Below are 71,119 nucleotides of genomic sequence, written 5' to 3'. Positions count from 1 at the left end.
ATTTCCTGAAATGTGGTCTAGGCTTGGAACAGTAGGTATTCCTTATCGTCGTATAGCAGCGGTCTGGTGTGTTGGCACTGCAGGTTATATGCTGATGATAATTGGACAGAGATTTCTTCAAACAAGCTTAATTGAGGTCCTCGACTATGATTTGAAATGTGTCGAGGTGGACTGTTACTTGTTTGATGATGGCAGCATTCAATGTCTCGAGTGGCTGGTTACCATCAGCTTTTGGCAGTATGTGAACTGTGGCCGGGATCAAGGAGAACTCCCTCAGGAAGCAGAATGGTTGGCACCTAATCGTTAGACGTCCTAGATCAGGGGAAACAAGAGTCGGACAAAACTGACTCATCTGAGTATCAGGGAGAGTTTAACATGAAACGCAGACCCCCAGCTTTTGCCTTCTCCGAATCAGCAGTTCAGTCCATCCTGTGTACCGAGAAGCCCTCGGATCTGGTCGCTGAACGTGGAGTGGATCCGGCTTCTAGGCTGTCCTCATCAAATCCTGGGGCTGCGTTGGTCATCGGCACTGCTACAGTTCACTGTATATTTTGAAGTTTCACTGTGACAAGTAAAGCTAATCTTCAACTTCTATCCTCTGTGCTGGATGACTCTACAATGATCGCCAGGAATAAGGACCCTTGTATTCTGGCCCAGCATTATAGCTTAACCAAAATCAATTCCATTAAATACTGAAGGAATGCTTCCTATTCCCAGCATCACATATCACCTTTGTGAAGTTGCCAACCTTAATTTTCTTTGTGGCATGTGGTGGGCATTTATATTGACTGATGGCCCTAGACTGAGACTAAGTAAATATTTTTTTGGCAATCCTTCTAGCAGACCATGTGGAGACATGTGCACTGTCAGTCACAGCCCAGCTGAAGTTTAGAATTTAAAAGGGAAAGGAGGTTAGAGAAATTTTAATATGGGTTTTTTCCCAACAGTTTAGATTTTATCTTCTATTAAATGGACCGTGGACCCTGATGAAAGTATGAATGGGGTAGTCTGCCACAGACTAAAAAAATCCTTCCAATCAGACCAAGGGAAATTAATTTGACCAATATTTCCTCAATATTAATGACTTTCTAGGAGTTCCTAAAATGGGAAGGGAAGGTTGAACAATTGAAAGATTTCTGTGGATGGTGGAGAGTTCAGATAAAGTATAAGTTTGTTTAATGAACTCCACGTTTGTGAAGTTACTGAACTTTATGACAAAGTGAATTTCTGGATGTCTCAGTATAGTAGGCAAGGACCGCACATGGACATATACACACGCTCACATACTCTCTCTCTCTCACACACACACACACACACACACACACACACACACACACACACACACACACAGACACACACACACACAGACACGCACAAATACACACACAGACATACACACACCACACACACTTACACACTCACACAGACACACATACATGCATACAAATACATACACACATATACACACACTCACACATAAACACACACATACAAATATACATAAACAAACACAGATGTACACGTGTGTGTACAAATACACATACACACATATAAACATGGACACGCACAGACCTACACACACATGGATGCATGCACACATACAGACACAGATACACACAAACATGGACACATACACATATACATACACAGTCAAATACACACACACACACACACACACAATTTCATGCATGCACATACAGACGAGCTCACAGACATGCACACACAGACTCAAGTACAGGTCAGGAGTCAAAAGGTTGAGCCTGACAGAACTAAGGATCTGAGCTGAATATACTTCAATGCAAAGAGTGTTGTAGGAAATGTGGAAGAGCTTAAGGCATGGATCAGCATGTGTAATTATGACATTGTAATCATGAGTGAGAGCTGGTTGCAGGAGGGGCAGGACTGGTAGCTCAGTTTTCCGGGGTTCCATTGTTTTAGACATAACAGAGCAGGAGGGATGAAACGGGGAGGAGTGACATTATTAGTCAGGGAAACTTTCTTTCTCTTTCTTTTTCAATCTTTTTAATTGATTTATAAGGATAAACACAAATCAGAGGAGAGGTTACCTTAAATGCATATTTCAATAATAGTACAAACAAAGAAAGGAATATACATTGTCAAAATCATATATAGTATTAAGCTAATATAAAGAAAAAAAAGAACCACATCTCCTCTTAACAGTTTAAAGAAAAAAGGACTCAAAATTTCTGTTATTGAGGAAAAAAAACACTAAACTAACCTAAAACAAAGAAAAGGGGGCTGGGCAGTCCATTTTGAGGATACTGTTAAAAAAAAAAGGAAAAATCCTTCTGGTCAAATCTAAAACTTCACGGCGAAGAAAAAAAGGGAAATTTTCACGGCAGTACAGACTGGAAACCCCATCTACCGAGGTTTAATTAGTAGAACTGAGGAATAAGAAAGGTATGACCATGTTAATGGGATAATATATTATAGATTTAGAGGAATAAATTTGTAGAAAGATTGCAGACTGTTGCAAGAAACATAAGTTTGTGATATGGGTGATTTTAACTTTCCACATATTAACTGGATCTCCCATACTGTAAAAGGCTGGATGGGAAAAAGTTTGTCCAATTTGTTCAGGGAAGTTTCTTTAATCAGTACATAGAAGTCCCAACTAGAGAGAGTGTGAGACTAGACTCCTATTAGGGAACAAGACAGGGAAGGTGACAGAAGCTTGTGTAGGGGAACACTTTGCATCTAGTGACCACAATGCCATTAGTTTCAAAGTAATTATAGAAAAGGATAGGCCTGGTCCATGGGTTAAGATTCTAAATTGGAGAAAGGTCAGTTTCGATGGCATTAAAAAGGATGTGGCAAGTGTGGATTGGGTCAGGTCGTTTTCTGGCAAAGATGCACTTGGTAACTGGGAGGCCTTCAAAAGTGAAATTTTGAGAGTACAAAGTTTGTATGTTCCTGTTAGAATAAAAGGCAAGGATAGCAAGTTTAGGAAACTTTGGTTTTAGAGAGATATTGAGGCCCTGGTTAAGAAAAAGAAGGAAGTACATAGCAGGCACAGGCAGGCTTAAACAAAGGAGGTACTTGAGGAGTATAGGAAATGCAAGAGAACACTTAAGAAGGAAATTAGGAGGGTTAAAAGAAGACATGAGGTTGCTCTAGCAGACAAGGTGAAGGAGAATCCTAATGGCTTCTACAGATATATTAAGAGTTAAAGGATAGCAAGTGACAAAATTGGTCCTCTGGAAGATGAGAGTGGTAATCAATGCATGGAACCAGAAGAGATGGGGAGATCATAAATGGATTTTTTGCATCTGTATTTATACAGAGATGGACACAGGGTCTATAGATGTGAGGCAATGCAGCAGTGAGGTAATGGACTTGATTCACTTTACGAAGGAACAGGTGTCTGCTGTCTTTAGCAAATTTGGGTGGATAAATCCCCAAGACTTGATTCTGTGTTCCCTCAGCCTCTGTAGGAGGCTAGTGCAGAAATTGGAGGGGCCCTAGCAGAGATACTTAAAACATTCTTGGAAGAGGTGAGGACCTGGAGGATTGGAGGACAGCTAATGTATTTCATTGTTTATGGAAAGCCCGAAGAAACAGCCAGGGAATTATAGACTGGTGAGCCTGACAAGGTAGCAGGAAAGTTGTTGGAAGGTATTATAGGGACTGAATAAATAAGTATTTAGACAGACAGGGACTAATTAGGGATAATGAACCTGGCTTTGTGCGTGGTAGGTCATGTCTAATCAACCTTTTCAAGGTTTTTGAGGAAGATTCCAGGAAAGTTGATAAAGGCAAAGCAGTGGATGTTGTTTACATGGACTTTAGCAAGGCATTTGACAAAGTCCCGTATGGGAGGTTGGTTGAGAGGGTTCAAACGCTTGGCAGTAAATTGGATTAGACATCAGCTTTGTGGGAGAAGTCAGAGAGTGGTAGTAGATGGTTACATGGCTGACTGGACCCACGTGTACCGCAGGAATTGGTGTTGGGTCCATTGTTGTTTATCATCTATTGAATGGTCTGGATGATAATGTGTTAAACTGGATCAGCAAATTTGCAGAAGATACCAAGATTAGAGGTGTAGTGGGCAGCGAGGAAGAGAGTCAAAGCTTGCAGTGAGATTTGTACCAGTTGGATAAATGGGCTGAAAATGGCAGATGGAATTCAATGCAGAAAATTGTGATGTGTTGCAGCTCAGTAGGACCAATCAGGGTAGGTCTTACTCGGTGAGTGGTAAAGTACGGAAGGGTGTGGTTGAACAAAGGGATCTGGGAATACAGATTCATAATTCATTTGAAGTAGTGTCACACGTACATGGGGTCATAAAGAAAACTTTTGGCACATTGGCCTTCATAAGTCAATGCTTTGAATACAAGAGTTGGGATGTTACGTTGAAATTGCGTAAGACTTTGTTGAAGCCTAGTTTAAAAAACTGAGTCCAGCTTTGGTCGTTCACCTACAGGAAAGAAGTGGATAAGGTTGGAAGAGCAGAGAAAATTTACAAGGATATAGAGAGAGGTGGTGTTGCAGCTATATATGACCCTGGTCAGACCCCACTCCAAGAGGTAATGTTGAGTTATATAGGACCCTGGTCAGACCCCACTCCAAGAGGTAATGTTGAGTTATATATGACCCTGGTCAGACCCCACTCCAAGAGGTAATGTTGAGTTATATATGACCCTGGTCAGACCCCACTCCAAGAGGTAATGTTGAGTTATATATGACCCTGGTCAGACCCCACTCCAAGAGGTAATGTTGCAGTTATATAGGACCCTGGTCAGACCCCACTCCAAGAGGTAATGTTGCAGTTATATAGGACCCTGGTCAGACCCCACTCCAAGAGGTAATGTTGCAGTTATATAGGGCTCTGGTCAGACCCCACTCCAAGAGGTAATGTTGAGTTATATAGGACCCTGGTCAGACCCCACTCCAAGAGGTAATGTTGAGTTATATAGGACCCTGGTCAGACCCCACTCCAAGAGGTAATGTTGCAGTTATATAGGGCTCTGGTCAGACCCCACTCCAAGGGGTAATGTTGAGTTATATAGGACCCTGGTCAGACCCCACTCCAAGAGGTAATGTTGAGTTATATAGGACCCTGGTTAGACCCCACTCCAAGAGGTAATGTTGAGTTATATAGGACCCTGGTCAGACTCCACTCCAAGAGGTAATGTTGAGTTATATAGGACCCTGGTCAGACCCCACTCCAAGAGGTAATGTTGAGTTATATAGGACCCTGGTCAGACCCCACTCCAAGAGGTAATGTTGAGTTATATAGGACCCTGGTCAGACCCCACTCCAAGAGGTAATGTTGCAGTTATATACGACCCTGGTCAGACCCCACTCCAAGAGGTAATGTTGAGTTATATAGGACCCTGGTCAGACCCCACTCCAAGAGGTAATGTTGAGTTATATAGGACCCTGGTCAGACCCCACTCCAAGAGGTAATGTTGAGTTATATACGACCCTGGTCAGACCCCACTCCAAGAGGTAATGTTACAGTTATATAGGACCCTAGTCAGACCCCACTCCAAGAGGTAATGTTACAGTTATATAGGACCCTGGTCAGACCCCACTCCAAGAGGTAATGTTGCAGTTATATACGACCCTGGTCAGACCCCACTCCAAGAGGTAATGTTACAGTTATATAGGACCCTAGTCAGACCCCACTCCAAGAGGTAATGTTGCAGTTATATACGACCCTGGTCAGACCCCACTCCAAGAGGTAATGTTGCAGTTATATAGGACCCTGATCACACCCCACTTAGAGTATTGTGCTCAGTTCTGGTTGCCTCACTACAGGAAGGATGTGGAAGCCATAGAAGGGGTGCAGAGGAGATTTACAAGGACATTGCTTGGATTGGGGAGCAAACTTTTTGAGAATAGGTTGAGTGAATTCAGCCTTTTCTCCTTGGAGTGTCAGAGGATGAGAGGTGACCTAATAGAGGTTTATAAGATGATGAGAGGCATTGATCGTGTGGATAGTCAAGAGGCCTTTTCCCAGGGCTGAAACAGCCAACACAAGAGGGCACAGTTTTAAGATGCTTGGAAGTAGATACAGAGGAGATGTCAGGGGTAAGCTTTTTACTCAGAGAGTGGCGAGTGCGTGGAATGGGCTGCCAGCGACAGTGGTGGAGGTGGATACGATAGGGTCTTTTAAGAGACTCCTGGATAGGTACATGGAGCTTAGAAAAATAGAGGGCTATGGGTAACCCTAGATAATTTCTAAAGTAAGTAACATGTTCGGCACAGCATTGTGGGCCCGAAGGGCCTGTATTGTGCTGTGGGTTTTCTGTGTTTTGATGTTTCTATAGCTGGGTGTTGAAGACCTGTTATAGGGAAAGGTTGAATAGCTTAGGACATTAGGAGAAGGAGTTAGGAGGCGTAATAGACTAGCCATGATGGAATGGCAGAGCAGAGCGGATGGGCTCAATGGCCTCAATCTGCTCCGATGTCCTATAGTCTCATTGTTTTATGTTTACTCCCCACCATGACAGCTGAATTCAAATATCAAATAAGGATGAAAAAGGACAGTGAATCTGGTGAAAGTCTTTGAAAGAAACTCACTAACGACTGGGAAATAAACTCTTCTGAAATTGTCAATTTCGGGGCTCCACAGTACGGCAAGCTATTACAGCTAGGGTCATTTTGGAGTTTGGAGCTGACTTCCGGCACCATCTTTAATGAACTTCTACGTTCTCCACATGAGTAAGATGGGTTTCCTCCGGCCGCTCCAGCTTCCTCCCACAGACGTACCAGTTAGTAGGTTAATTGTAAATTGTCCTGTGATTAGGTTAGGGTTAAACCGGTGGATTGCTGGGAACCGTGGTTGATTGGGCTGGAGAGGCCTGCTCTGCACAGTATCTCTAAATAAATAAACAAACAGATAGATTGATAGATACATTTTTGGTGGATTGTATGAATCAATTAATTAATTTATTTATCAGTTGAGCCAATTATTGCAGTGGTCAATTATCAGTGGACAGTGCACCCTTTAAAGAAAATTCTTCAGGCATTCATAGCTGACAGAGAGAGAACTTTTTGGACAACTGGTGAATCAGGGGTTAATGGAGTTAGGCAAGAAAGTAGAATGTGGTGAATGATCTAACGGATTGTGATTCGACTGAGTGTCAGAGATGGCTACAGCCCCTTTTGTCCTCGTGTTATCTTTTTTTCTGGATGCAAATTGCAAAGCCTTCGGGGGGGACAACTTAAGTCATTGCTTCTGCGATGTAATATTTATATATTTGGAGATGCAGCGCAGAACGGACCTTTCTGTCCCTTCGAGTCACGCTGCCAAGCAACCAACCGATTTAATACGGGGATTAAAAAACTGAGTCCAGCTTTGGTCGTTCACCTACAGGAAAGAAGTGGATAAGGTTGGAAGAGCAGAGAAAATTTACAAGGATATAGAGAGAGGTGGTGTTGCAGCTATATATGACCCTGGTCAGACCCCACTCCAAGAGGTAATGTTGCAGCTATATATGACCCTGGTCAGACCCCACTCCAAGAGGTAATGTTGCAGTTATATAGGACCCTGATCACACCCCACTTAGATCACTGGGAAATTTACAATGGCCAATTAACCTACTAACCAGTTGGTCCTTTGACTGTGGGAGGAATCAGGAACACGACTGCATCCCATGGGGAGGATGTACAAACCCCTTACAGAACAGCGCTGGAATTAAACTCCAAACCTTGGAATGCCACGAGCTGTAACAGTGTCACGCTAACCACTACACTCCTGTAACTGGTTTCATATTCAGACTCTGATTTGTGTATTTATCACGTGGACATTGAAACATACAGTGAAATATGTTGTCTGTGATAGCAACCAACAGTTATCGGCCACTGACTTCTGGACTTTCTATTGACCTTACAGCATTGGTTTTTTGTTATTGACCACAAGGCATGCAAGCGATGGGACTCTGGAGGACTCTGTGGGAGGGAGCAGTTAGATTGATCTTGGAGTAGGTTAAAAGGACGGCACATCATGAGCCGATGAGCCTGTGCTGTGCTGTACTGATCTACGTTTGATGAAACTGTTCATTATTTTGGTACGTTGTCTTTATTGCTCATATTACAGTATCCTCTACAACAGGGAGATCAGATTCAGCCTGGGTATATCTTACACAGGACACAGTGTAGTGTAGCGGTTAGAGTATCACCATTACAGTGCCAGTGACCACGGTTCAATTCCCACCACTGTCTGTAAGGAGTTTGCGTGGTCTCCCGTGACCATGTGGGTTTCTTCCGGCTGCTTCACTTTCCTTCCACGTTCCAAAGGGTTTCAGCCTCCCGATCAATTGGCCACACGGGTGTAATTGGGTGGTGTGGGCTTGTCGGGCCAGGATGACCTGTTACTATGCCATATCTCTAAAAACACACACAGCTTGCTTTGCATGCAAAACATACTCCCGTTGACTTCTATCCCATTGACTCCCAGTGCTTCAGTGAAGTTCAAGTTAAGTTTGAAGAGCAACTCCTTAACGCTGCATTCACCAGTTTGATTCAAACGTTCTGCTGCTTCCCTACGTGCCTTCCCCAGAGCTACCTTCTGTTCAAGTACTCCTCCTCTCTTCTTAAATGTTCTAACTTTAATCCCAAGGTGAGCTTACCTCCATCCAGGCCATCTTCCTGCTGCTGTCATCAGGAGGAGGTACAGGGGCTTTAGGCCCCACACCTCCACATTCAGAAACAGTTATTACCCCTCAACTATCAGGCTTCTAAACCAGAGTGGGTAACTGCACTCACCCCAACACAGGACTGATTCCACTATCTATGGACTCACTTTTAAGGACTCTACAACTCGTGTTCTCCATATTTATTGCATATTTATTTATGTTTTTCTCCTTGCACTTGTTCAGTTTGTTGTCTTATGCACCCTGGTTATTTCTCCATCTTGGCTATATGAGATTTTTCATTGATTCTAGTGATTCTTTGTATTTACTGTGAATGTCCATAAGACCATAAGATATAGGAGCAGAAGTAGGCCATTTGGCCCATCAAGTCTGCCCTGCCATTCAATCACAGGCTGATCCAATTCTTCCAGTCATCCCCACTCCCCTGCCTTGTCCCCATACCCTTCGATGCGCTGGCTTATCAAGAACCTATCCATCTCTGCCTTAAATGTACCCAATGACTTGGCCTCCACAGCCGCTCGTGGGAACAAATTCCACAGATTTACCACCCTCTGACTAAAGAAATTTCTCCGCATCTCAGTTCTAAATAGACGTCCTTCGATTCTGAAGTCATGCCCTCTTGTACTAAGCTCCCCTACCATGGAAAATAACTTTGTCATATCTTATCTGTTCAGGCCTTTTAACATTCAGAATGTTTCTATGAGATCCCCCCCTCCATTCTCCTGAACTCCAGGGAATACACATCAAGAGCTGCCAGACGTTCCTCATATGGTAACCCTTTCATTCCATTGCATCTGACTCAATCTGCAAATTAACTTTTAGGGAATCCTGCACAAGAACTCCCAATACCATTTGCACCTTGTTCTTTTTTGTATTTTCTCTCCACTTAGAAAAAATTGTCAACCCTTTCATTTCCTCTATCAAAGTGCATGTCCATTCACTTCCCGATACTGTATTTCATCTGGCACTTCTTTTCCCATTCTCTGAATCTGTCTAAGTCCTTCTGTAGCCTCTCTACTTCCTCAAAACTACCTGCCCCTCCATCTATCTTCATATTATCTGCAAAATTTGCAACAAAGCCATCAAAACCATCATCCAAATCATTGACATATAACGTAAAAAGAATCGATCCCTACACACACACCCTGAGGAACACACACCCTAGTCACCGGCAGCCAGCCAGAAACGGCTCCTTTTATTACAAAGTAATGAAATACAAAATGCTGGAGCAATTCAGCAGGTCAGGCAGCACCTATGGAAAAGAGTAAACAATTGATGCTTCAGCCCGAGATACTTTAGCAGGATTGGGAACAAGATGCGGTCAAAGTCAGAAGGTGGTGGGGTTGAAGGAAGGAAGGTAGCAGGTCTGGGTATGCATATGGTCGATGAGCCAGAGGGCCACAGAGATCACAGAGGGGGAGTTCTCATCTTTTTCCAGTCCTGGTGAAGGGTCTTGGCCCAAAACGTAGACTGCTTACTCTTTTCCATAGATGCTGCCTGGCCTGCTGAGTTCCTTCAGCAATTTTTGTGTGTTGTTTTGGATTTCCAGCATCTGCAGATGTTCTCATATGTGATTCTACTGCTATACTGCAAAGTCTCTTTGAGAGATGCCCACTTTGAATAAGTCTAAATCGTCCCTTCGACGGGAGTCCTGCGATATTCTCTTTCACTGCTCCTCCTCTGTGATCTGTGCGACCCTCCAACTCTTCAACCACATGATCACCCAGACTCGTTACCTTCCTCCCCTCCCCCCACCTTCTCACTCTGACTTCTCATCTTTTCTTCCAGTCCTGAAGAAGGGTCTTAGTCTGTATTCTTTTCCATAGATGCTGCTCGAGCTGCTGAGTTCCACCATCATCTTCTGCACATTGCTTTGGATTTCCAGCATCTACAGATATTCTGAGAATCATTAATTTTTTTTTAACAATATTGGTAATGGTACACGCTGGGCAACTTGCAATGTGGGAGTGATAAACTGAGTCCTTCATGTGTATGAGGTCCATTCATTTCACTGAATGATTAGCCAGCCACCTGCCACACAATCGAATTGATATGGTACAGCAAGCTGTTAAAGTGTTGTTCTTCATGTATGCACTGCCTTCAGAGATGAACAGGAAAACCTACAGGGTGGTGGGTGAGAGGCTCACTCACTGAAGTCTGATTGGAGAGTCTTGGTCCAAAGATGAATTGGATAATGGGTGAGAACCTGGAGCAATTTGATTACCCACCGGTACGCATCAGACCTGTTTCAGGGGAGAAGGTGCGGTGAAGTAGGACTGGGGAGCTGCCCTTCAAAGTACAATTTCAAGTCAACCTGGGGGCCAGGAGTTAAGACAGTGACTGGACAAGAAAAACTCTGGAGTGAGGGATCTCACTCCAAACTCCAAACTGATGGCGTGAACATCGATTTGTCCAACTCTGGTAATTTTTCCACCTCCCCCTTCCATCTTCTTCTATTCCTCCTCACCTGCCTATCGCTTCCCCGATTCCAGATCCTCCTTCTCACTCTCCTCTCCTATCAGCTTCCTTCTTCTTCAGCCCTTTATCTTTTCCACCAATCACCTCCCAGCTTCTCACTTCATCTCCCCTCTCCCACCCATCTACCCTCCTCTGCCCCTTCTTATTCTGGCTTCTGTCCCATTCCTTTCCAGTCCTGATGAAGGTTCTTGGCCTGAAATATTGACAGTTTATTCCCCTCCAGAGATGCTGCCTGACCAGCTGATGTCCTCCAGTACTTTCTGTGTGTTACTCTGGAGTGTGGAATATGTACCAAGGCTGGCTGGCAATTCCTACAGAGCACGTAGATACCCTCTTTTCTTGAAGCCATGGACTAATTGAAGCTAGCTCTGTCGGAGGCTTTCCTCTCCCACTGGTGCTGCCCTCAAGTGTTTGATCGAGGGAATGACAGGTTAGATGGCAGTGGCCAAGCACTACCAAGAACAGTACCATCAGGGTTGTGGGCTATATATGTGTGTTTTTTATGTGACTATGTTAATTTTCTTGCTATTTTGAATATGGCGTGTTTACACCTTGGCCCCGGAGAGATGCTGTTTCATTCGGCTGTATTCATTCATGTATGGTTGAATGATAATTACACTTGAAATTGATTTGATTTGGTTCTGGCTCCATATCCAAGTGGCACAAGCTCGAAACCAGCACAAAAAAAGCACAGCAAGTTTTAAAGAACCACACTGGAATCATATGCACCACATCAATCTGAGTTTGGCAAGTTAAAATCAACTCCAGAGACACTGGGAGCACAAAGTGTATTTTTGGTCTGGCAGTAGTTACACTCAAATGGAAACTAAGTGATTTTGCAATATGACCATGAATAGTAGTGAGTGAAATATTCAAACTTAAATCAAATGCAGTCTAAAAGCTTGAGGAAGAGCCAAACACATCATCAATACAAGAATCTTGGAACTTCCACATCATTTTTGGCTTATTTCCATAAATATAGTTACTGCAACAAATAATTAAGTTTTCATATACTGAATTCACTTTTATCTGCCAATTTTTTTTGACAAAGACCATAAGATACAGGATCAGAATTAGGCCATTTGGCCCATTGAGCCTGTTCCACCATTCAGTCATGGCTGATCCAATTTTCCTCTCAGCCCCAATCTCCTGCCTTCTCCCTGTATCCCTTCATGCCCTGACCAATCAGAAATCTATCAACCTTTGCCTTTATATATATATATATATATATATATATAAAAATAGATAGATAGATAGATAGATAGATAGATGGACAGACAGACAGACAGACTTGGCCTCCACAGTTGCTCGTGGCAAAGAATTCCACAGTTTTACCAATCACTGGCAAAAGAAATTCCTTCTCAGCTCCATTCTAAATGGATGCAACTCTGTTCTGAGACTGAGTCCTTTGGTCTTAGACTCTCCCATCATAGGAAATATCCCTCTCCATTCACTCTATCAAGTCCTTTCACCATTTCATAGGCTTCAATGAGGTCACCCCTCATTCTTCTGAATTCTAGTGAATACAGGCCCAGCGCCATCAAACACACTTCATATGACAAGCCATTCAATCTTGGAATCATTTTTGTGAACCTCCTTTGAAGCCCCTCCAGTGGCAGCACATCCTTTCTAAGATAAGGGGCCCAAACCTGCTCACAATACTCCATGTGAGGCCTCACCATTGTTTTATAAAAACTTAACGTTACATCCTTGCTTTTATATTCTATTCCCCTTGAATGTTAACATCACATTTGCCTTTCTTACCACAGACTCAACCTGCAAATTAACCTTTAGGGAATCCTGCACAAGAAGTCCTAAGTCCTTTTGCACCTCAGTTTTTTTGTAGCCTCTAACTTGATGGTATGAACACTGTTTCCTCGAACTTCTGGTAATTTTCCCCTCCCCCTTCTCTCTTCTTCTATTCCCCACTCTGGCCTCTTACCTCTTCTCCCTTGGGTCCTCCTCCTTCCCTTTCTCCCATGGTCCACTCTCCTCTCCTATCAGATTCCTTCTTCTTCTTCAGCCCTTTACCCTTTTCTACCTATCACCTTCCAGCTTCTTACTTCATCTCCCCTCTCCTGGCTGCGCCTATCACCTTCTAGCTTGTCTTCCTTCCCCTTCCCTCACCTTCTTATTTTGGCATCTTCTTCCTTCCTTTCCAGTGCTGTTGAAAGATCTTGGCCTGAAATATTGACATTTCGATAGATGCTCAGTTCCTCCAGCTTTTTGTGTGCGTTCCTCTTGACAAAGTATTTGCTTTAATGGCAATTTTTCTTCTTCCAATTACTTTGATGTGCCGCAAAACCCTCTAACTTGATGGTATGAACACTGTTTCCTCGAACTTCTGGTAATTTTCCCCTCCCCCTTCTCTCTTCTTCTATTCCCCACTCTGGCCTCTTACCTCTTCTCCCTTGGGTCCTCCTCCTTCCCTTTCTCCCATGGTCCACTCTCCTCTCCTATCAGATTCCTTCTTCTTCTTCAGCCCTTTACCCTTTTCTACCTATCACCTTCCAGCTTCTTACTTCATCTCCCCTCTCCTGGCTGCGCCTATCACCTTCTAGCTTGTCTTCCTTCCCCTTCCCTCACCTTCTTATTTTGGCATCTTCTTCCTTCCTTTCCAGTGCTGTTGAAAGATCTTGGCCTGAAATATTGACATTTCGATAGATGCTCAGTTCCTCCAGCTTTTTGTGTGCGTTCCTCTTGACAAAGTATTTGCTTTAATGGCAATTTTTCTTCTTCCAATTACTTTGATGTGCCGCAAAACCGAAGTCATGCTGTCCAACATTTTTAATGAGCTTTCACTGTTCATCACAAACATGAAAAAATCTGTAGATGCTGGTAGTCCTGATGAAGGGTCTTGATCCGAAATGTCGACGGTTTACTCCTTTCCATTGATGCTGTCTGGCCTGCTGAGTTCCTCCAGCGTTTTGTGAGTGTTGCTGCCATTGTTCATCTTTGCCTCAGACTAAGACTGAACGGCAGACAGCAAATTATATCATGTTTCCTTTGCGTAAAATTAACCCAACGTTAACTGAATTTAAATACAGCACTTTTAATGTATTCAAGATCAATTCTACAGTCAAAAGCCCGTGTGTTTTTATGCAGGACACCAGGTCACTCCATACTTTAACAATGGTTGATAAAACATACATGGTTAATGTGTTTGTCCAATCAGCTCCATCATGGTGTACAGTTACGACACAAGGTGGTCAAAATAAGCTATGTTTTGTTTATCAAGAACCCAGCTGCCTCAAAGACACTCCATATCAGCATGCACCATCACGAGAGGCTGGATAAACTTGGCTTGTTTTCTCAGAGCGCTGGAGGCTGAGGGGTGACCTGATGGAGGTTTACAAGATTATGTGAGGCACAGACAGAGTGGTCAGAGATTACTTATTTATTGACATCCTTCCGGCCCTTCAAACCACAATGCCCAGTAACGCCCAACTTAACCTTGGCCTAATAATGGGACCACTTACAATGACCAATTGACCTACCAACCGGTACGTCTTTGGACCGTGGGAGGAAACCAGAGCACCCGGAGGAGACCCACACGAGCACAGGGAGGAAGTATAAGCTCCCTACGGCCAGCTGTGGGTATCTGTTTCCCAGGGTTGAAATTTCCCAGGCATTGAAGGTGAGAGGGGCTGAGTTCAAAGGGGATGTGAGGGGTAAATTTTTTACTCGGAGAGTAGTGGATGCCTGGAATGCGCTGCCTGGTAGGGGGGTAGAGGCAAATCCATTAGAGGCTTTTAAGAAATGTTTAGGTAGGAACATGGATGTAAGGATGATAGAGGGATAAGGACATTGTGTAGGTACAAGGGATTAGATTTTGGGTGTATTTAATATAGCACAACATTGCGAGCTGAAGGGACTGTTCTGGTGCTGTACTCTTCTATGTTTTATATATAATGCTGTAACCCTCTGAGCAGTTGGTCACATGACACAGTTCTTATAGAAATGATGGTCTTAAAGAAACAATTATTGTTTACAACCAATATTACATATACTACAAAGAAGCAAGCTTTAATACAACATAAAATACATTATTTACAACTACGCCGAGTTTGGTCAAAGTCAGTGGAATTCAGTCTGAACTATGTACTAAGAGATCGTTACTGAGCCCTGTGTAAATCTTCTGCTATACGATGCATTTATAGAGGGGTACAATGAGGATATCGAAGGTCTGGACCGTAAACTTGGGTTGAACTTTTTCAAAACTGATCTTCGGAATAATATGTAGACCCAAGGATCGAGGATTTGGTTCCATGTGGCAATTCGGATGCAAATGACGAGGGTTTTTTTCAGTTGTTCGTCATCTGGCAAATCCATCAGGGTCTTTCTGAAGATAAGCATCTGTGGGAATCAACAGACAGCAGGTATTATTTCAAACAGACACGGAATCAAGGATACAATGATCAATCAGAAGGAGGTTGTTCAGCCCATCGTGTCTGGGCCAGTGGAATAAAGAGGCTAGTAAGCATGGGAGTCAGGATTGCGATGAGCTCAAACAGCGGGCTGAATCAAGTAGAGTTTGGCTCATTCTGTTTGCTTGGAAAGCGGGGAATCATTCCAGCATTGAATTGATGGGCTGAAGGGCCTCTTTCAGAGTTGTAGTATGTAAACCTAAAGACTGCATTTGCCACATGTACTGTAAATCGAAGCACAGAAACATACGGTGAAATACTTTGCTTTGGGCCAACAACCAACACGGGGGGCCAGCCCACAAGTGTCACATGCTCCTGGCGTCAACATAGCATGCCCACGACTTACTGACGCTGACCCGTGTATCTTTAGAATGTGAAAGGAAACCAGGGTGCCTGGAGGAAACCCATATGGTTGCAGGATGAATATACAAACTCCTTACAGACAGAGGGAATCGAACCCCAAACTTATAGCTGCCACTCTAAGATACAATGCTAACCGCTACACTACTGTGCAACCTTGCTTAGGTGTGATAGATTTTCTAGCCTTTATTTTTACATGCAACATGGAACAGAACAGCACAGAAAGAGGTCTCTCAGTCCACTGTATCCGCCCCAAACACGGCGTTAAATTAAACTATATCTCTTCTGTCTTCACTTGTTCCCTACCCCTCCATTCATGTGTCCATCTAACAGTCATGTGACCACATTCATTATCATGAGTCAGTCCAACAGTCATGTGACTACATTCATTATCATGAGTCAGTCTAACGGTCATGTGACCACATTCATTATCATGAGTCCATCTAACAGTCATGTGACCACATTCATTATCATGAGTCAGTCTAACAGTCATGTGACCACATTCATTATCATGAGTCCATCTAACAGTCATGTGACCACATTCATTATCATGAGTCAGTCTAACGGTCATGTGACCACATTCATTATCATGAGTCAGTCTAACAGTCATGTGACCACATTCATTATCATGAGTCAGTCTAACGGTCATGTGATCACATTCATTATCATGAGTCAGTCTAATGGTCTCCTAGGTGCCATTATCGTACTGGCTTCCACCACAACCTGCAAGGCACCCACTACTGTCTGTATAAAAATACTTGCCCCACACATCGCCTTGACTAAGTCTAGGACCAGAGGGCACAGTCTCAAAATAGAAGGACGTCACTTTAGAACAGAGTGGAGGAGGAATTTCTTTAGCCAGACCAAGTCAATAGGTATATTTAAAATGGAGGTTGATGGGTTCTTGGTTAGTTAGGGTGTCAAAGGTTATAGAGAGAAGGCAGGAGAATGGAGTTGAGAGGGATAATAAATCGGCTATGATTGGTTAGCAGAACAGGCTTGATGGGCCAAATGGCCTAATTTTGCTCCTATATCTTATGTAAACATTTCCCCTTTCATCTTACAGTGCCTTGTAAATTCAGCACCCAACCCTTTGTTCACATAAGTATTATAATACAGTAGAGCCCAAAAAGCAGGGAAATTGTCAAGCATGAAAAACTAAAAATTCAAAAACTGAAAGATCAGCAGTACAAAAGTACTCATTCCCCCTGTACTTTGTTGAACTAGCTCTCTCAGCTATTACAGCAGTCATCTTTTTGGATAAGTCTCTATCAGCTTTCCACAACGTGATGGAGCAAGATATGCCCATTCCTCCTTGCAAAATTACTGAAGCTTTGCCAGGTTAATTGGGGTGTGGCAGTGGAGAGCAGACGAAAGTCTTGCCAGAGATGTTTGATCGGGTTAAGGTCAGGACTCTGACTGGGCCACTTAAGGACATTAATTTTCTTAATTTGAAGCCACTCCATGGTTGCTCTGGCAGTGTGCTTTGGGTCGTTCTTCTGTTGAAAGATCAACTTTCTCCCCAGTACTTACTGTGAATGCCCATAAAAAAACCCATAAGGCCATAAGATATCTCCCCAGTTTAAGCTTACTTGCAGAGGCTAGCAGGTTTTTATTCAGGATCTCTCAATATTTAGCAGCATTCATCTTCCCATTAATCTTGACCAGATTTCCAGTCCCTGCTGCTGAAAAGTATCCCTATAGCATGATGCTGTCCCCACCATACTTTACAGTGGGGATGGTGTTACCTGACTGTTGCACAGTATTAGATTTACGCCACATGTACCTCTTAGTGCTGAAGCCAAAAACTTCCACTTTAGTCTCAAATGACCACAATACCTTCTTCCACGTCCTTATCATATCTTCTAGGTGATGTTTTGCAAAGTCTTTATGGGCAAGGATATGCTGCTTTTTGTTAAAGCCAGGGGTTCTTCCTTGTCACGTGTCCATAAATACCCTTTTTGTGAAAGGCTTTAGAAATTGTGGAGGCTTGAACTTCATCTCTAGTTGCAGCCAATGACTTCTGCAGCTCACTCAGAGTGACTATTGGCGTCACAGTAGCCTCTCTTACAAGTGCCATTCTTCTCTGGTGATTAAGTTCAGATGGGTGGCCTGTTTGCCTTTAGGCTTCTGAACTTCCTTCCTGATGGTAGCAATGAGAAAAAGGCAGGACCTGGGTGATGAGGGTTCTTAATAATGGATGTCACCACTTTGAAGCATTGTTCCATGAGGACGTCCTGGATACTACGGAGACTAGTGCCCATGATGGAGATGACTAAGTTTATAACTCTCTGCAGCTTATTTCAATATCGTGCACTAGCCCGCCCCCCCCCCCCATACGAGATGATTTAAGAGTATTAAATCATTCTTAATAAAATCATATGAACTCGTGACCTCACAGTCTACCTCGTTATGATCTTGCACATTATTGCTTTCCTGCACTGTACTTTCTCTGTAGCTGTTACTTTATGCTGCATGGTTATTGCTTTACCTTGTTCTACCTCAATGCACTGTGTGATGATCTGAACTTTCTGAATTCTACTGTCTCTTGCTTTATTGTTTGTGGATAACTATACATCCATTATTTCTTCAGACGAGGCTTCGGTTTAACATCTCGTTGGCAATTTCTCTTCCAAACAAATGAAAATAGTCTCACCAAAAATAAATACTGCATTTATTAAAAGCAATTTAGGAGTGATTACAGCCAACATTAATGGTCCGGCTTAGTCAGAGCTTCTGGTCACAGTTCTTCATTATCAGGGAAGATTATCAACAGCTGTTTGAACCTTCCAAGTATACAGCTGAGTGAGCTGTGAACTGGGTTTGAAACCAGTTCACAGTTGTTTTGTTATCTTGCAGAGTTTCAGCATTGGTTCTTTTTGCTCGAGGTCAACAACAACCAAAATTAGCACAAATTTTGATGAAAATTAGAGATCGCCCAAGACTTCATCCGTTGTCTTGAACAGTGTGCAAGACAAGCTTTTCACTGTATCTCAGTACATTTGATAATATTTAACAAATTCCAGTCATAGGTGAGCAACTCAACTGCTTCAGCTGGTTGGGCTATTTGGGTTGTTGGAAGGTGTGTTATATACCCCATGGGTATTGTGACTGTCTTATGACCATGATGTAATGGTCTTGTGATGGTGGGGTGATGTAATTTCCTGCCAGTGTGAGGTCACATGATATAATTTTCCTGCCAGTGGGAGGTCACCTGATGACCTGTTCTCAACGGGTATAAAACTGGAAAGCCTTGCTCTGACACAGGAGTTTTTTTGTGTTGAGACATCATTTGAGTCGTCAGTTACTCCGTTATGCCATGTATTGATCTCACAACGCAGTTTTGTTTTAAAGTGTTGTTTTACTTTCTATCTTAAGTCTCAAAAGCTATTGCCAGCAGTTTTGCTAAACGCTGCCAGTTTTGGTTTTCTTCCTTTGCAATTCAGTTGGAGAGTGAAGCATTTGACGAAGCACGGAAACCTGAAGAATCGAGTAAAGTTGGTGTCGTCGGTGATTTAATACAGGATCGACCTTATTGGATCTTCATTCAGGAAATAGTTACCTGCATCTGAGATAACCCCTGCTGTAAGAGCAGAAAGGGTTGGGGCAGTGTTATTCGTCAAGGAAAAGGTCAGTTCCTTTAAGCTGTTTTTATTTCCTTCATCGTGAGTCTTTCGGGCAAGGCATATTTCGGCTGGGATCAGCAGTAACATCACGTCGTCGAAGAATTCGTTACTTCAGGGAAGTCTCTCCTAATTGACTATATAAATCATTTGGACTTTCACATTTGCCACTTTCCCAAGAACTGTGTTCGCATTTATCACTTTAAGAACTGTTCCGAGTTGCCGTATAGCAGTTAACTTCCTGTTAAGTTAGTCATTTGTTTACTTTTCATTCTTTTTTTGTTGAGCAGAGTTTAATAAATAGTTTATTTGTTTATAAAAAAAAACCTGTCTCAATTCTATATTCATTGTTGCTGGAGACGCACCATAACAGGTGAGATAAAGCACAGCAACGAGTACTTCCCATCCAATGAGCCCACACTGCCCAATTACATCCATGCAACTACCAACCTACACATCTTGGGAGTTTAGGAGGAAACCACAGTGCCCGGAGGAAACCATCATGGTCACTGGGAGAACATACAAATTCCTTACAATAATTCCTCCTCTACTGCAGGTTCTCAACCCAAAATGTTGACTTTCCATCAGCCTGCACAGATATGTCAAAACATCAAACATACAGTGAAGTGTGTCATTGGTGTCAAATTAAATCGACAAGTATTGTGCTGGGCAACTTGCCAGTACACTTCTGGCATCAACAAAGCAAGCCCACAACCTACAAACCCAATCCATATGCCTATATATGTATAATGGTGTGAATGTCTGGGCTTTTTTTTTTACTGTTCAGCCAAGCTGACAATATAATTGTGTGGCACTTCAATGGACGAAGTGGAAAAGGTGAGCAATTTCAAGTTTCTGGGTGTCAATATCAAAGCTCTGATACAGCTACAAAGAAGGTAAGATAGCAACTATACTTATTAGGAGTTTGAGGAGATTTGGTATGTCACCAAAGATGCTTGCAAATTTCTACAGATGCACCATGCAGAGCATACTAACTAGCTGCATCACTGGGGGGTGGGTGGGGCAGTTAGTAATAGGATCAAAATAAGATGCAGAGAGTTGTAAACTTAGTCAGCTCCATCATGGGCACTAGCCTCTGTAGTATCCAGGACATCTTGAGGCATTGATTGTGTGGATGGTCAGAGGCTTTTTCCCAGGGTTGAAATGGCTAGCACAAGAGGGCACAGTTTTAAGGTGCTGGGAAGTAGGTACAGAGGAGATGTCAGGGTTAAGTTTTTTTACACAGAGAGTGGTGAGTGCGTGGAATGGGCTGCTGGTGACGGTGGTGGAGGTAGATACGATAGGGTATTTTAAGAGACTCCTGGATAGGTACATGGAGCTTAGGAAAATACAGTTGGCCCTCCTTATCTGTGAGTTCCGTATGCGCGAATTCAACCACCGCGAATCAAGAAAACCGGGAAGTGCTCTTCCAGCACTTGTTCGAGCATTGTTCGCCTCGCGTCTCGTTTGTTCGCTACTTTGTTCTTGTGCAAAAATGGCTCCTAAAAAACAATTAGGTGGTCAAAGCAACTCCTTAAAGGCTAAGAGGGAGCGTAAAGTGCTATCTCTCGCCGAGAAAGTAGAAATATTAGATCTTTTGAACAGTGGCATGTCACATTCTGAAGTGGGCGGTAAGGTCGGTAAGAACGAATCGAGCATTTCCACAATAAAGCAGAAAGAAGCCGAAATTCGTGGAAGTGTTAGTGCTGCCCCTACAACAGCAAAAATGGTCTCTCTGGTTAGTGATAAAGTGCTTGCGAAGACTGAGAAAGCATTAAGTGTGTGGCTAGAGGACATGTCACAGAAGCATATCCCTGTTGATGGCCAAATTATACGTGAAAAAGCTCTTAATCTCTATGAGCACTACTGTGACGGGGTTGATGAGAGCGAGAGAAAAGAGTTTAAGGCTAGTAAGGTATGGCTGGCTGGCTGGCTATGAAAAGCGCTACAGCCTCAGGAACATAAAAATCACCGGAGAACTGGCAGTGGTTAATGGCGAGGCCGCAGCAGCATTCCCAGAGGAGCTGCAATTCTGCAATTCTGAAGCCTCGATGTTCAGTGCTTGAAGATCCTCAGCCCTCAACCTCCACAGTTCCTGACTTTAGTACTATTGAGCCTCCTCCAAAGCGTCCTTATTCCCTAAACAAGACAGTGTAACAACTACTGTACAGGGATTACAAGTTTTACTCGTTGTTTGATCATTGTTCACCTCACGCCTCGTTCGTTCGCTGCGTGTCGCGAGCGGGAGGAACATGAACAGTTTTTTTTCTTGTCAATATTCCCTAAACATTACAGTATAACAACTATTTACATAGCATTTACATTGTATTAGGTATTATAAATAATCTAGAGATGATTTAAAGTATACAGAAGGATGTGCATAGGTTATATGCAAATACTACGCCATTTTATATAAGGGACTTGAGCATCCGCATTTTTTGGTATCCACAGGAGGTCCCGGAACCAATCCCTCATGGATAAGGAGGGCTATGGGTAACCTTAGGTAATTTCTAAGGTAAGGACATGTTCAGCATAGCTTTGTGGGCTGAAGGGCCTGTATTGTGCTGTAGGTTTTCTATGTTCCTATCTTCAAGGAACAATGTCTCAGAAAGGCAGCATCCATCATTAAGGACCCCATTACCCAGGACATGCCCTCTTCTCATTGCTACCATCAGGAAAAGGAGGAGGTCTAGCAGCCTGAAGGCACACACTCAATGATTCAGGAATGATTCTTCCCCTCTGCCATCAGATTTTTGAATGGACATTGAACCCATAAACACTACCTCACTGTAAATTACAGTTCTTTTATTATGTATTGCATGGTACTGCTGCCGCAAAGACAACAAATTTTGTGATATATGCCAGAGATATTAAACCTGATTCTGCTTAGCTGTTAGCTGATTCTGATAGTATCTGTAAGCTAACAGATACTTTCAGAATATACCACTAAAACCTTTTGTTTTTATCAGATATGTAAAGAAGAATAGATATTAGACCACTGGAAAATGACACTGCACTGTAGTAATGGGGGACAAAGAAATGGCAGACAAACTTAATAAGTATTTTGCATCAGTCTGCACTAAGGAAGATACTAGCACTATGCCAGAAATTCAAGAGTGTCAAGGGCAGTCAGTAGTTGCTACTACTAAGGAAAAGGTGCTTGGGAAGTTGAAAGGTCTGAAGGTGGATATATCACCTGGACCAGATGGACTACACCCCAGGGTTCTAAAGAGGTGGTTGAAGAGATTGTGGAGGCATTAGCAATGATCTTTCAAGAATCAATTAATTCTGGCATGGTTCTGGAGGATGGAAAATTGCAATGCCAATCCACTCTTTAAAAAGGGAGGGAGGCAAAAGGAAGGAAATTATAGGCCAGTTAGCCTTACTTCAGTAGTTGGGAAGATGTTGGAGTCCATTATCAAGGATGTAGTTGCAGGGCATTTGAGGTGCATCATAATGTAGGCCAAATTCAGCTTGGTTTCCTGAAGGGGAAATCTTGCCTGACCAATCTGTTGAATTCTTTGAGGAAATAACAGGCAGTACAGAGAAAGGAGAGTCAGTGGGTGTTTTTCACTTGGATTTTAGAAGGTCTTTGACAAAGTGCTGCCCGTGAGGCAGCTTATTAAGGGCCCAGGGTATTAAAGGAAATGTACTAAAATGGATGGAAGATCGGCTAATGGGCAGGAGTCGGAATAAAAGGGGCCTATTCTGGTAGGCTGCTGATGACTAGTGGTGTTCCACAGGGGCCTGTGTTGGGATCACTTCTTTCCACGTTACATGTCAATGATTTGGATAATGGAATTGAGGACATTTTGGCCAGATTTGCAGATGATACAAAGATAGGTGGAGTGGCAGGCAGTGTCGAGGATGCAGGGAAACCACAGGAGGGCTTGAACAGTCTGAGAGAATGGGGAAAGAAGTGGCAGGTGGGATATAGTGTAGGGGAGTGTAGGATCATGCACTTTGGTAGGAGGAAAAAAAGCATAGACTATTTCCTAAATGGGGAGAAAATGCAAAAATCAAAGTTGCAGAGGGTCTTTGGAATCCTTGTGCAGGATTCGCTAAAGGTTAACTTACAAGTTTTGTCAGCGGCAAGGAAGGCAAATGCAATGTTATCATTCATAAGTAAGTAGGGGCCGTGTACAGTCCTGATTTGATGGAGACGGACGTGTGAAGCATGGAGGAACATCTGGTGAAACTTTTGAAATGCCTGTTTTGCTGCCTCTGCTACTGCGCGATCGGAGAAATCTCTGGAGAGGAAGGCCCCGAGTCCTCGGCTTTGCCTGTTGCTTGGCGGCCGGTGCTGGGGTCGAAGTGCTCGGCAGAGATGGTGCTCGGTGTCGGAGGGCTGGTTGGAGGCTCAAAGTTTTCGGACGGACTTGGAGTTGGCTGTGGTCGGAGCTCCCAGAGTGCTGTATCGGCAAGTTTGCGGTGCTGGAGGTTCATGGCAGGAAGAGTTTTTCTTCCTTCTACCGTCTGCGTGAGATGATGGGCTGTCGGGACTTTGAGACTTTCTTTTAAACCGTGCCATGGACTGCTCTTTATCAGATTATGGTATTGCTTTGCACTGTTGAAACTGTGTGTTATAATTATGTGGTCTTTGTCAGTTAGTCTTTTATCAATTATGGTTTTGTCTGCACCATTGAAACTATATGTTAACTATAACTATATGTAACTATGTGGTTTTGTGTATGTCTTGTAGCTTTAGGTTTGTCTGATGGGTTTGTAGTTCCTTTCCGGGGAACGTACTAAGACAGTAGCGCGATATCGATATGCAGTGGCCTCTCCGGACTCTGGATTGGGGATTGCCAAACGTTATGTGGTTTTTCTTGTGTGGTCTGTTTTGTGCTTTTTCGTGATATCATTCCAGAGAACGTTGTCTCATTTTTTAACTGCATTGTATTTGTGGTTTATAAATGACAATAAACTGAATCTGAAGAGGTCTATAACATAAGAGCGGGACGTGATGCTGAAACCTTAAAAGGCATTTGTCAGCCCACACTTGGAATACTGTGCACAGTTCTGGGCACCTTATCTAAGAAAAGATGTGCTGGAATTGGAGGGGGTCCAGAGGAGGTTCATGAGAATGATTTTGGAATGAAAGGATTAACATATGAGGAGCATTTGATGGCTTGGGGGCTGTACTTGCTGTAGTTTAGAAATATGAGAGGAGAATCTCATTGAAGCCCATCAAATATTGAAAGGTCTTCACAGAGTGGATGTAGAGAGGATCAGTGAGTGAGTTTAGGATCAGGGGAACAACCTTAGAATAGAGGGATGTCCATTTAGAACAGAGATGATAGATAGATAGATAGATAGATAGATACTTTATTCATCCCCATGGGGAAATTCAACTTTTTTTCCAATGTCCCATACACTTGCTGTAGCAAAGCTAATTACATACAATACTTAACTCAGTAAAAAATATGATATGCATCTAAATCACCGTCTCAAAAAGCATTAATAGCTTTTAAAAAGTTCTTAAGTCCTGGAGGAGATGAGGAGGAATTTCTTCAGCCAGAGGGTGTGAATCCGTGGAACTCATTGCCACAGATGGCTGCAGACGCCAAGTCTATTTAGAGCAGAGGTTGATAGGTTCTTCATTAGACAGGGCATTAAAGGTTAGGGGAAGAATAGGGTTAAGAGTAATAACAACAACGCAGCCACGATGGAATTGCAGAGCAGCTCTTCTGGCAAAGGGGCCAAACTCTGCTCCAATGTCTTATGGCGTTAAACTCCTGAGGGAGTAACTCTTATAGTGCAGGGGAAACTGAAGCTGGTTTATACGCACCAGGATGGGATAATGGCCAATACTTTTTTTTCAAAGCCAGAGCGATAAAGAGATTAGCTGTATTTGTCACATGTAATTCAAAACATCAGTGACATGCGTTGTTTGTGACAGATCAAATCAGTGAGGATTGTGCTGGTCACTGTTTCTGGCACCAAATAGCATGTGCACGATTCAATAATCCTAACCATGTATCTGTATGGACTGTGGGAGGAAACTGAAGCACTGAGGGGAAACCCACATGGTCAAGGGGAGACATACAAACTCCTGACAGAGACAGGCGGGAATCGAACCCGCAGCTCGCGCAGTAAACTGAAGCACTGAGGGGAAACCCACATGGTCAAGGGGAGACATACAAACTCCTGACAGAGACAGGCGGGAATCGAACCCGCAGCTCGCGCAGTAAACTGAAGCACTAGGGGAAACCCACATGGTCAAGGGGAGACATACAAACTCCTGACAGAGACAGGCGGGAATCGAACCCGCAGCTCGCGCAGTAAACTGAAGTACTGAGGGGAAACCCACATGGTCAAGGGGAGACATACAAACTCCTGACAGAGACAGGCGGGAATCGAACCCGCAGCTCGCGCAGTAAACTGAAGCACTAGGGGAAACCCACATGGTCAAGGGGAGACATACAAACTCCTGACAGAGACAGGCGGGAATCGAACCCGCAGCTCGCGCAGTAAACTGAAGCACTAGGGGAAACCCACATGGTCAAGGGGAGACATACAAACTCCTGACAGAGACAGGCGGGAATCGAACCCGCAGCTCGCGCAGTAAACTGAAGTACTGAGGGGAAACCCACATGGTCAAGGGGAGACATACAAACTCCTGACAGAGACAGGCGGGAATCGAACCCGCAGCTCGCGCAGTAAACTGAAGCACTAGGGGAAACCCACATGGTCAAGGGGAGACATACAAACTCCTGACAGAGACAGGCGGGAATCGAACCCGCAGCTCGCGCAGTAAACTGAAGCACTAGGGGAAACCCACATGGTCAAGGGGAGACATACAAACTCCTGACAGAGACAGGCGGGAATCGAACCCGCAGCTCGCGCAGTAAACTGAAGTACTGAGGGGAAACCCACATGGTCAAGGGGAGACATACAAACTCCTGACAGAGACAGGCGGGAATCGAACCCGCAGCTCGCGCAGTAAACTGAAGTACTGAGGGGAAACCCACATGGTCAAGGGGAGACATACAAACTCCTGACAGAGACAGGCGGGAATCGAACCCGCAGCTCGTGCAGTAAAGTGTTGCGCTAACTGCGACGCTACCTTGTTGACAAGTATTCTTCCTTTAACGTTTGCAGCATTAAAGATTGCAAATTTAGACAATCTTAAATGAAACAGAAAATACTGGAAGCACCCAATATGTCAGGCAGTATCTGATTTACATTTCAGGGAGAGACAGAAGTGATGAGTACTGAAGGATTCTATTCAGCCAAACACACCAGTAATTCTTACCTTGTCCTCCATCCCATCAAGCACCAACATCCCCCTTTCCACGGCCTCTTTGCTTCCAGTCTACAAACACGGGAAGCAACACAGTAACGCTTTGGAGCGCCAGGTTCAATTCTGCCGCTGTCTGTAAGGAGTTTGTATGTTCTCCCTGTGACCACCTGGGTTTCTCCCTGATGCTCTGGTTTCCTCCCAAATTCCAAAATCATATGGGTCAGCGGGTAAATTGGCTGCACAGGTGTAACTGGCTCTTCGAGCTGGAAGGGCCTGTTACCATGCCTTGTATCTCTAAAAAAAAACCTCCAAGAATATTTACTGATTAGAGTATTGTGTTCAGTTCTGCTTGCCTCAATATAGGAAGGATGTGGAGGTTTTAGAGAGGGCGCAAAGGAAACTAACCAAGCTACTGCCTGGATTAGAGAACATGTTTTACTAGGATAGGCTGAGTGAGCTTTTCTCTTTGGAGTGAAGGAAGATGAGAGGTGACTTGATGGAGGTGTATAAGATGATAAGAGGCATAGATAGAGTGGACAGCCAGGGGCAGGGATTCAGATCTCTGGATCATAGGGACCTCTTTTAGGGCAGGAGCGACCTGTTCAAAAAGGACGGGTTGCACTTGAATCCCAGGGGGACCAATATCCTGGTGGGGAGGTTTGCTAAGGCTACTGGGGAGAGTTTAAACTAAAATTGTTGCGGGGTGGGAACCGAACTGAAGAGACTGGGGAAGAGGCAGTTGGCTCACAAACAGAGAAAGCCTGGAGACAGTGTGAGAGGGAGGATAGGCAGGTGATAGAGAAGGGACGTGCTCAGACCGACAGTTTGAGATATGTCTATTTTAATGCAAGGAGTATTGTGAACAAAACGGATGAGCTTAGAGCGTGGATCAGAACTTGGAGCTATGATGTGGTGGCCATTACAGAGACTTGGATGGTTCAGGGACAGGAATGGTTACTTCAAGTGCTGGGTTTCAGATGTTTCAGAAAGGCATACAAGAGACATTTAGATAGGTACACGGAGCTTAGTAAAATAGAGGGCTATATGCAAGCCTAGTAATTTCTAAGGTAGGGACATGTTTGGCAAAAGAGGTGGGGGTGTGGCACTGTTGATCACAGATAGTGTCACAGCTGCAGAAAAGGTAGACATCATGGAGGGATTGTCTATGGAGTCTCTGTGGGTGGTGGTTTGGAACAGCAAGGGGTCAAAAATTTTAGTGGGTGTTTTTTTTATAGGCTGCCCAATAGTAACAGGGATATCAAGGAACAGATAGGGAAACAAATCCTGGAAAGGTATAATAATAGAGTTGATGAACCCTCCTGATGAAGGGTTTTGGCCCGAAACGTCGTCACTACCTCCTCCCATAGATGCTGTCTGGCCTGCTGAGTTCTGCCAGCATTTTGTGTTTTTATTTGGTGATTGTAATGATGGCTTGCAGCAGATTGAAAAAGCTTGAGCATGTAGATATTGAGAATGAGGATGTGCTGGAGCTTTTGGAAAGCATCAAGTTGGATAAGTTGCCAGGACCAGATAAGATGTACCCCAGGCTACAGTGGGACGCGAGGAAGGAGATAGCTGAGCCTCTGGCGATGATCTTTGCATCATCAGTGGGGATGGGAGAGGTTCCGGAGGATTGGAGGGTTGTGGATATTGTTCCCTTATTCAAGAAAGGGAGTAGGGATAGCCCAGGAAATTATAGACCAGTGAGTCTTACCTCCGTGGTTGGTAAGTTGATGGAAAAGATCCTGAAAGGCAGGATTTATGAACTTTTGGAGAGGTGTAATATGATTAAGAATAGTCAGCATGGCTTTGTCAAGGGCAGGTCGTGCCTTACGAGCTTGATTGAATTATTTGAGGATGTGACTAAACACATTGATGAAGGAAGAGCAGTAGATGTAGCGCATATGGATTTCAGCAAGGTATTTGATAAGGTACCCAATGCAAGGCTTATTGAGAAAGTAAGGAGGCATGGGATCCAAGGGGACATTGCTTTGGGGATCCAGAGCTGGCTTGCCCACAGAAGGCAAAGAGTGGTTGTACACAGGTCATATTCTGCACGGAGGTCAGTCACCAGTAGTGTGCCTCAGGGATTTGTTCTGGGACCCTTACTCTTCGTGATTATTATAAATGACCTGGATGAGGAAGTGGAGGGATGGGTTAGTAAGTTTGCTGATGACACAAAGGTTGGAGGTGTTGTGGATAGTGTGGAGGGCTGTCAGAGGTTACAGTGGGACATTGATAGAATGCAAAACTGGGTTGAGAAGTGGCAGATGGAGTTCAACCCAGACAAGTGTGAAGTGGTTCATTTTGGTAGGTCAACATGATGGCAGAATATAGTATTAATGTTAAGACTCTTGGCAGTGTGGAGGATCAGAGGGCTCTTGGGGTCCGAGTCCATAGGACGCTCAAAGCAGCTACGCAGGTTGACTCTGTGGTTAAGAAGGCATACGGTGCATTGGCCTTCATCAATCGTGGAATTGAATTTAGGTGTCGAGAGGTAATGGTGCAGCTATATAGGACCCTGGTCAGACCCCACTTGGAGTACTGTGCTCAGTTCTGGTTGCCTCACTACAGGAAGGATGTGGAAACCATAGAAAGGGTGCAGAGGAGATTTACAAGGATGTTGCCTGGATTGGGGAGTATGTCTATTAAAACAGGTTGAGTGAACTCGGCCTTTTCTCCTTGGAGCCACGGAGGATGAGAGGTGACCTGATAGAGGTGTATAAGATGATGAGAGACATTGATTGTGTGGATAGTCAGAGGCTTTTTCCAATGGTTGCCACAAGAGGACACAGTTTTAAGGTGCTGGGGAGTAGGTACAGAGGAGATGTCAGGGTAAGTTTTTTGACACAGAGAGTTCGTAGAATAGGCTGCCAGTAACGGTGGTGGAGGCAGATACAATAGGGTCTTTTAAGACACTTTTGGATAGGTACATGGAGCTTAGAAAAGTAGAAGGCTATGGGTAAGCCTAGTAATTTCTGAGGTAGGGACATGTTCGGCACAACTTTCTGGGTGAAGGGCCCGTATTGTACAATAGGCTTTCTATGTTTCTAAATAATTACCTTTTTCCCCAGAGTGGAAATGGCTAATCCTTTTAAGGGGTTTGGAAAAAAGCGTATGGGGACATCAGAGGTAATTTTGTTTTTATACAGAGAGTGGTGGGTGGTAGTAGAGGTGGCTACATTACAGACATTTAAGAGATTCATAGCCACATGGGTGAAAGAAAAATGGAGGGTTATGTGGGAGGGAATGGTTAGGTTGATCTTCAACACAAGATTTTGTGGGATGCAAGGCCTGTACTGTTCCATGTTTTATATTCTAAGTTCAATGGAATCTGCATTGGATTGTTCAATTAAGGCTTTATAAGGCATTGGTCAGATCGCAGTTAGGATATTGTGAGCACTTTTGGGCCCCTTGTCTAAGAAGGGATGTGCTGGCATTGGAGAGGATCCAGAGGAGGTTCACAGGAGTGATTTCAGGAATGAAAGGGTTACATCTGTTGAGCATTGGGTGGCTCCGGGCCTGTACTTGCTGGGGTTTAGAAGAATGGCAGGGAATCTCATTGAAACCTATCGAATATCGAAAGGCCTAGATATTGTAGACGTGGGAGGTTGTTTTCTATAGTCAGGGAGTCTAGGACGAGAGGGCACAGCCTCAGAATGACAACCCTTTAGAACAAAGATGAAGAGGAATTGTTAATGTGAAACACTGTAGGCACAATTCACTGATTCATTGGCGGGCGGCAAGGGCGGCTGTCGGTGGAGCTGCATGTCCTCGGTTGTAGTGAGGACTGGGCCTGAAGCCGTGTTTGCAGCTGCCCAGGAGAGAGGCACCGGAGTCGGGGCGCTCCACCAGAGCGCTGGGGGTGGTGCCATGCAGCGTCCAAGCTGGAGAAAGTGCTGCCGCGCTCCCCCACCCCCACCCATCCGCATTCGCTCAGCAGAAGACAAGCTGCACTGTGTTCGACTGCAGATGTCTGCGATATTCATGGACTCAGGGTCTGGGACTGTTTTTTTGTGAGTGATTGTATTTTAATGATACCTTATATGTGCTTGCTATCTTGTACATGTTTGTGCCTTGTGCTGTGTACGATGATTGGTACTGAGCGCTCACCTTGGCCCCAGAAAAACTCTCTTTTGTTTGGCTGAATTCACGGGCATTAAACTTGAACTTGAACAGATGGCTGCGAAGGCCAAGTCATTGGCTATATTTAAAATGGAGGTTGATAGGTCCTTGATTAGTAAGGGTGTGAAAGGTTATAGGGAGAGGGGAGGAGAATGGGGTTGAGAGGGATAATAAATTAGCCATAATGGAATAGCGGAGCAGACTCGATAGGCCCAATGGCCTATTTCTGTTCCAGTTTCTTATGGTCATAATGTATCCAGTAATTAATGGTTTTACAACAGACCTAATTAATTAATACGTACCAGTAATGGAGCCCAGCACACTGTGGCAATTATCATTATACCCAAGAGCTGGACCATCATTTCTACTTCGTGATCTCTGCTCCTTTCAACGCTCAGCCTCTTGAAGCAGACTTTGAGGAGTGTAACCACGCTGATTGTATTCAGGAAAACAGACAGTGCGAGAGATAACAATCCCACACTAGAAAACACCATTGAAAATGCAGCATCACTTGTGCTGTTTATCATGTTGAAGAAACACCAGGAATTGGGCCACTGACGTGTGTAATGTCCAAAGCCACAGATAGGGAAGAACCCAATGCAGAACGCAAACAGCCAAATGAGGAAGACAGTGCACCAAGCACGACGTTTTGAGGCGTTGGTAGAGCGCAGGAACGGCTTGTTGATTCCTAGGAAACGCTCCACAGCCATGGTGGCTCCCAGCAGCAGAGGAGTGAGTCCAAAAAACACCATGGAAAATCCCAGAAATCTGCAGAGGTGGTTGTCGGGGTCAACTTTCTCCCAGCTAAATTTAGTGTGATGGTACGTCACGACGATCAATGCTGTCGTACCAAGCCCTAAGAAGTCTGTTAAAACCAGGCCACAGAGGAAAATCAAGAAGGAGGAACGAGACCTACTCCGAGCCTTTCTGTAAGCGCTGACTAGCACTGCCAATGCAATCAGATTAGACAGGACTCCAGCAGCTGCAAATATCGTTGAAAACCAAGGGGAAGCATGTGTACTGCAACTGGAGCTGATGTTTCGGTCCTGCGTGGTGGAGTTACACGTGTATGATTTCACTGAGGCCTCACTCATGTTTCCGAGTTGTCTTCAGTTCCTACCGTTTATGTTCAGTATTCCTGCAAGAGATCAGAGTAAATTTAGCATGCATCAGTATTGGTGTTTGAACTGCAATAACAAAGAAAATAAGAATTAAAACCCAAAGACTGAATAAGAAACACTAATTACTTTTGTCCATTTGTAGGCTCTGCCAATATATGATGGGAAAGGGATGGGCATATTTGGCTGAAATAGCAGATGGAATTTAATGCAGACAAGTGCCATGTTTAGTACTTCAGTAGGACCAACCCGGGTAGGTTTTACACAGTGAACGGTGGGGAACTGTGGAGTGCAGTGGAACAAAGGGATCTGGAAATACAGGTTCATAATTCATTGAAAATGGTGGCACAGGTAGAAAGGATCGTAAAGAAAGCTTTTGGCACAATGGTCTTCATAAGTCAATGTACTGAGTACAGCAGATGGAATATTACATTGAAGTTGTATAAGACTTTGGTGAGGAGTATTGTGTGCGGTTTTGGTCATCTATCTACAGGAAAGATTATCAATAATATTGAAAGTGCGCAGAGAAAAGTTACAAGGATGTTGCCACGATTTGAGGACATGAGTTATCGGGAAAGGTTGAATAGGTTAGGACTTGCTTCCTTAGAATGTAGAAGATTGAGAGGGGATTTGATAGAGGCATACAAAATTATGAGGGTTATAGATAGGGTAAATGCAAGCAGGCTTTTTCTATTGAGGGTGGGTGAGACTAGAACTAGAAGTCACGCGTGAAGGGTGAAAGGTAAGAAGTTTAAGGGGAACATGAGGGGAAACTTCACTCAGAGGGTCATGAGAGTGTGGAACGAGCTACCACCGTAAGTGGTGCATGCAAGCTCGATTTCAAAGTTTAAGAGAAGTTTAGATAAGTACATAGATGGTAGGGGTATGGAGGGCTATGGTCTGGATGCAGGTTGGTGGGACTAGGCAGTTTAAATGTTTCAGCATGGACTAGATGGGCCAAAGGGCCTGTTTCTGTGGAAGTTTTAAAAATTTATTTATTCAGATAAAGCACGGAATAGGCCCTTCGAGCTGTACTGTTTAGCAATCCCTGATTTAACCCAAATCACAGAACAATTTCAAATGACCAATTAAGCAGTATGTCTCTAGACTGTGGGAGGAAACCCCCATGATCACGGGGAGAACGTACAAAATCACACGGACAGCAGTGGGTTCAGATACTCCGAAATGCAGTCCTTGTCTACCTGCACTGTAACTTTTACACTACATTCTGCACTGCATTGTCATTGTTTTACCTTTTACTACCTTTTATTAAAAAAACAAAACTACAAAAGGTTATTCACTCACAAAATACACACAATGATCAGAGAATTACAAAACTGTTAACAATGTCAAATTCAAATATGATTTCTATTATCCACAAGGCATTTAATTCCCTGGAGGGCTCCTTGTTCTACGTCAATGCTCTGTGTAACGATCCGATCTGTAGGAATAGTATGCAATGGAGCAGCAAATCATAAACACAAGGGACACAAGACACACACATGCAGAGTGAACAAGACATTTCTGTTCACATGAAATGAAGTGAAGATTTTAATGACGTAGTAAATAGTAATACACACAAAATGCTGGAGGAACTCAGCAGGACGGGTCTTTCCAGAAGTGATGAAGGGTCTCAGCCTGAAACGTCAACTGCTTACTCTCTTCCATAGATGCTGCCTGACCTGCCGAGTTCCTCCAGCATTTTGTGTGTGTTACTTTTGATTTCCAGCATCTGCAGATTTTCTCTTGTTTGTGAAATAACTAGGCAAATTGGTTTATTAGTGTCACATGCACTGAGCTACAGTGAAGAGCTTGATTTTGCACGTTATCCATATAGATCATATCATGATCTTTGCACATTAAGGTGGTAGAGAGGAAAGGCAGTAACAGAATGCAGATTAAAGTGTTACAGTTACAGAGAAAGTGCAGTGCAGGTAGACAATAAGGTACAAGGTTGTAACAAGATAGATTCTGAGGTCAAAGTTCAAAGTATATTTATTATCAAAGGATATATATGTCACCATATACTACTCAGAGATTCATTTTCTTGTGGGCATTCACAGTCGATGCAAATAAATACAATGGAATCTGTGAAAAACAACGCAAAGGCAGACGAGAAAACAATGTGCAAAAGACAAAGTATGTAAATACAAATAAAAAGCATATAATAATGATAAATAAATAAATTATAAATAATACCGAGAACATGAGTTGTAGAGTGAGTTTATAGATTGTGTTTAGTGGTCAGTTCAGTGATGGGGCAAGTGAAGTTGTCCACACTGGTTCAAGGGCCTGATGGTTGAGGGGTAATAACCGTTCCTGAACCTGGTGGGGTGGGACTAAGGCTACTGTACCTCCTTCCTGATGGCAGCAGTGAGAAGACAGCCTGGCCTGCATGGTGGGGGCCTGTGACGGTGGATGCTGCTTGTGGCAGCACTGCACCAGAGAGCCATTCAATAGTCTTATAACAGCTCTATAATAGGATTTTAAATAGTGACGGTGAACCTGAAAGCAGGTGTCTTGCTCAAGGACACACCCGCAGCCTCAGCCAAGTGATCTGAACTAGTGACCTTCAGATCACTAGACGAATGCCTTAACCACTTGGCCACGTGCCAACACAGCCTATAAGAGCCATCACAAAGAAAGCGCGGCAGTACCTCTACTTCCTTAGAAGGTTGCAAATATTCAGCATATCATCTAAAACTCTGACAAACTTCCATAGACGTGCGGTGGAAGGCATATTGACAGGTTGCGTCATGGCCTTGTAGGGAAACACCAATGGAAAAACCTACAAAAAGTACTGGATACGGCCCAGTTCACAACAGGTAAAACCCTCCGTGCCATTGAGCACCTCTACGTGGAGTGCTGCTACAGGAAGGCAACATCAACCATCAAGGATCCCAGCACCCAGGCCATCAGGAAGAAGGTACAAGAGCCTCAGGACTCACTCTATCAGGTTCAGGAAGTTATTACCCCTTAATCATCAGGCTCTTGAACTAGAGGGGATAACTTCACCTAACTTCACTCAACCCAGCACAGAACTGCTCCCACAACCTATGAACTCACTTTCAAGGACTCTTCATATCATGTTCTCAATATTTATTGCTTATTTATTATTATTATTTAAAAGACCTAGTGCATGATTACTGAGAAGACAAGTGGACACCTGGCAGAGTAGCAACAAGAACTGAACCACTGATGTACACAGTGGATGTTGGAGATCAGACGTGGAGACGTCATGTGGACCAGATACTGGATGCTCAATCGAAGAACACACCGGAGTCGGCTGCATCCAACAAGATGGACAGTCACTGGGCTCACCTCTCGGTGATGATGTCACTGACAGCAACGTGACACCGGAAATTGAGGACATTGTCTTAGACAAGACACCCACCATACCTGATGCCACTCCACAGGTCCAGAGAGGCTATCCTGAAAGGAACAGAGCGCCACACAAAAGACTGAACCTTTAGAACTGTGAAGTTAGTTATGGATTGTTACTGTGAAAGTGAGCTTATTTGGAGTGTGGGTTTATGAAAGGGAAAATGAATGTTTTGTACATATAGAGTTTTATGTTGCATTAATCTAAAGGGGGAGATTAATGCTCTCTCCCTCCATCCCTCTCTCTCCCATGCGTGCTTTTATCTAATTGATATGTAGTTGTGCACAGACACAACAGTTCCCAACCTTTTTATAATGCCATGGACCTTGCCCATTACCTGAGGGGTCCAATGACCCCAGGCTGGGAAACCCTGATCTCAAACAAATTTAATTACAATTCCAAATATTTAATGCCCATCACAATTGTAATTCTCCACTGCATTGTAAACTGGACCAGAGAGGAGGTCCGGTGCATGATTAACAAGTAATCCATTGATTCACATCATTCATGTATTACATATCAATATAAAACTCAGGGCAGAACAGCAGTTTGTTGCTCTGTATATCATTCAGTAGTGCAGCAGTCAGCACGATGCTATTACAGCTCTGGGCATTGCAGTTCAGAGTTCAATTTTGATATCATCTGTAAGGTGTCTGTACATCGTCCCTGTGGAATGTATGGGTTTTCTCCAAGTGCTCTAGTTTTCTCCCACAGTCCAGAGACGTACCGGTTAGTAGGTTATCTGGTCATTGTAAACTGTCCCATGATTAGGCTAGGGTTAAATTGGGGTTTGCTGGGCAGTGTGGCTCGAAGGGCCGGATGGGCCTGTTCCACTCTATAGCTCAAGAAATAAATAATAAATGAATGAACTGGCCTTTTCCCATAACCCTTGATCCCCATCGAGACCAAACAGACGTTATTGCAAGCTGATATGTTTGGTGATTTATTGCAATCCACAGAACCACAGTTTCTTGAAAAAAGAAATTCCTAGTTATCTCTGTCAAGCTACTCCGCCAGTTCTGGAAATTGGCATCTGTCCTGTTCTACAGAAGATAGTACCCCACGCTCCTTACTCTGTTTCATGGAACTAGACAGAATGGAACCTGCTGGTGGACTAATTTAAACTGTATGATAATTAAGAGACATTATTCATTGACTTTGGAAGAAGGGTAAAAAGGATGATGTTCTAAACGATCGTGCCAGCAAACCCATTTGGATGGTCTTTAACACTGACACTTTTAAGAGCAATCTATATACTTAGAAGGATTTCCACCTTCTGACAAATGCAGCTCCTGATATGAAGGCGAGGGCTGAAAGCTCGATATCCTTGCGTAAATCAAAATGCAGTTTTGTACCATGAGACTAACTTCATTTGAAACAAGATGCTTTTCCTAATTTGGACTTTCTAGACCTTGAGCTTTCAAGGACTTTTCATTATTGTTTGGCACAGTTGACTGTTTTGATCATTTGAAGAGAGACTCATTTTCATTTGGTCTCAATAAATTGAAAATTATACAAAGACATTTTCGAAGTTCGAAGTAAATTTATTTTCAAAGCACATATATGTCACCACATATAAGCCTGAGATTCATTTTCTTGCAGGTATAGACACTAAAAACAACAAAAACACTACAGAGTCAACAAAACACTGTACCCAACAAGATGGACAAACACCAATGTGCAAAGGGCAACAAACTGTGCAATTACAAAAAAAGAGGAAATAATTATATTTCTGCAACAGAATATCAGAAATATTTCATATTGTTATATTGACCGCCAAAAGGGATTGGATTCCGTCCCATACTCATGGTTAGTAGAAGCTCTTAGTTTATATAAACCATATCCAATACAGTACTGTGAAATTCTGACAAAGGATAGGCATACTATAATCACCCCTTCTGTTAAGAACTAAACAAAGAACAACCACCATTACCAAAACAAACTGAGGCATTTTCCAGTGGGACTCACTAAACCCACTACTGCTCTGTCTAGCTTTAAACCCACTCTCTGCTGGTTAGGTAGGATAGCAAATCAGAGATAACCAAACTAATTATACCTTGACACACCTATAAATGGACTATTTGAAATTATACACTCCATCAGTAAAGCGAAAGCAATTAATTCAAATAATAGAACTATACGACCGATGGATGAGTCTGAAACTTGTAAGTATCTGGGATGTCAACAAACAACAAAAATAGATCTTAATGTAATAAAGCGAAAACTTTCAACTGAATTTACGTCAAGGTTTAAGAAAATCTACCAAACAGAGCTCAATAGTAAAAATATAACAAAGGCGTAAACACTTGCTATACTGACATTAACATATTCATTTGGCATCATATCTTGGTCCAAAACTGAGCTGGAAAATTCACAAAGAAAAATAAGAACGGATATGACAAATTTTAGAAAACACTATGTACACTCAAACGCTCTTAGATTAACACTACCAAGGACAGAAGGCAGAAGAACCATATCAGACATAAACAGCAGTCAGATAAAATTTCTAACAATATATTTTCATCAATGAAAACAGGATTCAGCACTCCATGCGAACATACCAATTCTGATCAGCACAATCCAGAAAAATGAAGAAATTACCACTGCAGAAGGAAAAGTTAACTAATTGAAGAGCATGACCCTTGAACCCCTCAATCTGAGCAGACTAGGTGTCGACAAGGAAGCATCGAATGTTTGGCTCAGAGTTGGAGACCTCTTCCCAGAAACAGAGCGGTTCCTTGTGGCAATACAGGAGCAAGTGGTAACACAAAAATGTATCAAAAATACATAACAAGAGACCAATTAAGATGATAAATGCGGATTCACCTGACAACTGGCTGAGCTGTTTATTCTATACTTCCCTCCTTAAATCTGGCTTCAGGAGGTCTATGTGAGATCTCAGATTCTTGCTCATGAACAGCATTGCAGGTGTTGGATTTGTCATCGCATAAACAGAGTTCTAATACACAAAAATGAAGTTGTTCACCTTGTGCTGTAGATAAATGTCCCACGAACAGTCAGAATTCTTCAGATGTGTATTGTGATCTGTAGTCCCTCACAATTTGTTCTGGTCAGCTGTTTCTGGCGAAGATAGTCTTCAGAGTGGAGACAGTCATTGCTGAGGTGGTTGACTTTATTGGTATAACCTCTGGCCACTTTGAACGAGCATCCACAGCAATTAGGAACATGAAGTCCATGAATGGCCCAGCAAAATCTGTACTCTTTGCCATGGAGAAGATGGCCACTCCCATGGGTGTAACAGTGCCAGTGGGGGTGCATTTTGAATATTTTGGTATCCCAAACAGCTTTTGACAAGTCTTCGATCTGTTTATCTATTCCCTTTTCAAACACTTTCTCATTAGCATTGAGCAGCTGTGCCAATCTCTGGTTAGTGCTGTCACTTGGGCTGCCTGTTGAAGCCACACTGAGAGCTTTGGTTGAGTGCCAGTCTAGTTGGATTTTTCTCAGTCATTCACGTCCAAAATGTGCTGGCTGTCCACCTTTCAAAGCATAAAACTAACTGTTGCCTCCGTATGTCACAGTTTTTTTTCAGTTTGCCTTTGGGAAATACTTCTTTGCCTGTGTAGGTCTGTAGTATCATTGAGGTCTTCTTTAATGATATCTTAGAAAACAGACTGTTGTAATCAGCCTCTGGAATTATGGACAAAGCTGCCCTGTGTCCAGTTCCATGTTCAGCTTACACCGGACACATCTATTGTGATCCAGATGATTTTGTACCCTGCTTCAGATGTACTATGCAGTTCTACACATGACAGTTCACCTTTGTCTGATTCTATTTTACATTTGGTAACTTCATGTATTTGCTTTGTTTTGTCTTTTGAGACTTTTCATTCAGTTGAGGTTTTTAATCTGCAGACAAGGTCACACTTTCTGCAGACTTATCTTTGAACCAACAGTTGTTTGCACCATGGGAGGATTTGCCACATTGATAACATTTTTGCACCATTCAGGGACATTTTGTGCATTTCACATTCTAACCTCCTTTTCTGTAGTTCCGCTGCATCCTTTGCAGCGGTCTCTACCCATAACTGCAATGGTTAATTCTCGTTCTAAGGTTAGGCCTCTTTGCCCAGCAGACTCGTTTGAGGGCTTTGACTATGCATGTCACGTACAAGCCTGTCCCTTAATGCACCAGAAAGTCCATCTCTCAAGTCACTGTACTGGGAAAATGTGTGCAGTTTTGCAATGTTTTGAGGAAGGTTTTCATCTTTTGACTAGTTCCTTTTGTAAAATCTAAGTCTCTCAGCTATTGCCAGCAGTTTAGGGCTCAAATGATCATATAAAATTGTAGCAATTTTGTCGAATGTCTTGCTTGCTGGCTTTGCATGGTTTACTTGGTTGCAAGAGAGACAGTACGTTCTTGCACCCGTTAAGCTAATAAGTGTAGAGGCTTTCTTTTGCTCCTCTACGTTGTTCACGTTACAGTACAGTTCCACCCTCTCGATATGTGACTCCCAGCCTTCATTAGCACTATCCAATTCGTCATCATTCCCGACTGAAGCTATCGGCACATTATTTTCACTTTAAGTTCAGTGAGTCTTTCACCGTTACTCACACGTTTGTTAGTGTCCATGACAGCCTTCTCTGTACTGTATAACTCTTGTTGTTTCATCCCGTAATTGTGCTGCAACTGTCAGTACAGTTCAAGATATTTTCTGACACTCAGATTCGTACTCGTTGCCAATTTGTTGTGTATGGGCACAGCTAGATATCAATTTGAATAACAGCTTGCATGCGTGAGATGGTTTAAACTGGTGTATTGGGATTGTAGCAGATCATTACGTAATGCTGAGGGGAGGGTGGGTCATCATTGCTCTAAAAGAAACAGTTCTATATGTTACAAGAAGCCCTATTTTAGATAAGCAAATGGTCTAGAATTGGTGGAATGGACTCAGCAGTAGCACTTACAAGGGAGTTGGATAAATAGTGAGGAAGGAATGAGTTTAGGGCTGTACAGAAAGAACAGGACATTGTGAGCACTGTGACTATTCTTTTCCAGAACCAGCCGAGTCTATATCCCAATGGCTTCTGTCCAATACCACAAGATTATGAAAGGCAGATGAAGAAGAGTTTATAGATCTTGAAAATTTAAAGATTAATGATTACCCTGCTTGCTCACTGTTTGTACAGATCAAATCATTACACACGGTGCAATGAGGTAGAATGAGGTAAAAACCATAACCATATATAACCATATAACAATTACAGCACGGAAACAGGCCATCTTGGCCCTTCTAGTCCGTGCCAAACACTTACTCTCACCTAGTCCCACTGACCGCACTAAGCCCACAACCCTCCATTCCTTTCCTGTCCATATACCTATCCAATTTTACTTTAAATGACAATACCGAACCTGCCTCTACCACTTCTACTGGAAGCTTGTTCCACACAGCTACTACTCTCTGAGTAAAGAAATTCCCCTCATGTTACCCTTAAACTTTTGCCCCCTAACTCTCAACTCATGTCCTCTTGTTTGAATCTCCCTTACTCTCAATGGAAAAAGCCTATCCACGTCAACTTGATCTATCCCCCTCATAATTTTAAATACCTAAATTATTATCTTAAAATATCTAAAAAAAAAACCTAAAAATAACAACGCAGAATAAAGTGTAACAGCTGCAGAGAAAGCGCAGTGCAGATAAATGATAAAGTGCAAGATAATGAGATGGCTTGTGAGGGCAAGGGTGTATCTTACCACATCAGGAACCATTTAATATTCTTACTACAGCTGGCCTTGAGCCAGGCATTTGTAATTCACTGCATTTGATGTCATCTACACTGGAAGGACCAAGTACAGGTAAGTGCAAGAGCCCACCTTATCAGAGAAGAGGTCTATTCAACATGAGTGTGAGTGAGTGTGTGTGTGTCTGTGTCTCTGTGTGTCTGTGTGTGTCTGTGTGTCTGTATGTGTCTGTGTGTGTGTGTGTGTCTGTGTGTGTGTGTCTGTGTGTGTGTGTGTGTGTGTCTGTGTGTGTGTGTGTCTGTGTGTGTGTGTGTCTGTGTGTGTGTGTACAAAACCTATGGCCTGCAACACAACACAAAATGCTGGAGGAACTCAGCAGGTCAGGCAGCATCTAATGGAAAGGAATAAGCAGTCAGCTTTTGGGGCTGAGACCCTTCTTCAGGACTGGAAAGCAAGGGGGAAGATGCCAGAAAGGAGGACAGCTGGGTGGGAAAGGTAAAGGGCTGGAGAAGAAAGAATCTGATAAGAGAGGAGAGTGGACCATGGGAGAAAGGGAAGGAGGAGGGGACCCGGGAGGAGTGATAGGCAGGGGAAAAGAGGTAAAAAGGCCAGAGTGGGGAAATCAGAAGGAGAAATCGACATTTATGCCATCAGGTTGGAGGCTACTCAGGTGGAGGTTGGCCTCATCTTAAGACGTGGCCATGGACTGAACGGGAATGGGAATCAGAATTAAAATGTTTGGCCACTGGGAAGTTCCACTTTTGGCAGATGGAGTGCACCCCCCACCATGACCTGCATTGTTATGGTCATAGTTTGAACTTTGGATGAATTGGGCTGAAAGGCCTGTTTCTACATGGGAATAGGCCCTTCAGCCCAACTCATCCATACTAGCCGAGGTGCCAAACCTGAGGTAGCCACCTTTGCCTGCATTTGGCCCGTACTCCTTTAACGCTCTAACGTTCAAGAGGTAGAAACATCTCTCCGCAGAAGCTTGTAATCTAATGGATAGAACACAGAACATCACAGCACAGGAAAAGGCCCTTGGGTCCCCAACATTGTGCTGAACCAATTAAATTAGTAATCAAATAGCCAACTAAACTAATCTCTTCTCCCTGCACAATATCCTTCCATCTCCCTCACATTCATCTAAGTGTCTCTTACAGGTCTCTAATGTATCTGCCTCTGCCACCACCCCAGGCAGCGCATTCCAGCCACCCACTAATTTGTGTGACAACCTCGTCCCTCACACCTCCTTTGAAATTACCCCCTCTTGCTTTAAATACATGACCTCTGGTATTAGACATTTCAAATCTTGGAAAAAGATATTGTCTGTCTATCTATGCCTCTCATAATTTCTTAGACCTTTGTCAGATCTCCCCTGAGCCTACAGTACTCAACGGAAAGCAATCCAAGTTTGTCCACCCTCTCGTTGTAGCACAAAACCTCTGACTGAGGCAATATCCTGGTAGACTTCTTCTGCACCCTTTCCAAAGTCTCAACATCCTTCCTATAATGTGCTGACCAGAACTGTCCATGTAATACGCCATGCGTGGCCAACTAGAATTTTATAAAGCTGATGGAGAATCTCACTCATCTAGCTAAATTACCCAGTTTACTCCATCTATTATATTGAAATTGACTTATTATAGAAAATCTGTTGAACTTGTGTAATTTGGCACATCAATGTTATTTATTGATTGATTGAGATACAGTGCGGAATAGGCCCTTCCAGCTTTGAGCCATGCCACCCGGCAATTCCCCAATTTAATCGTAGCCTAATCTTGGGACAAATTACAATGACCGATTACCCTACCGACCGGTACGTCTTTGGACTGTGGGAGGAAACCGGAGCACCCGGAGGAAACCTACACAGTCACAGGGAGAATGTACAAACTGCTTACAGACAGTGGTGGGAATTGAACCCAGGCCGCAGGTACTGTAAAGCATTGTGCTAACCACTACGTTATGTGCCTCCGGTTTGTTTGGGAGCAATGTGTGCTACATGGAATATTTTGTCACCTGGACTATCTATGCCTGAAACAAAATAGAATATGTTGAAAACACTCAATAGGTCAGGCAGCAGGGAGGGAGAGCATACAAACTCCTTACAGACAGCGGCAGGAATGAGAAACAGAGTTATTGGTTACGATCCCTCTTCACAACTGGGGAAGAGAAAAAAAATCTGTTTTAAACTACAGAGAAATTGGGATGGGGTGGCTAGGACAAAGTATTTATCCTTGATAGGGTGAGGCCAGGAATGCAACAATTTGATGCCTCTTGCCCTATACTCACTGGAGTTTAGAAGAATGAGGATGCATCTCACAGGGTGGTACAGAAGAGTAGAGGTTAGCCTATTGCTTCACGGTGCCAGCAGTATGATCAGCTTGATTCCTGCCACTGTCCGTAAGGAGTTAGTATGCTCTCTGCATGACCATGTGGGTTTGCTCTGGGTGCTCTAGATTCTTCCCACATTTCAAAGATGTACGGGTTATGATTAGTAAATTGTGACACTAGCAGGCTGCCCAGCACAATCCTCGTTAATTTGATTTAATGCAAATGATGTATCTCACTGCATGTTTTGATGTACACATGACAAATAAAGCTAATCTTTTTTAAAATCCTTTTTCATTGAAATTTACAGAAGGCCCGGAGAGAGTAGACGTGGAGGGGATGTTTCCAATAGCTGGGGAGTCCAGGATCTGAGGACACAACCTCAGAAGAGAAGGACGTCCATTTAGAACAGAGTTGAGGAAAATTTCTTTAGCCAGAGGGTGGTTAAGCTGTGCAATTCATTACCATAGACAGCTATGGAGAACATGTCCTTGGGTGTATTTAAATACAGGTTGATTGGCTCTTGATTAGCAAGGACATCATAGGTTATGGGGAGAAGGCAGGAGAATAGGTTGAAAGGGAATAACATTAGCAATGATGAAATGGTGGAGCACACTCAATACTCCTACATCTATTGGTCCTAAGGAGTTGCTGTGGAAATGAGTTGTAGATCTGGTTGATGAGTTAACGGTGTAGTTTGAGAAAGAAATAAGGGGCACACTAATACCTTTCAAAACTTCAGTGGTTCAATGGTTCCATTTAAAATCAGAGTATGTATACAGTATACAACCTGAAATTCTTACTCTTCACAGACATTCACGAAACAGTGAAAAACCCCAAAGAATGAATGAGAGAAAAATGTTAGAACCCCAAAGCCCTTCCCCTCCTATGCACAAGCAGCAACAAAGCATCAACCCTCCCCCTTTCCCCTACTTATTCCATCAGCAAGTGTCAGCATTCCCCCTTCCCATCACCACCACTCACCAAAACACCCAAAGAGACCATGATCTAGGTCCATCAAAATCTATGGTCCATAACCCAACATGCCACAGGCTCTCTCTCTCTCTCTCTCTCTCTCTCTCTCTCTCACTAAAGAGGGAAGACAGAGTTGTCACCTCTTCCACATCAAGAAAGGGAACCAACTGCTTGCTGTTTTGATATTACAGTCTGCAGTAACTCTTTAATTCAAGTTATTCAAAGTGTTGTCCACATTTAGTCTAGTGGTCAGCTTCCAATGCACGGTTCGTATGCAGAGATTTATATGGAAAACCCTTATACTGTGCATGCATGATCTTCCTCTCCTAGCTACTGCTATAAGATTCCCTTGTACATGCAATTATTAATTAAGTTTCAGCGACATCATTGGGTTCTGTGAGAGAGGTCGTCGACTGCTGGTCTTCTCACCAGGGACAGTGATTCGCATCAGTGTTGACTGGATTCTTGGCAAGACCAGTACAAAATCATGAAGATTCACACGGAGTAATCAGAGAGGATTACATTAATGAGTAAAGTTCTTGAACTTCGTGGCAGATTGCCAACCCTGTTAGCGAGTCACAGAAACAGACCCTTTAGCTAACCCAGCCAATGGCCAACTATTATTCTGCCTAGACCCATCAACTTGCACTTGGACCATAGCCCCCTGTCCCCTCATTCTCCTATACTCTGGGATTCAAGATTCAAAATTGTTTAAAGTCACGGAACATAGAACATAAAACATAAACCGTACAGCACAGAACAGGCCATTTAGCCCACAATGTTATGCTGAACCAGCTAAAAAACAAATCAAAAAACACCTGAAAACTAATCCCTCTTACCTACACAATGTCCATATCCTTCCATCTTTCTCACAGTCATGTGCCTATCAGGTGGTATTTGCCTCTACCACTTTATCAGGCATCCATCACTGAGTAAAAAAACCCATCCTCCTTGAACATAACCTCCTCTCACCTTCAAAGCATTCCCTCTGGTATTAGACATTCCAACTCTGGGAAAAACTCTAACTAGGCCTCCCATAATCTTATAAACCTCTATCAGATCTCCCCTTAGCCTCTGTCACTCCAGAAAAAACAACCCAAGTTTATCCAGCCTCTCGTGACAGCGCATGCTCTCTAAACTAGACAGAATCTTGGTAAACCTCTTCTGCACCTGCTCCAAAGCCTCAACATCCTTCCTATCGTGGGGCGACCAGAACTGTATCAATACTCCAGAGTTCTATAAAGTTGCAACTTGACTTTTGAACTCAATGCCTTGACTAATAAAAGCAAGAATTCCATAAGCCTTCTTAGCCACCTTATGGTCCTGTGCAACCACTTTCAAGGAGCTATGAACTTGGACCAAGATCTCTCTACTCAGCAACACTGTTGAGGGTCTTGCCTTTAAAAGTGTACTGTCTCCTTGTATTAGTCCTACCAAGGTGAAACACCTCACATTTATGTAGTTTAAACTCCATCCGCCATTTCTCTGCCCATATCCGCAACTGATCTATATTGTGCTGTATTCTTTGCCAGTCTTCTACACTATCCATAACTTCGCCAATTTCAATATCATCCACAAACTTACCAACCAACCCATCTACATTTTCATCCATGTCATTTATATACACCACACACAACAGAGGTCCCTGTGGAGCACCCTAATTATAGACCTCCAGCTCGAATAGTCTCTTCTATTTAGTCTTCTAAGCTCAAACCAGATCTGAATCCAAACAGCAATTCTCCACAGACCCAATGCATCCTAATCTCCTGCATCTGCCTCCCATGAGGGACATTGTCAAAAGTCTTACTAAAATCCATATAGACAACCTCTACTGCTCCTTCTTCATTAATCTCTCCCGTCATCTTGTCAGAAAACTCAGTCAAGTTGGTAAGACACAACTTGCCCTGCACAAAGCCATGCTGGCTCTCTCTAATCAGACCATGGCTTTCCATTTGTCATTTCCAGTCCGTAAGGGTAAAGGAGAACAAAATAATTGTTAGTCAGGATCCGATGCAGCATAGAAAACAAAGATTAAAAAATGCAATAATTATTTTAGAAAACACAATAAATATAAATACGCAAGATAGCTTATATATAGTACATAGATTGTTTGTATGCTAAAGTAGTGCTAGGCACAGGAGTATCCATACATAAGGTATCTGACAGGAAATGATAAAAGTTGTGCTGGTTGGGGGTACTGAGGGGAGAGTTAGTGAAAGCTTTCAATCTGATTAAGGTTTCTATCCGCTCTTATCACCTTCCTTCTACAAATGGTTCAGATCGTATTTAAATTGTTTGCAACAATACCATGAATTAATAGTGATTTCCCTCCTTGTACATTCCTACTGAGTTCCATGGTTTATCCATGGCTCACCAACACTTTTATTCGAAACCATCTCCCACAGGCATTATCTCAAAGCTTGAAAATCCGCTTCTGCCTGTTTGCCACCACCTCATTTCCCTCCACCTCCTTTGATTCTATAGCCAACTCTCTGACTTCCTCCAACAACCTAGGATGCTGAAGCTTTAGAGTGGGTGCAAGGGGAAAGCAAGTCTTATGAGGGCAGGTTGAGCAAGCTAGGGCTTTTCTCTTCATTAGCTGTGCTTTAATCGTGTTGGTGGGCAGCATCATTTGGAAAGTCCCAAACCTACTGGTATCAGCTAAAGGAAATGAGATCAAATAAAGTTAATTATCATTCAAACATTCATGGATGCAGCCACACAAAACAGTGTTCCTCTGGGGCCAAATGTATACAGCACATTCAATATAGAGAGCAAAAAGCATAGTCACGCAAAAAGATGTATATATAGTCCAAAACCATGAGCGACATGTCCCGCAAATTAATGGTACAGCACCCGACAATCTGGCCTGTCATTCCACCATCCAAACGCTAGAGGGCAACACCGACGGAAGAGGCAAGCCCACAACCAAGCACCGACACCTGGACTGCAGCAGCAGGGAAGCCCACGGCTTGAGGCCTAGTCCTTGCTACAACCAAGGCTACACAGCCCCCATGCTGCCTGACTCTCCACCAAACAAGGGAAACAGGCCTGTGGTATCTTACATTATCAGGGTCTTGCGATCGCAAGAGAAATGTCCAAGACAATCACACACGTCGCCTTCACATACCAACTCTGACACCTTCGAGTAGCAGGCAGCAACACGGTCTGCACCCGGGTGAGCACTTCCGAACGCAATCCGGCTCCCTCGACGCCCCAGCCAGCCAATCTGATCAATGAGCAACCCCATGATGCGGTAGACCTGCTGTTCCCAAAGTTTTGGGGAGTCTAGCATAGTCTTGCAATCATAAAAAAAACACATTAACAAAAAAAAACCTTTGGTTGGCCCCCCGAGAAGCCACTGTGTCTGAACGCACTGTCATCTTTCCAGAAGATCTCAGAAACGAATTGGAAGTTGAGTATTTTTTTGGATGTTCTCCAAATCTGATGGATTCAGCAAACTCTATGATCCATTACACAGCAAGCAAAATGTTGGCTGGTCATGGGCTGATTGCATAATTGTTATACTTCATCGCATACTGTATACCCTACACTTGTTTTGTTTCAAACTGGAACATGAATCATTTCAGTGTCTTCATCAATCAAATGACTGCAATCCTGATGATTAACATAATCTTAAAGAGGCTTAAGATACTTGGCAGCACTCTACCCATTGCAAAATCTTCACCAGAGAGAAGGAAAGAGGTGGAAAAAAAACCCACTGCTGACTCCACCCACCCTAAACAGTTAGCTATTCTCCAACTTGCTATCAGGGAGATGCTACAAGTCTATCGTCACCAGAACTACAAGTCATCTCAGTGCGTATCCCGATCAGTTTTTACTCAGCCATCATTCAGTGTTGTGACCACCTCTATCACTGCAACACACAAAAATGCTGGAGGAACTCAGCAGGCCAGACAGCGTCGATGGAAAACCAGTTCTCTGATTAAAGTCCTGGACTGAGATGCCAACTGCACTTTTTGTCATCAGGAGATGCTGCCTGGCCTGCTAAGTTCCTCCAGCATTGTGTGTGTGTTGCCTGGATTTCTTGTTTGTGACCTCAATCACTGTTTGGTTTCACACCTCCTCCTCCTCCTCCCTCTCCAAATTCAGGTTGCAGTGAGTGGTCCACTCAGCAGAGAAGATCATTGGTTGTCAGCTGCCAACATTAAAAGACCTGTTCATCACCACATTGAAGAGCAGAGCAAGAAAAATTGCTGCTAACGCCACTGGCTGGTGGTGTAGTGACGTCCGCACCAGATTTCAAGGCGAGTGGTCCCAGATTTGGTTCCTTGCACGCTTTCCATCCGTGCTGGGTTGAACATCCAGCTAAGCAATTTGGCCTCGTAAAAGGCAGATTAATGCTAAAGAAATGGCAAGTTTTCTGCCCGATGCACCATAAGGCGCGGAGAGGAACTGAACCTCCATCCTCTCCAACAGTCTGCTATTCACCAATTTGCCATCAGGGAGATGCTACACTTGCATACTGCTCTCAACACATCGCAAATGATGATACAAACACTGCACTTCACTGTACGTTTTAACATTCTGATACACATGTAGACAAATAAATAGTCTTTATCTCTTTAACCTTTAGCTTTAAACAAAACTCATTTCACACAGTACCATTCAACAAGCTCACACTTATCAGCAAGTTTTATCAAACACAAAAGCAAGGAGGAGAAACTCAGTATGCTAAAATAATCTAGTAATACAGTTCTCTTCATGGGGATAGAAAGCACTGGATCAGGTACGGAGTAGAAACAAGAGTTAATGGGACATATCTCATCTCTTTGATTTACAACAGCCAGAGTTTGTACATGGAGGGTGTGGATGTCGTGACAAGAGCCAAGATAATGTGCAGGCTACAATAGTTTACATACAGAGTGCAGTCAACCCAGGCAAGAAAGGTCTTTGAAGAGCAAAGCTTCCCTTTGAGCGGACTGGAGCCATTTGGCATGTGGTCACAAGATGAGGATGCAAATGAACACGCTAACTGAAGTGAACACGACCTATGAACTCACTTTCACATACTCTACAACTCATGTTCTCAGTATTATTTATTTACTTATTATTATTAGATTTTTTCTGTTTTTAGCTTTTTCACTTTGGTTGTCAGTCTTTGTGTGTGGAGTTTTTCATTGATTCTAATGTATTTCTTTATTTTACTCGGAATGCTGCAAGAAAATGAATTTCAGGGTGGTATTTGGTGACATAGGTACTTTGATAATAAATTGAATTTGAACATTTATTTATTTATTGAGCTCTGCACTGTATTAGCAACCCCCAATTTAATCCTAGCTTAATCATGGGACAATTTACAATGACCAATTAACCTACCAACTGGTACGTCTTTTGACCGTGGGAGGAAACCAGAGCCCTCAGAGGAAACCCACACAGTCACGGGAGAAACACAAACAGCAGGAATTGAACCCGGTCGCTGCTACTGTAAGGCATTGTGCTAACCACTACGTGCTGTCCTTTGGAGCTTTAAACTACTAGACAATTACTTTACTAACTCTAACATGTCAAAGTAAGTAAAATTTATTATCAAAGTGTGTATATGTTACCATATATCTTGAGATTCACTTTCTTGCAGGCAATTACAGGAAAATAAATACAATAGAATTTATGAAAAACTATACATAAAGAACTGACAACTAATGAGCAAAAGAAAAAAATCATGCAAATAAAAAATACTGACAGCGAGTTAAGAGTCCTTGAAAGAGCTACATAGTGTCCACACCAGGACCAGCAGATTCCGGAACAGTAACTTCCCCCAAGCAGTAAGGCTGATCAACACTTCCACCCACTCATCCACTCCTCCACACCCCCAACCACCACTACTTTATCATTTCCTGTCAGAGTCACCTTATGTACAGACACTCCTGTGCCTAGCATCACTTTATGGCATGATCACCTACGTCATATGACACTGCACATAACAATGACGATGAATAATTATTCATTGAAATAAGGAGACCACAGCCATACATGATATCCTATGTGGAATCTTACAGAAACAGAAAGAAACTAATTGGTCCAATTCCAGCTACTATCAGAACAATCCCACCTGCCTCATTCCCTGTGTCCCTACAAATTCCTCACTCTCATGCAATTTCCATCAACTAGAACATAGAGCACAGAACAGTACAGCTCAGGAACAGGCCCTTCAGCCCACAATGTCTATGCCAAGCATGATGCCAAATTAAACCAACCCTATCTGATCATATCTCTCCATTCCCTGCGTGTGCATTTGCCTACACTGGGAGGTCCTAGCAGCTTGTCTAGGAGATGTGCAAGGAAACTGGAACACCTAACAGAAATCTATGCAGACACTGGGAGACAAACTCAGCCAGTCCCATCGTGGGCACGAGCTTCCCCTGCATCGAGAAGGCGATACCTCAAAAAGGCAGTATCCATCATTAAGGACCCCCATCACCCACGGCATGCTCTCTTCTCATTGCTATCATCAAGGAGGTGGTACAGGAGCCTGAAGACACACACTCAATATTTCAGAAACAGCTTCTTCCGCTCTGCCATCAGATTTCTAAACGGACAATGAACCCATGAACACTACCTCACTACTCTTACCCCTCTCTTTTTAAACTACTTATTTAATTTAACATCTTTATATACTTATTGCAATTTATAGCTCTTTTTGGGTGGCGGTGTGGAGATATGTCTCTACCAAAGGAGGTGTAAGGTGCTCCTTCCCTCCGCAAGCCTGCAGGTTACCATCGGCAAGCTGCAGCACCTGCTTAGCCGCCCCCCAATCAGGGTCACGTGGAGCCATGGGAGCAGGTGGTGGATGGTCGTACGAGCAGCTGATCCTTATCACAAGTCCTGGTTATGTGACCACTGATGCCAGGCAGACAATCTCTGAAGAGTACTAATAATGGCCAGGGTCACCTGTCTTGTAAAGACACTGCCCAGAAGGCGGCAATGGTCAACCACAACAATCGTGGTCTTGGAAAGATCTGTATGGATGGCATTCAAGACAAAGTAGTTCACTGTACCTCAATACTTGTAACAACAAAAAACAATTTACCAATTTATAAAAACCATAAGACGTAGAAGCAGAACTAGGCCATTCGGCCTATCAAGTCTGCTCCACAGGAAGGTAGTGGGTAGAACACAGAACAATACAAGCCCTTTGGTCCATAATGTTGCGCCGACCTTTTAACCTACTCTAAGATCAATCTAACCCTTCATTCGTCTATCAGAAAATAGCACACGGATGTCATCCCAAATGTTTTGTTAGATGAAGTGTAGTCGATGATTGGAATGGGCCAGACAATCTCAGGCAGAGAACGTCACTGGAAAGAATGACACTTGACAATTGTTTTTTGTCCACTGGGCTCTGCATCAGTTGCACTGGTATGTCTGAAGTTACGTATAACCTAGACCAGATCATGGTGGGAATTATTACCAGATGGGTTTTTACGCCAGTCCTGCGCATACATCACTAACATTTCAGTCCGGTTTTATTTAACTCAATTTGGTATTAGAGCTAGTTTATTATTATCACAGAACATAGAACACTACAGCACAGTACAGTTCCTTTAGTCCGTGATGCTGTGACGATGTTTTAGCCTACTCTAGGATCAATCTAACCCTTCCTTCCTACATAGTCCTTGATTTTTCTATCATGCAAAAGTTTATTAAATGCCCCTAATGTTTCTGTCTCCACTACCAACCCAAGCAGGGAATTTCACATGCTCACCATTCCTGATGTAAAAAAAGACTTACCCCTACCACTGAGAGCATCTCCATCCGGTACGGGAGTTGCCGAACATCAGACTGGAGTCCCTACGGAGGACTGTGAGAATGGCTGAGAGGATCATCGGGGTCTCCCTACCATCCAGCGGAGACATTTATTAGAAACACTGCATATGCAAGGCCTTTAGTATTACCAAGGATCCCACCTATCCATCCAGCATCCTCTTTGACTTTCTACCATCAGGCAGTAGACTCCCATGCATAAAACAAGAACGGTCAGGACAGGAAACAGGAAACATTAGGCTTCTGAACTCTGTGCTGCATCGCATTCGAAGTGTCACCAGTTAATCTGTTCTATTTATCTGTAAGTCCACTCCATCCGGCTATCTACGACCTCCCCTTTCTCACATCTTCTCTCTTCATCTCTCGCTGAACAAAAGACTCAGATCACCTCGCTCTCAGGCACACAAGAAAAAAAATACTCCCTTCATTGGACAGCGCACGTTCCAAAGCCCCTGTTATCTCTAGTCTTAACCCAAACACCACTGTTACAGAAAAACTATTACATTAGCAGGGAAACCTTTCCCAGGGCATTATACATGTTATGTGCATTACTGTGCTTTACAGCCTGGTCCAGCAAAACATTGTCTAATTTGGTGTTCATGTATATATTTAAATGACAATAAGCTTGACTTGACTCGATAAAACATGTACATACAAGTATATTTGGAATAGTAGTGATTTACCATCTGAATTCAAAGTAGCATGTTTTCTACCCTCACAGTCCAGATTTAGACTCACCAACAGATTTCTTATCATAGTTAAGTTACCAGGTAGAAAAGCTGCCAGATTTAATATTCTTGCCAACTGCACTACGCAGCAAGCCCAAGGACAGATTCAAAGTTCTCACGGGTGCTGCAAGCGCTTAAATAGTCAAGACTGTAATTTGCATGGGATATTCAAAATATTTCTTTCTTGAATACGAACATTCCTGGAATCTTTCATTTTCTCGGTTGGAAATGAACACTGTAACACCCAGGAAGGAAGGAAGGTTAATAATTCTAACAATCAGAATCAGATTTATTATCATCGACCTAGGTGGCGGGAAATTTGTTGTTTTGCAGCAACAATACTGTACAAAAGCATAAAATTACCATAAATAAATAGTGCCAAAAATAGGAACAATGAGGTAGTATTCATGGATCATTTGGAAGTCTGAAGCAGGCCATGTTCTCTTCTCGCTGCTACCATCAGGCAGGAGGTACAGGAGCCTTAGGTCCCACACCACCAAGTTCAGGAACAGTTATTACTCTTCAGCCATCAAGCTCTTGAACTGACATGGATTACATCATTCACCTCAACTCTAAACTGATTCCACAACCTATGGACTCAGGTTCAATGACTCTACAACTCATGATCTTAGTCGATTTCTCCTTTGGGGGTAAAAAAAAATCCCTCCCTTTCCCCTCTTCTTCCATTCCCACCTCTTCTCACCTGCCTATTAGCCCTCCTCCCTCCCTTTCTCCTATAGTCCACTCCCTACTCTTACCAGATTACTTCCTCTCCAGCCCTTTACCTTTCCCACCCTCCAGGCTTCACCTATTACCTTCTAGCTATCCCTCTTCCCTTCCCTCCACCTTCCTATTCTGGCGTTTTCTCCCTTCCTTTTCAGTCCTGAAGAAGGGTCTCAGCCCAAATCATCGACCGTTTATTCATTTCCATTGATGCCGCCTGACCTGCTGAGTTCCTCCAGCATTTTGCGTGTGTTATTTATCAATCAGGAAATAACTTGGAAAATGTGTAGATGGTTGGTGTAGGTTGGTCAATGGTTGGCTGGAGTTGTTCTCTTATCATGGCAATTCATTTGCAAGCATTTTGTCACCATACAAGGAGACATCATCCGTGCGTTGTTAATTGGTGGTGTGTCCTCAGAATGCTTGGTCTTTATATACCTATCTTTCAGGGGATTGATTGTAATTATGGAAGCTCAGTTATGATGTGGAAAGGAAATCACATCACAGATTGGTTGCATGGCAACTCTGCTCATTGTGGTCTGGAATTTTGCCCGCAGTGGCTTATGAATAGGATCAAGATTTATACATCTGCTCACACAATTGTTTGTGGGAAAACAGGCTTCTAGAAATCCTCTTGTTTACTGTGTGTTTACTCATACCATGACTTTCACTGATGTCCAGTTGAATTTGTGCCACTCTTGATCTTCATGGGTAGAGAGTTGGTCATGTTGCTTTATAGCCAGTTGATGATCATGGATCCTTGTGGAAGTTTTCTCCCAGTTTGGCCCACATGATATTCGCTGCAGTCCCCACATTGCGTTTTGTTATCCACGTTGACCTCATCCAATAGATTGATTTGTTCCTACTGGTCTCTTCTCAACGTTACTGCTGGCTTATGTGCGACCAAAATTCTATGTTCTTGGAGCAGTTGGGCCATCATTTTGAAGGCATTTTGAATGCACGGGGGGGGGGGGGGGGTTGCTATTGGACAAGACTGCTCTTAAAACATTGACTGTGTGTCTTCAGGCCCCTGTTGAGTAGAGCCACTCTCAGGTTGGAGGAACAACACCTCATCTTCTGTTTGGGTATCCTTCAACTTGGTGGCATGAATATATCAAACCTCCTGTATTTTCCCCCCTGCTCTCTTCTTCCATTCTCCACTCTAGGTCCCCTCTTACCTCTTCTTTTCCCCTCAACTGTCCATCACCTCCCGTTGGGATTCCTCTTCCTTCCCTTTCTCCCATGGGCACTCTCTTCTCCTATAAGATTCTTTCTTATTCAGCCCTCTACCTTTTCCACCTATCACCTCACAGCTTCTCAGCATCATCCCTCCCCCACCTACCTGGCTTCACCTATCACCTTCTAGAGTATCCTCCTTCCCCACCCCTGCCTTCTTCCCACTTCCTTTCCAGTCTTGATGAAGGGTCTTGGCTATTTATTCATTTCCACAGATGCTGCCTGATCTGATTTTCTCCAGCATTTTGTGTGTGTTGCTCTGGATTTCCAGCATCTACAGAATCCCTTAGTTTGTATCTCCTCCCTGATGGTAGGAATGAGAAGACTGCTTGTGTGTAGAAACATAAGGAGACCAGACAGAAGTAGGGCTCTCCAGTTCTTTCTTCTCAGGGCAACTCTGAGTGTATATTAATTCCATACCCTTGGGGTTTCAAATACTTACATAGAAGCTTCATAAGTTTCATAAGAGTTACTGCTCTCACCACACTTTCAGGCAATGAGTTCCAGATTCCAAGCACACTCCGGATGAAAACAAATCTTTTCCACTTCTTGCTGTTTCAGTATAGTAGCAAAAAATTTAAGGCCACACCCACCACAGACATTCTCTCTTCTCCCCCCTCTCCCTTTGGGCAGAAGACAAAAGTCTGAGAGCATGTACCACCAGGTTCTAGGACATCTTCTGGTATAGGGCATGTTCTACTGTTCCACGTTCTACTGTTAAGTGTATTAATTAGCCGAGAGTCCAGCTCAGGAAAAGGCCTCGCCACCACTGAGCAAATTTACCTGAAGTACTGCCACAAGAAAGCAGCATCCATCATGTATTTATTTAGAGATTCAGTGTGGAACAGGCCCTTCTGACTCAACAAGCCATGCCGCCCAGCAACCCACCTATTCAACCCCAGCCTAAGCAGTGTTGACTGTTTGTCAATGGAACTAGATTAGGAAATTCACTGCGCAACTCGTAATTAATCGAAGCTCACACTTCATTGTCTCTGCACAAACAACAACATAACTATGTCGACCTTGAGTCAACAACTTAGGACATGAATTCTATTGTCCCCTCTGTACCAACACTCACTCAGACCACTTGTCCAATTTATAACACTGAAATAGGGGATCTCCGTTGGTTAGATGATCGATCCTCTCTTCGCCCAGCCCCAGGCATGGGGGTTCTTGCTTGCGATGGTGGTCTCTTGAGAGAGTTATCACTGTTAGCATGCTCAAAGTGTTCATTATTACGCTCCTTCCTTACCAATTCGAATGTTGCATTCCAGTGTCATTGGCTGTAGGTCATCTGATTGACCTTTAATACCGTTTTATTGGCTCTGCTCCAGGCCAGTATCCATTGATTGCCCTCTTCCCAGCAAATGACAGTTGGTAATTTATGGGTCTTTGTTTTCTCCAGTAACCAGCTTGAATCACTCCAGACAGGCACCAATCCCAATATTCACAAACCTGCATGTTATGTTATATCAAAGAACACCTCACAAATAACTTGTTTGGAAATGATCTCTGGTTCAGCAGACTACCTGAAGCTTCATTGTGTCCACTTTAAAACACAGAAAGCAAAGCAACTTCATGTTACAAAATGGAGGTCATTAAACAGTTCCTCAAAATGGCAGCCTCCATCTCCAAGCACATGGCAGGAACAAAGTCAATTGATCCGTCTGCTTCCACTGTCCTTGACCCAGTCGAGTTCAACACTTTCTTCCATATTTTAAATCCACCATTGCCTACAACAGGAAATTTTACTATGACCAACTAATCTACTAACCAGTAAATCTTTGGACTGTGGGAGAAAACCAGAGCACCCACAGGAAACCCATGCTGATTTGAGTTAATCAATATGGTCTTCTTCCGATTTTTATTTAAATGGATTTGAGTTGGCGGATTGATGTTTTTCTTCTGTGGAAGATTGCATGATGTATAGCTCCGAGGTTGTGCTCCCAATGGTTTTTTTTTTTGGGGGGGGGGGTTTAGTTAGTAGGGGTTCTTTTTTTCTCTTTTCTTTCTTTCAAAAAAATATTCTTAATACTTTATTTTTTCTTATTATTATTGATGTATTGCTTAGCTTTGTTAATCAGTTATTTGCTAATTTAATTCTTCATTTAACATAATGATATATTGACTTGATTACCTTAACGTAATTTTTCTTTCTGTTGATCTTCAATATTAATCAATAAAACAGATTTTAAAAATGAAAATGAAACCCACACTGTCATGTGAAGGGCATACAAATTTCTTACAGAGGACGTCAGAATTGAACTCCAAACTCCAAAGCCCCAAGCTGTAATTGCACCTCACTAACTGCTATGGCACCGCAGTGTCCAACAATCATTAAAGACCCCCACCATCCAGGCCATGCTCTCTTCTTGCTAATACCATTGGGCAGGAAGTACAGAAGCCTTAGGTCTAACACCACCAGTTTCAGGAACAGTTATTGCCCTTAAATCATCACACACCGGAACCAGCAAGGATAACTTCATTCTCCAAATCTCCACTAATCTTAACCTGATTCTATGACTTACAGGCTTACTTTCAAGGACTCTTTATAACTGATGTTCTCAGTTTTTTTATTTGCACAATGTCTGTTTTTACACACTGGATATTTGTCAGGCTTTGTCTGTTTATAAATAGTTTTATCAAGACCTTTCAATATCTTGTAGGTTTCAATGAGATCCTCCTCATTCTTCTAAACTCCAGTGAGTATAGGCACAGAGCCGACAAATGCTCCTCATACATTAACCCTTTCATTCTTGAGATTATTCTTATGAATGTTCTCTGGACCTTCAACGCTAGCCCATTTTTTCTTCGATCATCATTATAATTATGTGCCGTGTCATATGATGTAGATGATCATGGTCTCATGACCATGATTGTTCCTGGTTAGTTTTTCTAGAGAAGTGGTTTGCCATTGCCTTCTTCTGGGCAGTGTCTTTACAAGACGGGTGACCCCAGCTGTTATCAATAATCTTCAGAGATTATCTGCCTGGCATCAGTGGTTGCATAACCAGGACTTGTGACCATAACAGGCTGCTCATATGACCATCCTCCTGCCCCCCTGATTGGGGGGGGGGGGGTGCTAAACAGGTGCTACACCAAGGGTGACCTGCAGGCTAGCGGAGGGAAGGAGTGCCTTACACCTCCTTTGGTAGTGACACATCTCCACCCTGCTACCAAAAGTACCACATGCCTTCTTAACCACACTGTTAACTTGTATGGCAATTTTGAGAGATCTATGGACTTGCACCCCAAGATCCCTCCGCTCTTCCTTGTGGTAAGAATCTTGTCATTAGCATTGTATTCTGCCTTCAAATATGATCTTCCAACATGTATCACTTCACTCTTTCCCCAATTAAACTCCATCTGCCATGTCTCTGCCCAAATCTGCCATCCTGTTTATAACCTGCTGGTAGATACTCTGCCAGCCTGCAGGAGAGGTGCAGAGCCGGGCAGAGGAAAGGAGCACCCTATACCCCCTTTGGTAGCAACAGATCACCACTCTGCCACTCAAGGTAAGGGGCCCAGATGTGACCTTTTATTGTTGCTACATCACACAGACTTGTGAAAGTGATTACTGAAACTCAAACCGAGTACACACGACTGGATCAACATGTGCTCCTCCCTGTGCCATGACAATTTAATATAGGACACATAATAGTACAGAACAGAAACTGGCCCTTCAGCCCGAAATGTTGTACAAAATTAATTAAAGTAGAAATTATACAAAATGACTAAGGAACTTTGCAGATCAGGCGGCAACCCTAGATGTGTGTTGTTTCAAATTTCTAGCATCTGCAGCCAGTTTGTTTTTGGCTGAAATTTCTAATTACACAGGCAGGAGTAGGATTGTAAACTAGTCTTACACAGTCAGGAAAGCTCACGAACGCCTCTGCTTTCTGAGGAATTTGAAGAGAGCACATCCATACTCACATCATTCTACAGATGTGCAGTAGAGAGCACCCTAACAAGACGCATCACTGCCTGGCACGGAAACTGCACTGCTGCGGACAGGAAGACTTTACAACAGGTAGTCAAAACTGCCCAACCCATCACCAACACCAGACTACCAGCCTTCAAGGCCATACATACAGAAAGGTACTGTACCAGAAAAGGGCTAGTAACATCATGAAGGATCCCACACACCCAGCTCATGAACTGTTTGTCCCACTCCATTCAGGGAGGAAACTACAAGTAGCATGCACACCAGGACCACCAGACTCAAAACCAGATACTTCCCCCAAGCAGAAAGGCTGATCAACACCTCCACCCACTTCTCAGACAGACAGACAGATTTTATTGATCCCGAGGGAAATTGGGTTTCGTTACAGTCGCACCAACCAAGACTAGTGTAGAAATATAGCAATATAAAACCATAAATAATAAGAAGTAAATTATTCCAAGTGGAAATAAGTCCAGGACCAGCCTATTGGCTCAGGGAGTCTGACACTCCGAGGGAGGAGTTGTAAAGTTTGATGGCCACAGGTAGGAATGACTTCCTATGACGCTCAGTGTTACATCTCGGTGGAATGAGTCTCTGGCTGAATGTACTCCTGTGCCTAACCAGTACATTATGGAGTGGATGGGAGACATTGTCCAAGATGGCATGCAACTTGGACAGCATCCTCTTTTCAGACACCACCGTCAGAGAGTCCAGTTCCACCCCCACAACATCACTGGCCTTAAGAATGAGTTTGTTGATTCTGTTGGTGTCTGCTACCCTCAGCCTGCTGCCCCAGCACACCACAGCAAACATGATAGCACCATATCCCAACCACCACTACTTAATCATTTCCTGTCAGAGTCACTTTATGTACAGACATTCCTGTGACCAGGGTCACTTTATAGACATACAATCAATGTATATAAGCTATTTTACGTATTTATTGTGCTGTTATTATTACTGTGTTCTTTATCACATTGTAGTTTTTTTGTGCTGCATCGGATCTGGAGTAACAATTATTTCGTTCTCCTTTACACTTGTGTACAGGGATTGACGTTAAACTTTCCTGAATCTTGCCATCGTCTAACTGAACTAATCCCTCCTCTTACACAACGTCCTCAACCCTCCATTTCTTGGCATTCATGTGCCTATCTAAAGGTCTCTTAACCGCCTCTGGTGTATCTGCTCCCATCGTCGTCCCAGGCAGCGCATTCCAAGCACCCAGCACCACCGTAACAAATTAAATGATGGGATATCTGGACTAATCTTAACTTCTAGCAACTGCTGGACCGCAGACAGCTTAGAAATAACGGAGACACGAGAGACTGCAGATCTTGCAATCTAAGGCAACGAACAAATTGTTTTTTTTCCTCCGGCACTTTGGCTGAACTTTAAGAAGTAGCACCTTGCATCGTAACAGAAGCAGCCTTTAAATTCGCGGTCATAGCGCCACCAGCATCCAAAAAACCTCTCATATCGATCATAGAACATAGACAGAATAGTACATGATGTTGTGCTGTCCTATAAAAACCGTCTCCACGATCAGTCTAACCCTCTGCTCCCATTATCTGTGCCTGCCGACGAGTCTCTTCAAGTTCCTAATTTATCGATCTCTACCACCACCCTCGGCAATACATTCCAGTGACTTCCAACTCTGTTTAAAATAAAACACCCTACACCTCTCCACAGAGCTTCTTGCTCTGACGTCTCATTCCTCCCTCCCAAGTCTCGGACCGAAACGTCGCCCGTTTTATTCATTTCCATAGATGCTGCCTGACCTGCTGAGTTCCTCCGGCACCTGGTCCACGGAACTTTCACTCGCTTTAAAAGGACGTCCTCCGGTCCCAGGCTTTGCCGCCCTGGGGGAAAATGGCGCTGGCTGTCCACTCCCTATCTATGCCTCCTATCATCTGAGACACCTCTTTCAGTTGCCTCTCGCCCCCCTTCGCTCCAAAACCCTAGCTCGCACCCTACCCTTGCGTATTAAGTAAACGGACATTGGGTACAAGTAAAGTGTTTCTCAGAAACTTACCGGTTTTCCTGGTGTGGTGCACAGAGTAGGGACGATGTCTGCAGATTTTACCTCAGTGTCGGGATCTCTCCTCCAAAACGCGAACTCCTTGCCTCGTTGGGTGACGATCCACACGGCGCGTATCCGAGGAGGGAATGGGAGATGGTTTGACTCCCAGCCCGCCGCCAGCCTCCTATAAGAGTTCGGTTCCCATCCCACGCCCGCCCCTCGCCTCTGTGAAACACTTGTCCGCCCAGCGCACGCCCCTTCCGAGTGGGTCAGCGAGTTAGGTGAGACCGGGGGGAAGGAGCCCGTGAGAAAACTGCTCACCCCGATCCTCGCGAAGGAGAGGAGGGAGCCGCGTCGGCAAAAACTGCAGCGCCAAGGAGAACCCTTCGAAATATGGGGACGGCTCGCCAGTATCCGCACGCGTGGCTTAAATCTTCAGCCACAGCCACAGCCGCAGCGGACGTGATGCTGGTGCTTTTTCTCGGTAGGGTTCGAAAACGCTGTGGTCAGAAATTTCAAAACTGCTCAGAACCCTGCCACGGAGAGCGGGGTTGTCTAGCCAAAGTAAATTATTCATTCGAGGAACAGGGGGAACACCGGGCTCATCGAGTCTGCTCTGCCACTCCATCGCGGCGGATTTAGTATCCCTCTCAACCCCAATCTCCGGCCTTCTCCCCGTAACCTTTGACAACCAGGGGGCACAGTTTCAGAATGCAAAGGCGTTCCTTCCGATCCCAGATAAGGAGGAATTTCTTTAGCCAGAAGATGGTGAATCTACAGAATTCAAAGGTTAAAGGGAGAAGGTATGAAAATGGGGTTGAGAGAGATAATAAATCAGCCCTGACAGAATGGTGAGGCAGACTCGATGGGCTGAATGGACTAATTCTGCACCAATGCCTTGTGTTCCTATGGTCTAAAACAAAAATTAAAATGGCCCCGTCCTCATATTCAGACTTAGAATCAGAATCAAGTTTAATATTATTGGCATATGTCGTGAAACCTGTTCATTGCAATTCATAATAACAAAAAAACTAAAAACTGCAATAAGAAATATATACAAAAATTAAATTAAGTAGTGTAAAGAGAAAGCAAAAAAAGTGAGGTTGTGTACATGGGTTCATTGTTCATTCAGGAATCTGATGGCAGAAGGGAAGGAGCTGTTCCTGAAACTTTGAGTGTGTGTCTTCAGGCTCCTGTACTTCCTCCCTGATGATAACAATGAGAAGAGGGCATGTCCTGAGTGATGGGGATCCTTAATCATGGATGCTGCCTTACTGAGGCATCACTTTTTGAAGGTGCCCTGGATGCTGGGGAGGTTAGTGCCCATGATGGAGCTGACTGAGTTCACAACTTTCTGTTCTCGATTTCAAGCCTGTAGGGGCTGCGATTTCAAATCGCACATCTTACCTCAACTGCCAATAATTAGACTTCTTTTTATTTTATCCCGTACACATTGGTTTCTGCAAACCTTGTTATACCTCTCAGATGGTGCTTAAGCAAGCTTTTCCCTGCATCTCAGTACATGTGACAGAAGCACACACATCATTTACCACTGGGTGGAGATCGAGGAATCAAATGATGACTAACATGAGAATATCTGTCAATTATGTCAAGAAATATCAATCATATTTGAGAAATTCTGAACAATTTCTAATCTTAATGTGATATAGTAGCTAAAAGTCAAAGTCAAGTTTATTCTCATATACAGAAGGACAAGTAAAATTTGCTCGCAGTAGCATCACAGACACATGGCATCAAATAAATAGCATTAACAAAAAACAAAAAAATACAGTTTTAATCAGAAAGAACACAATTGGAATAGTCCATAACACAATTAGAATATTAATTAATGCTCTCTTCTCATTGCTACCATCAGGGAGAAGGCACAGGAGCCTGAAGGCATACATACAACAATTCAGGAATACCTTCTTCATCTCTGCCATCTGATTTAGGAATGGACATTAAACCCATTGACACTACCTCACTACATTTTTTTTCTCTTTTTGCACTACTTATTTAATTTAACTTTATATACAGTGCTTATAAAAAGTATTCACCCCCTTGGAAGATGCCATGTTTATTGTTTTACAATATTGAATCACAGTGGATTTAATTTGGGTTTTGACACTGGTCAACAGAAAAAGTTCCTTTTGTGTCAAAGTGAAAACAGATCTCTACAAAGTGATCTAAATGAATTACAAATATAAAACACAAAATAATTGATTGCGTAAGTATTCATGCTCCCTTAATATGACACATCAAATCATCACTGGCAGCCAGCTGGTTTTAGAAATAACATGATTTGTTAAATGGACATCACCTTGTGTGCAGTCAAGGTGTTTCAATTGATTGTAGTAAAAAATACACTTGTATCTGGATGGTCCAACTGCTGGTGAGTCAGTATCCTGGCAAAAACTACACCATGAAGACAAAGAACCCTCCAAACAGCTCTGCCAAAAAGTTATTGAAAAGCACAATGCAGAAGATGGATGCAATAACATTTCCATTCACTGAATATCCCTTGGAGTACAGTTAAGTCAATCATCAGGAAATGGAAATGATATGGCACAGCTGTAAATCTGCCTAGAACAGGCCGTCCTTAAAAACTGAGTGACTGTGCAAGAAGGGGACGAGTGAGGGAGGCCACCAAGAGACCTATGACAACTCTGGAGGAGTTACAAGCTTCAGTGCCTGAGATGGGAGAGACTGCACATACAACTGTTGCCCAGGTGCTTCACCAGTCACAGCTTTATGGGAGAGTGGCAATGAGACAGCCATTGTAGAAAGAAACTCTCATTAAATCTTGGCTAGAATTTGCTAGAAGGCATGTGGGAGACTCTGAAGTCAGCTGGAAGTAGGTTCTATGATCTGATGAAACCAACATTGAGCTTTTTGGCAATCAGACTGAATGCTATGTTTGGCATAAGCAAAACACTGCACATCATCAAAAACACACCATTCCTACCATGAAGTATGGTGATGGCTGCACTATTCTGTGGGGATGCTTCACTGCAACAGGCCCTGGAAGGCTTGTGAAGGTAGAGGGTACAATGAATGCAGCAAAATACAGGGAAATCCTGGAGGAAAACCTGATGCAGTCTGCAAGAGAATTGTGACTTTGGAGAAGATTTGTTTTCCAGCATTTACAGAAGTATAGTCTACTCATGGATATTCAACATGGGAAGGGAAGATCGTGCCTCACGAGCCTGATAGTGTTTTTTGAAGAGGTACAAAAGAAATGGATGAGAGTAGGGCAGTGGATGTAGTCTACATGGACTTTAGCAAAGCATTTGACAAGGGCCCTCATGAGAGACTCATCCAGAAAGTCATGAGGCATGGGATAAGTGGAACCTTGGCTGTTTGGATAAAAAAAATTGGCTTAAAGGTAGAAAGCAGAGGGTAGTTGTGGAAGGAAAGTATTCTGCCTGGAGGTCGGTGACTAGTGGAGTGCCATAGGGATCTGTTCTGGGACCCCTGCTATTTGTGATTTTTATAAATGACCTGGATGTAGAGGCGGAAGGATGGGTGAGTAAGTTTGCGGATGACACGAAGATTGGAGGAGTTGTGGATGGAGCTGCAGGTTGTCAAAGGTTACAAGAGGATTTAGACAGGCTGCAGAGTTGGGCAGAAAAATGGCAGATGGGGTTCAATCCGGACAAGTGTGAGGTGATGCATTTTGGAAGGACAAACCAGAAGACTGAGTACAGGATTAATGGTCAGTTACTTAAGAGTGTGGATGAACAAAGGGACCTTGGGGTTCAAATCCATACATCCCTCAAGGTCGCTGCGCAGGTTGATAGGGTAGTTAAGAAGACCTATGGGATGCTAGGCTTCATTAACAAGGGGATTGAGTTCAAGAGTAGAGAGGTCATGTTGCAACTCTACAAATCTCTGGTGAGACTGCACTTAGAGTATTGTGTTCAGTTCTGGTCACCTCATTATAGGAAGGATGTGGAAGCTATGGAGAGGGTGCAGAGGAGATTTACCAGGATGTTGCCTGGCTTGGAGAACAAGTTATATGAAGCAAGGTTAGCAGAGCTGGGACTTTTCTCTTTGGAGCGTAGAAGAATGAGAGGGGACTTGATAGAGGTCTACAAAATTATGAGGGGCATGGATAGGTTGGATAGTCAGTACCTGTTTCTCAGGGCACCAATAGCAAACACCAGAGGGCATATGTACAAAATTAAGGGAGGGAAGTTTAGGAGAGACATCAGGGGTAAGTTGGGGTTTTTAAAAAAAAATACACACAGGGTTGTGAGTGCCTGGAATGACTTGCCAGGGATGGTGGTGGAGGCTAAAACACTAGTGGTGTTTAAGAGCCTCTTGGACAGGCACATGGATGAAAGAAAAATGGAGGGTTATGGGGTAGTGTGGGTTTAGTACTTTAAAAATAATAATCCTTAAAGGATTATTATTAATATATTGTTATATTATTTAAGACACTTATGCCAGAATCCTGTACATTGATTTCAGTTTAGCGTTCAATACCATCATCCCGCAGAGACTAGTGGAGAAACTGTTGCTGCTTGGCCTTAACACTGCCATGTGCCGCTGGATTCTGGATTTCTTGACAGAGACCACAGTCAGTCCGTGTTGGCAGGAACATCTCTGACTCCATCACACTGAGCACTGGATCCCCACAAGGCTGTGTGCTTAGCCCATTGCTGTTTACACTGCTAACACATGACTGTGCAGCCAGATTCAAGGAGAACCTGATCATTAAATTTGCTGATGATACCACAGTGGTGGGGCTCATCATCAAAAATGATGAAACAATGTACAGGGAGGAGGTCAAACACCTAGAGAGCTGGTGCAGTGACAACAACTTGATGCTTAATGTCACCAAAACCAAGGAGATGATCATTGATTTCAGACGGTCTCAGCCTGAGCACACACCCCTCAGCATCAGCGGCTCCACAGTGGAGAGAGTGGAAAACACCAAGTTCCTTGGGGTTCAGATCTCGGACAATCTCACCTGGTCCAGGAACACCACTGGGATTGTGAAACGAGCCCAGCAGAGATTGCACTTTCTGAGGAAGCTTAAACAAGCATCACTCCCCACCAACATCTTAACTACATTCTACAGAGGCGTGGTTGAGAGTGTGCTGACCTTTTGCATCACAACCTGGTACTCCAGCTGCAGTGCTGCCGACAAAAAAGCCTTGCAGAGGGTGGTTAGGGGATCAGAGAAGGTTATTGGGGTCTCCCTACCTTCTGTCCAAGATCTCTTTCAGAGTCGATGGCTCCAGAAGACACTGTACATCATTAAAGACCCCTCACACCCTCTCCATGAACTGTTGGTACTTCTGCCATCAGGCAGGCATTACAGGAGCATCAAAACTAAAACCACAAGGCTACTAAACAGCTTCCTCCCATAGGCAGTCAGACTGCTAAATAGCTGCTCTACCTGACTCTGCTTTGGACACTTTTAACTTGCACTGGACACTTATAACTTGTTTTTAACCAACATGTGGCTGTTGTGTTTTACTATTTATTGTTATGTTTATTATTTAGTGTTGTGTTTGTTATGTTATGATTGCACTGCTCCTGGGAAACGCTGTCTCATTCTGCCCTGCAGAGCTGATGTACGGTTAGAATGACAATAAAAATTTATGAATCTTGAATTTTATATGGGTCAGCACAACATGGAGGGCTGAAGGCCCTGTACTGTGCTGTAGTGTTCTATGGTCAAAACAATGAACCCAAGCATAACAATTTCTTTTGCTGAACTCTAATCTTAACATAAAGGGCAGGGAGATCTACCAACTGTGTATGTCCCAGCTTCACCCTCTTTCTTGTTATCCAGGACATCTCCAGATACACACCAAAGTACAGCAACAGCAGAAAGCTGACATTCATGGCACTTGTACCACAAGATATGCAGAAGGAGCAAAACTAGATCACTTTGCCCATTGAGTCTGCTCTGCCATCCCATCATGACTGATTTTTTATCCCTCTCAACCCCATTCTCCTGCTTTCTCCCCATAACTTTTGACACCCTGACTAATCACAAAGCTATCAAACTCCACTTTAACTATATCCATTGACATGGTCTCCACCTTCTAGCTAAAGAAATTCCCTCCTATGTCTGTTATCCTCTATTGTGAGGCAGTGAGTGCCCTCTGGTCCTAGACTCCCCCATTATAGGAAACATCTTCTCCATGCCCACTATTTAAGCCTTTTCATATTCAATAGGATTCAATGAGAACCTCCCTCATTCTTCTAAATGCCATCAAATATTCCTCATATCAACCCTTTCATTCCAGGGATGATTCTCATTAGCCTCCACTGAACTCTGTGAATGTATGCCTAACTTGAGTCTGCTGTCTGTGTGGAGTTTACACATTCCCTCAGTAAGTGCATGGGTGCTCCAGTTTCTTCCCACCTTCCAACAATAAGCACATTGGCATGTTCAGTTTCTTTGGAGGTACAGCATAGTAACAGGCCCTTCTGGCCCAATCAGCCCACACCACCCAATTACACTGTAGTGACCAATTGACCTACCAACTCAGTAGAATCATGGACCACCCACACAAGGGATCTGAAAGCCCTGGACCAATAACTCCACAGATGTCATAAGTCAGGTGTTGAATCAGGACCCAACTGCAGGACACAGACTCTAGAGTCCCAGAAACAGGATGAGACAGAACCCAAGGATGGGACAGGATGCAGTCTAAGCAGGTGAAGCAGGACCAGGACAAGAGACTGGGAACAACAAGCCTGGGGTGGACTCCGAGCCCAAGACTGGACAGACCCAGAACCTGGGTCTTGCCTCAGGCTCAGACCCCCAAACCCAGGCAAGGATGTGACAAGGCTTGGCTAGGTACTTGGGGTCTCAAGGCTTGGGGGCTCCAGGCTTGGGGCTAGGGGCAGACTAGGAACTGTACATCAACATAGAACCATGGCTTATCCACCAACAAGCCAGGACTCATCTATAACTCTACACCAAGGTGGGGCAGGACAATCTATCAGGTAACAGCAGAACAGCCTGACCTACCCAACAAAGGCAAGACAAATTCCCCCCACAGGGCAACAGCAGAACAGCCTGACTTACCCCAGAGGCAAGGACAGGAAGAGACAAACACCAAGGAATGATAGACAGTTCCACCTCTGCATCAGGGTAGTTCCAAGCAGCCATTACAGCCAGCAGCCTTGGCTGGCTACAGAAGCAACCAGATCTCTACCAAGCTCAGAGCAGCTGACAGCCACCCAGCTGGCCCAGGAAACAGCTGAATCCCTACCACAATGACCACTCCAACTACTACCAGCAAGACTCCCAGAAGCCATGGTTCTCCAATGCAGCCCCAAGGATGGCAAGAGCCCATTCTAGCCTTCCACCAGCCATCTATGCCATGAACATCTTGACAAGACAACCCCCAACCACACTCAATACCAGGGCCACTTATATTCCCAGTTCCAATATGAGCCTCAGGTGTTTCTAGTTAAGTCCAACCGCAGCAAGGGGCCACCGGAAAACCCAGAGTCCGGAGTCCATGGGCCGGACCACAGACTTCAGACTGAACCACCACAACAGATCCTTATGAAAAGTTTTGAGGATCAGCTGGAAGGGCAGACACACCAGAACGAACAGACTGGAGGAGGACATGAACAGCATCTCCACCACCATAAAGCAACACCATCTCTGATAGATAGGTAGAAGCATAGAAAACCTACAGCACAATACAGGCCCTTCGGCCCACAAAGCTGTGCCGAACATGTCCTTACCTTAGAAATTACCTATGGTTATCCATAACCCTCTATTTTTCTAAGCTCCATGTACCTATCCAGGAGTCACTTAAAAGACGCTATTGTATCCACCTTCATCACTGCCGCTGGCAGCCTATTCCACACACTGACCACTCTGCGTAAAAAACTTACCCCTGGCATCTCCTCTGTACCTACTTCCAAGCACCTTAAAACAGTGCCCTCTTGTGCTAGCCATTTCAGCCCTGGGAAAAAGCCACATGATCAATGCCTCTCATCATCTTATACACCTCTATCGGGTCACCTCTTATCCTCGGTCGGTCCAAGGAATAAAGGCCGAGTTCGCTCAACCTACTCTCATAAGGCATGTGCCCCAGTCCAGGCAACATCCTTGTAAATCTTCTCTGCACCCTTTCTATGGTTTTCACATCATTCCTATAGTTAGGTGACCAGAATTGAGCACGGTATTCCAAGTGGGGTCTGACCACTGTCCTATATAGCTGCAACATTTCCTCTTGGTTCCTAAACTCAATCCCACGATTGATGAAGGCCAATGCACCGTATGCTTTCTTAACCACAGAGTCAACCTGCACAGCAGCTTTGAGTGTTCTATGGACTCAGACCCCAAGATCCCTCTGATCCTTCACACTGCCAAGAGTCCTATCATTAATACTATATTCTCTCATTATATTTGACCTAACAAAATGAACCACCTCACACTTATCTGAATTGAACTCCATCTGCCACTTCTCTGCCCAGTTTTGCATCCTATCAATGTCCCGCTGTAACCTTTGACAGCCCTTCACGCTATCCACAACACCCCCAACCTTTGTGTCATCAGCAAATTTATTCACCTATCCCTCCACTTCTTCATCCAGGACATTTATAAAAATTACGAAGAGTAGGTGTCCCAGAACAGATCCCAGAGGCACACCACTTGTCACTGACCTCCATGCAGAATATGACCCATCTACAAACACTCTTTGCCTTCTGCAGGCAAGCCAGTTCTGGATCCACAAAGCAATATCCCCTTGGATCTCATGCCTCCTTGCTGTCTCAATAAGCCTTGCATGGGGTACTTTGTCAAATGCCTTGCTGAAATCCATATACACTACATCTACTGCTCTTCCTTCATCAATGTGTTTAGTCACATCTTCAAAAATTTCAGTCAGGCTTGTAAGGCACAACCTGCCTTTAACAAAGCCATGCAGGCTATTCCTAATCATATTATGCCTCTCCAAACATTCATAAATCCTGCCTCTCAGGATCTTCTCCATCAGCTTACCAACCACTGAAGTAAGACTCACTGGTTTATAATTTCCTGAGCTATCTCTACTCCTTTTCTTGAATAAGGGAACAACATCCGCAACCCTCCAATCTTCTGGAACCTCTCCTGTACCCACTGATGATGCAAAGATCATTGGCAGAGGCTCGGCAATTTCGTCCCTCGCCTCTCACAGTAGCCTGGAGTACATCTCGTCCGGTCCCGATGACTTATCTAACTTGGTGCTTACCAAAAGCTCCAGCGCATCCTCTTTCTTAATGTCTATGTGCTCAAGCTTTTCAGTCTGCTGTAAGTCATCCCTACAATCACCAAGATCCTTTTCCGTAGTGAATACTGAAGTAAAATATTCATTAAGTGCCTCTGCTATTTCCTCCAGTTCCATACACACTTTCCCACTGTCACATTTGATTTATCCTATTCTCTCATATCTTATCCTCTTGCTTATCACATACATGTAGAATGCCTTGGAGTTTTCCTTAATCCTGTCCGCCAAGGCCTTCTCATGGCCCCTTCTGGCTCTCCTAATTTCTTTCTTAAGCTTCTTCCTGTTAGCCTTAAAATCTTCTAGATCTCTATCATTACCTAGTTTTTTGAACCTTTCATAAGCTCTTCTTTTCTTCCTGACTAGATTTTCAACAGTCTTTGTACATCACGGTTCCTGTACCCTACCATCCTTTCCCTGTCTCATTGGAACGTACCTGTGCAGAACTCCACATAAATATCCCCTGAACATTTGCCATATTCCTGCCATACATTTCCCTGAGAACATCTGTTCCCAATTTATGCTTCCAAGTTCTTGTCTGATAGCCTCATATTTCCCCTTACTTCAATTAAACGCTCTCCTAACTGGTCTGTTCCTATCCCTCTGCAATGTTGTGGTAAAGGAGATAGAATTATGATCACTATCTCCAAAATGCTCTCCCACTGAGAAATCTGACACCTGACCAGGTCCATTTCCCAATACCAGATCAAGTAGAATCTCTCCTCTTGTAGGCTTATCTACATATTGTGTCAAGAAACCTTCTTGAACACACCTAACAAACTCTACCCCATCTAAACCCCTTGCTTTAGGGACATGCCAATCAATATTTGGGAAATAAAAATCTCCCACTATGACAACCATGTTATTATTACACCTTCCCAGAATCTGTGTCCCTATCTTCTCCTCAATGTCCCTATTACTATTGGGTGGTCTATAAAAAACTCCCAGTAGAGTTATTGACCCCTTCCTGTTCCTAACCTCCACCCACAGAGACTCCATAGACAACCCCTCCATGTCTTCCTCCTTTTCTGCAGCTGTGA

General features: G+C 43.6%; 1 protein-coding gene across 3 annotated transcripts; it reads right to left on the bottom strand.

Moving 5' to 3' along the window:
• Positions 1 to 14,138: 14,138 nt before the first annotated feature.
• Positions 14,139 to 61,110, bottom strand: tbxa2r (thromboxane A2 receptor). Of its 3 annotated transcripts, none has more exons than XM_073068195.1 (3): positions 60,892 to 61,110; positions 31,186 to 32,021; positions 14,139 to 15,458 (listed from the first exon to the last, which is right to left on the bottom strand). In XM_073068195.1, exons 2-3 carry the CDS (start codon positions 31,975 to 31,977, stop codon positions 15,207 to 15,209), a joined length of 1,044 nt encoding a protein of 347 aa, XP_072924296.1. In that variant the 5' UTR covers positions 31,978 to 32,021; positions 60,892 to 61,110; the 3' UTR covers positions 14,139 to 15,206. The 3 variants fall into 3 exon arrangements, with proteins under 3 accessions (XP_072924296.1, XP_072924295.1, XP_072924297.1); XM_073068194.1 differs by having other exon boundaries at positions 60,841 to 61,098; XM_073068196.1 differs by lacking the exon at positions 60,892 to 61,110 and adding an exon at positions 60,587 to 60,688.
• Between the last annotated feature and the right edge of the window lie 10,009 nt (positions 61,111 to 71,119).

Source organism: Hemitrygon akajei, chromosome 16 (genome assembly GCF_048418815.1).
Source record: "Hemitrygon akajei chromosome 16, sHemAka1.3, whole genome shotgun sequence".
In the NCBI taxonomy this organism is placed as follows: domain Eukaryota; kingdom Metazoa; phylum Chordata; class Chondrichthyes; order Myliobatiformes; family Dasyatidae; genus Hemitrygon; species Hemitrygon akajei.
This window is presented reverse-complemented; position numbering and strand designations above follow the sequence as displayed.

Excerpts from the sequence above, each read along its gene's own strand:
- tbxa2r (XM_073068195.1), bottom strand. The coding sequence starts at position 31,977 with ATGAGTGAGGCCTCAGTGAAATCATACACGTGTAACTCCACCACGCAG. Across the intron at positions 15,459-31,185 it reads TGTGCTGGGCTCCATTACTG|ATGCTTATCTTCAGAAAGAC; the intron begins GTACGTATTAAT and ends TGATTCCCACAG.